Source organism: Choloepus didactylus, chromosome 9, assembly GCF_015220235.1.
Source record: "Choloepus didactylus isolate mChoDid1 chromosome 9, mChoDid1.pri, whole genome shotgun sequence".
In the NCBI taxonomy this organism is placed as follows: domain Eukaryota; kingdom Metazoa; phylum Chordata; class Mammalia; order Pilosa; family Megalonychidae; genus Choloepus; species Choloepus didactylus.
Window position 1 is genome coordinate 129,974,260 of NC_051315.1, and position 72,089 is coordinate 130,046,348.

At 45.3% G+C, this 72,089-nt stretch overlaps 1 long non-coding RNA gene across 1 annotated transcript; it reads left to right on the top strand.

The window, feature by feature from the left end:
- The first annotated feature begins 33,006 nt into the window (after positions 1-33,006).
- Positions 33,007-33,968, top strand: LOC119543893. Its single transcript, XR_005218696.1, has 3 exons — positions 33,007-33,399; positions 33,654-33,748; positions 33,844-33,968. It is a non-coding gene; the product is annotated as an uncharacterized LOC119543893 (long non-coding RNA).
- The last annotated feature ends 38,121 nt before the right edge of the window (positions 33,969-72,089 follow it).

Genomic DNA, 72,089 nt, shown 5'->3' on the forward strand with positions numbered 1-72,089 from the left:
AATTCCTCCCCTACCCCTAACCACCCTCCCCTCCATTATTGACTCATAGTATTGGTATAGTACATTTATTACCATTGATAAAAGAATGTTAAAATACTGTTAACTGTAGCACATAGCTTGCAGTTGGTATATTTTTTCCCTATATACCCCTCTATTATTAGCTTCTAGTCATAGTGTCATACATTTGTTGTAGTTCATGAAAGAGACTTATAATATTTGCATAGTTAATCACGGACATTGTCCACCACAAGATGCACTGTTTTATACATTCCCATCTTTTAACCTCCAACTTTCCTTCTGGTGACGTATGTGACTCTGAGCTTCCCCTTTCCGCCTCATTCACACACCATTTGGCGCTGTTAGTTATTCTCAGAATAACATGCTACCATCACCTCTCTCCACTTCCAAACACTTTGGTTCAATCTAGTTAACTATTCTGCTCATAATGAGCAATTATTCCCTGCGGTCGCAGTTGATTCGTCTGGGGGGGGGGCGGCCGGTTGCTGAACCCTCGGCTCTCGGCGTTGCTCGGAGGGTACCGGCGGCGGGGGCTCTTTCCCGGAGGCGAGGGCGAGGCGGGGGACTGGGCCCGGTCCCCGGCGGAGGCGTGCAAGGTGTGGAGGGCGGCGAGAAGGAACAGGCGGGACACGTTTCTTTGAGGGTGAGGAAGCCAAGAGAGTTTATTAGGGGAGAGTACAAGCTTATATCGGGCGGTTTAGAGGGCGGGGTAGCTGTAGGGGTTAAAGGCTTGGATTGGTTCTGAGAGGGCGCGGAGGTTGATTGAAAAGGGGCGGGAGTTGCTCCGGTAACGAAGAGGGTGGAGGGTGTGGGTAAGGCACGGGGGGGGGGTTTTCTCCGGCAAGCCCTCCCCAACGGTTGTACTTTGGGGTGAGGAAATGGGGCCTGCATTCGGCTCCACTTTCTCAGGCCCGGGGGGCCGTGGAGGGCGCTACCACCCGTGCCCCACTACCTTTCCTAGGGGCTGATCAGTTCCCCTGGCCCAGGCCCGCCAAGTTGGAACTCGATAACAGTGTCCCGCATTTCCCCCTTCTTTTCTAATTAGAGGAAGAAGCTTACCGGAGAGATCCGCCAAGGGATGAGGGAAAGGGGAGGTGGGGGAAGGGATAGGGGTAGATGGTAGTTAGAGAGGCTGGAGCTCGACGTTGGTGTGGCGCCCGGGCGTTCGAGAGGGGCCTCGCTGCTTGCGGGATGGACGAGGGTGGCGACGCTGTGGAGGGTCAGCTTCTTCAGTGGAGGCAAGTTGTTGATACTGGACTTGCACAAATGATGAAAAGACAGCATTGGCTTGGTTCTTAGCAAGCTGGACAATTCTGCGGATAATGCAGGGTCCTAAGGTGAGAGCTAGAATAATCATTAGTAGGGGGCCGATGAGAGGGAGGAGGTAAGGGAGGAGGTGGGTAAAGATGTGGGACTAATAGCTGGTGGCTTCACGGTCTCTTTTGCGTTGTTCTAGTTCCTCTCAGACCTTTTTTAGGCTGTCTTCAGCGAGACCTGTGGAATTGGCATATACACAGCACTCTTCTCCTAGGGCGGCGCAAAGGCCTCCTTCTTTGAGGAGGAGAAGGTCGAGACCTCAGTGGTTTTGGAGCACTACCTCAGAGAGGGAATTGACAGAATTTTTAAGATGGGAAATAGCGTCTTGTAGGTGACGAATGTCCTCGTCAACAGCCGCCCGGAGGTGAGTTAGGGCAGAGCCTTGACTGGCTAATGCAGCGATTCCGGTGCCAGCCCCTGCAAGACCTAGGAGGGAGGCAATCGTGAGGACGGTGATGGGCTCTCGCTTTTGCAGAGGGGCAGGAACTGCAGTTGTTTCCAGGTGGAGGAAGAAGTCTTCCTCGCTGTGGTACAGGACCCTAGGGATAAGGACAATTAGGAGGCAAGTTTCTTTAGTTATATTGATGGTTTGCACGTTAAGGCAGGGGGTAAGTCCTGTAGAGGAGCAGAGCCATTGGGAGGAGTTATGAGGAATGAGAAATTTGGCAGAGCTGCTGGGAGATGAGTAGTTGGCACAAGCTGTGAGGTTGGGAGAGTTACTTGAGCGAGGGCGGATGCACTTTCCTGTAAAGGAGACTGAATGAAAGGTTAGGGGGACGGCAGAGGTATTCCAATTGCATTCTGAGGGGCTGTCCTCTGTGTTTTCTGAAAAGGAGAGGTTGGAGGCAACTGGCTCATACAGGGGGGAGGAAGTGGAGAGGCAAAGCCAACAAGAGGAGGTAAGATTGGGGTTGGAGGAATTCACTGAGGTGAAGGCCACTTGGATAAGGCCGAGGAGGTGAGAGGAGTAGCGAGAGGAGTAGCGAGAGGGGGGTAGAGGAGGTCGGGGTGGTGGGGTTGGCGATGCATTGTTTGCAGCTGAGGTGCAGCTGGTTGGAGCTGAGGTGCGGCTGGAGGGCTGTGGAAAAAGGGGGTTAAGGACTTGGTTGGGACCTATGCCAGAGGGTGTTTTTAATGCAGTATTTTGGCATGGTTGGCTTACAGCCTCCTTTTTTATAGGAATAAGTGATTCTCGGTCGGCTCCTTTCTCATAGATTCTGAAGCCCCAAGTTTGACCGAGTAACCAGGAGGGATCAGTGGGGAGCTGCACTGTAAGATTAAGATGTGTGCAGGATCCCTCGCTTTCTTGGCCGAGCCAGTTAACTGTAGGGAGTTTGCACCCTGTAGGGGCCCACTTTAAGGTAAGGTAATGATTAGGAACAGGAGGCTTCCAATTAGTGGCTAATGTTTCACACCCCCAGTATGCACAGTAGTACTCATTGGGGGAATTGCAGTACGATTTTCCAGGATTTGAGGACGGGCACATGTAATACTGGGCTTGGGGATCACTTACCTTTCGAGCGCAGGTTTCTTCGACTCTGGAGACAAAGGTGGCAAAAGGCTCACTCGGCTTCTGGAAGAGCTTGGTGAATTTATTAGGCCGACAGGCGGAGCAGTTGGCAAAAGCTCGCAAGGCGATTCCCCGAAGGATAGGCCAAACGGTGGCAGGTGCATTAATATAAGCAGATGCATTTATAAACACTCCCATGCCCAAGTAAGCTTCGGGGTGATAATAGACTCCAGTGGCTGCGTCTTGCTCGCTTTGCCTAGCTGCTTCCGCCTGGAAGTGGGCACGCCAATCAACAAACTGGCCGGGGTTAAGGATGGTACGGGCAAGCGAGGCCCAGTCTTGGGGGAGGCAAAAGTCCATGGCGATATCCTGTAGTAATTGGGAAGCGTATGGGCTACTTAACCCGTCCTCCTTGACAGCCCTGCGAAGCTGCTTGATAGTATCTGAGTTAATGGGATACCAGTCGTACGGTTTCTGTGGTGTGGGGGTAAGGTTAAGAGGAAAGCAGCAAAAAGCACGAGAGAAAGGAGGACGCGCTTGCAGAGGGCCTGGCACAGGGGTGGGGGCAGGGGCAGCGTTGCCCCAAGGGTTGCCTTAAGGTGTAGAAGGCAGCCAGGGGTTGTTAGTCGGCAGGGTGGGAGGAGCGGCGGCAGCTGTCGGTAGCGGCTCCGAGGGGGAGCTTGTTGAAGGGGAAGGCGGAAGTGGGAGGCCCCAAGCGTCACAAGATGGCGGCGCGGTAGGCGTGGTTAAGACACAAGATGGCGGACTAGCTCCGCCCTGTGAAAGGGCGGGGTCTAAGGCATAAGATGGCGGACTAACTCCGCCCTGTGAAAGGGCGGGGCCTAAGGTGTAAGATGGCGGACTAGCTCCGCCCTGTGAAAGGGCGGGGCCTAAGGCATAAGATGGCGGACTAACTCCGCCCTGTGAAAGGGCGGGGCCTAAGGCATAAGATGGCGGACTAGCTCCGCCCTGTGAAAGGGCGGGGTAAAGCGCATGCGGTTTCCGGCCCGGCTTAGGGCTGACGTCATCACTAGAGCACTTCCTCCCCTCAGTGGAAGAAGAAGGAGGAAGTTCGCCATTTTGGAGAGGTTTAGTATTGCTTTGTTTTTGGGGGGCGACTTCGAGCGCGTTGTTAATTTGCTCGACTAAGGATTCTGTGTCCGAATCATGGTCAACATTAGTATCGCTGTCTGAATCTGTTGACTGAGTTGATAGGGCCTCTTTGGATTTAATGGGGCCTCGATCAGGGGGGAGGGAGCCTTGAAGGCAGGAGCGGACGGTTATTAAGGTGGGGAGCAAGCCGGGAGGGAAGCTCTTGCTCTCATGTTCCATGGCGTTGGTGACCCGATCAATAAGGCGATTATAAGTAACAGGGTCCCAAAGATGGCAAGTGGTGAGCCATGGGTTAAAGGGCAGCAGGAGGTCCCAGTATACTTGCAGCTGCCGGACAGACACCTTACAGCGATGTGTGTCTAGGAGACCCGCTAGAGCGCGAACTTGAGGTGCTTGGCGTGCAGATAGACGATTACCCATAGCGGAGGGAGAAAAGAAAAAGGGGGGTTGATTATTGAGTAAAGAAAATGAGGTAAACCGTGGTCGCGAGGCCGAAGGAGACGGCGAGAATAGAAGGCAGGACCCTCTAGTAGCGAGAGCAGTTTGGGGGGGCGGTCGCAAAGAGGCACACCGCGCCAAACAAAGAAACAAAGACACAGAGGACTACAGCAAAGTAATGGAGGGGAAGAGGGAAAGCTACTGGAGGAAGAGTGTTAGGAGGAATGGGGGGGACATAGGAAGAGAAGACGAAAGGTAGTCGGGGGCAAGAGCCAGGTTAATGCGGGAAAGGAAGAGCGGCCCGGGCGCGGAGCGGCGTGGGAGAGGCGGCTCCGGACGTGGAGCGGCGAGGGAGAGGCGGCTCCGCGGGGCGGCGAGGGACAGGTGGCCCTTACCTTGCAGGCGAGGAGAAGGGGAGTGGGAGAGGCGTCCGGGCGAGCGGGTGGTTTTACTGGACCACTGCGTGGAGAGGACTTTTAATCCCAGGGTCGGCTTTTAATCCCAGGGTCGTGGGTTCGGGCCCCACGTTGGACGCCAGTTGCGGTCGCAGTTGATTCGTCTGGGGGGGGGCGGCCGGTTGCTGAACCCTCGGCTCTTGGCGTTGCTCGGAGGGTACCGGCGGCGGGGGCTCTTTCCCGGAGGCGAGGGCGAGGCGGGGGACTGGGCCCGGTCCCCGGCGGAGGCGTGCAAGGTGTGGAGGGCGGCGAGAAGGAACAGGCGGGACACGTTTCTTTGAGGGTGAGGAAGCCAAGAGAGTTTATTAGGGGAGAGTACAAGCTTATATCGGGCGGTTTAGAGGGCGGGGTAGCTGTAGGGGTTAAAGGCTTGGATTGGTTCTGAGAGGGCGCGGAGGTTGATTGAAAAGGGGCGGGAGTTGCTCCGGTAACGAAGAGGGTGGAGGGTGTGGGTAAGGCACGGGGGGGGGGGGTTTCTCCGGCAAGCCCTCCCCAACGGTTGTACTTTGGGGTGAGGAAATGGGGCCTGCATTCGGCTCCACTTTCTCAGGCCCGGGGGGCCGTGGAGGGCGCTACCACCCGTGCCCCACTACCTTTCCTAGGGGCTGATCAGTTCCCCTGGCCCAGGCCCGCCAAGTCGGAACTCGATAACAGTGTCCCGCATTCTTTAGCCTCATTCTATATCCTGGTAACTTATATTTCATCTATGTGTCTATGTATTATAATTGGCTCATATCAGTGAAACCATGCACTATTTGTCCTTATGTGTCTGACATTTCACTCAATGTAGTGCCCTCAAGATTTCTTCATCAACCAATTTTTTTTAGATTGCTCACCCACAATACTTTCTGTCCTAAGTAAAAATCGATGGTTCCCTGTATAGTTACATATTTATACATTCAGCATCATTACCACTATCTATATAAGGACATCTCCATTTCTTCCACAAAGAAGGAGGAAGAGTCAAAGAAGGTAAAGAGACAAAAGAAAAAGAAAAAGAAAGAAAAAAAATGTGACACATAAAAAGCAACAAAACAAACGATAGAATTAAACTAAAGTGGAATAAAAGAGTCAGACCACATCACCAATGCCAAGAGTCCCATACACTTCCTTTATGCCCCCTCTTAAGGGCATTTAGCTTTGGCATATTGCCTTTGTTACCTTAAAGGAAGCATAATACAAATTTCTGTGGACTATAGTCTCTAGTTTGCATTGACTGTATTTTTTCCCCAATACCACCCTATTTTTAACACCTTGCAAGTTTGACATTCATTTGTTTTCCCTCATGTAAAAACATATTTGTACATTTTATCACAATTGTTTCACTGAGTTATATAGTCCCAGTCTTTATGTTTCCTCTTTTCTTCTGGTGCCCCACATGCCCCTAACCTTCCTCTTTCAACCATACTCACAGTCATCTTTGTTCAGTGTACTTACATTGCTGTGCTACCATCACCCAAAATTGTGTTCCAAACCTCTCACTCCTGTCTTTTCCTTTCTGTCTGTAGTGCTCCCTTTAGTATTTCCTGTAGTGCAGGTATCTTGTTCACAAACTCTCATTGTGTGTTTGTTAGAGAAATTTTAAACTCTCCCTCATATTTGAAGGACAGTTTTGCTGGATATAGGATTCTTGGTTGGCAGTTTTTCTCTTTCAGTATCTTAAATACATCACACCACTTCCTTCTTGCTTCCATGGTTTCTACTGAGAAATCTGCACATGGTCTTATCAAGCTTCCTTTGCATGTGATGGATCGCTGTTCCCTTGCTGCTTTCAGGATTCTCTCTTTGTCTTTGACATTTGATAATCCAATTATTAAGTGTCTTGGTGTAGGTCTATTCATATCTATTCTGTTTGGGTATGCTACACTTCTTGGATCTGTAATTTTATATCTTTCTTAAGAGATGGGAAATTTTCATTGATTATTTCCTCTGTCATTGCTTCTGTCCCTTTTCCCTTCTCTTCTCTTCTGGGACACCCATGACACATACATTAATGTGCTTCATGTTGCCATTCAATTTCCTGAGATGTTGCTCATATTTTTGCATTCTTTTTCCTATCTGTTCTTTTGTGTGTAGGATTTCAGGTGTCTTGTTCTTCATTTCCTGAGTATTTTCTTCTGCCTCTTGAGATCTGCTGTTGCATGTTTCCATTGTGTCTTTCATCTCTTGTGTTGTGCCTTTCATTTTCATAGATTCTGCCAGTTGTTTTTTTCCAAACCTTCAATATCTACCTTATGTTTGCCCAGTGTTTTCTTTATCGTCTTCATCTCTTTTGTTACATCTTCCTTGAACTCATTGATTTGGTTTTTGATTTGATTTAGCATATTTCTTTGAAAGTCTTTAATAGATTTTTTCATTAAAGTGAAAAAATATCTCAACTGTATCTTGATGGAGGTGTAAGTTTCTTCCTTTGACTGGGCCATATCTTCATTTTTCCTAGTATAGATTGTAGTTTTCTGTTGTCTAGGCATCTGGTTTCCTTGGTTACCCCAATCAGATTTTCCTAGACCAGAACACGTTCAGGTCTCAGAATGGGGTTATATTCAGTTTCAAGTCTCCCTGCAGGTTTGTCTTAGAGATTGACAGACTTTCCTTTGAGGTCTCTAGCAGCTACGCTTTTCCTAACCTGCCCAGCAGGTGGCACCTGTCAGCCTGTCGTTCCCAACTGGTGTAAGAAGATGTGGCCCCTTCAGTTTCTGTTTTGGCTGTTTTTCCCCAGCTCTGGGTTCTGGTTCTGAAGGGAAAGCTGGGCCTACTTCTTTACTCTTGGGAAGATACACCCCCTAGGGATTTATTGTCTACATTTGAATTGTCTCTCTGCTTCTGTTATCTCCACCCCTGTCTGGGTCAGAGCACTGAAAACTGAAAATGGCTGCGGCTCTCTCCTCTGAGCCCCTGAGGTTGAGAGAGAGAAAAAGGGACAGAAAGCCCCCTTTTGGAGCCAGTACATGGCCCCCCAGTTTCACTCATTTGTCAGAGGTAACACCCAGTCTTCTGGGCTCCCCCTCCCAATACAGATGAATCTTCTGGCTCTTTAAGGTCAGTTGTCACTAAAAGCCTCTGTCTGCTTGTTGGAGGTTTGTAGCTTGTATTTAGCAGTCCACATTTGTTAATTAAAACCCCAGTTGGAGCTCAGCTGGGCTATATTCACTGCTAGTTTCTACCACAGCGAGGTTTTGCAGCAAAGCCTGCCATGGGGGGGAGGGGGCTCTCAGCCCAGGTCCGCAGCTTTTACTTGCAGATTCTATGCTGCAATCTCAGGCTTTCCTTCCAATCCAGGCTGGTGTATGATGTGTGCACAGTCACGGTTGTCCCCCAGCAGTTATTCCAAATTATTTAATAGTTGTTCCTTGTTGTTTATTAGTTCTTCCAGGGAACTGATTAAATTCCACTCTTCTGTATGCCACCATCTTGCCCCTCCTTTCCCTGTAGATTTTAAACTAAGTCATATTCACTTCCTCTTGAACCTTCCAATCAATAATGCATACTTGTCATATACCTGCCTTGACTTAGAGGTGTCTTTTGAGGCCTTCTAACCACCAGACTTGGGCTTGATGAGTTGCTCACCCCAGCTGAGCTTAGGTCCCACCCACCTTGGGCTCCATAGCTGGGCAAAGGGGACATATTCTCAGATAGGGAATTCACCAGATGGCCAAAGAGTTTATCCCATGACTCTGATTTCCAAGAAACTGCATACCTTTGTAGGATCTGGCCCTTCAGGACTGGCCTGTCTGCCTTTTACTAGCTGGTGCTTTTCTGCCTGCTCTGGGCCTCCCACCCACCCTGCAGGGGGGACTGCAGGAGCTGGGTTTGTCAGGCACCCCAAGCATCCTGCCTCTGCCCCACACCTGTGTGCTTATCACCACAAAGATGGAGGCTCTAGTTCTTCCTCTAAAACTGAAAATTATGTCAACTCAGACAACAGTATGTTCTAAAAATCTGCCTATATCTTTCCAGGTAAGCTATGCAAACTCCCTGGGATGTACCCTCAGGGTAGCAGGATTATTTAATTTGCTCACCATTAAGTCACTTACCATATTAAAACTAACACATATAAAAACAAGTATTTATTATTTAATAGGATGCAATGTGCATGCCTTTTAAAGATAAAAAAGAGATGGTTTCAACTGCTCTCATTCCACCCCCCTGCCATTTTCTCAGCTCTTGGATCATACACGCCTTCTCCGCAGATAGGGGGGCTTTGGTGGAAAATGTCTGGAAAATACAGGCCTTCAGGGACCAAAAGTATATACAGCAACCATCCAACATCTGTTAAGACGCCATTTATTAAACTATCCCCAAATGAAGCTCATCGTGCTTTGCTTCCCTTTATCTTTCTCTCTCCCCTCACACCCTCCCACTTGCACATTGTTTTCTGTCTTTTCCCTTAGGAAGGAATTATTGCTAAGTGTCTCCAGCCTTGACTTTCCTGGAGTGAGAACCAAGATCTGGATGCCGTCTCAAATTTATCAGACTGTAAATCATTTTCTGTAAGAGAAGCTTTTCTCTTCAGGAAGGTAAATGAGCTTAAGAACAGGAGGAAAAAAACACACTCTGGTTGAAAAAACTCTCACCTCTCTGTGGTTGCCGGAGATGAGCTGGGGTGGGGAGGGCAATGCCTGGTCACTAAAGGGCAGTTACCAAGGGACTTCACGTCTGTGGACGTGCCAGCTGCAAGAGCTTCCAGGACTGTTCCCCAAACTCTTTCCTCGCCCCATCCCAGGCCCCTTAGCCTCCGCTCTCCTCTCTGGGTCTTTGCACAAGCTCCTAGGTGTTCTTAAAAGGGGAAGGCACAGATGTTAGTCTGGCTGCGTCCGCACCCTATTCCTGCTAAGTTTCATGATTGTAACCTAAACCAGAGCTTCTCACACCTGAGTGCTTGGGCTTGCACTTGAATCACCCCAAGACTTGTTGCAGAGCCCACCGCCAGAGCTTCTGATTTAGCAGTTCAGGGGTGGGGCCTGAGAATGTGCATTTCAAATACATGGCTCTTTGCTGTTGCTGCTTGTTAGGACCACCCTTCTAGAACCTCCTCTATCCCTGGTGCTCAAAGGGTGCTCCACGGGCCAACAGAATCAGCCTCACCCAGGAGCATGTTAGAAACGTACAATCCCGGGCCCCATCCCAGCCCTAAAGAATCAGAACTGGCATTTTAACAAGGTCTCCTGGGGAGGCACCCACTTGCTCAGATTTAAGGAGCTCCCCTCTAAACGCTTCTAAACTGTGCTCCTTAGGGAGGAGAACATTTCTTATTTTTCTGCAGTTCCCGGCACCTGGTCCAGGAATGAGCAGGGATGGTGAGGCTGAGGCTTGGGACCAGGGGTGGGGCAGGAGCAGACATTCTAGCTGGAGAGAAAGCCCCCTCCTGGACACGACGTCTGCATGTGGTGTCTACAGTGATGCGTTTCAGACTTCCCAGGATGCACTCATCGTGGGTGTACTCGGCACTTAGAAGAAAAACCCACTAGCAGTCCCGAGGACCTGCTAGGTCATGAAAGCATGTGAAAGTGCCACATCATTTTTGTGCCCAGGCAACTCGAGTAAAATTCAAAACTGGGGTGGCAAAAGAAGGATTTTCGCAGGTGTGACGCCATTTCTGGAGAGGCAGGAGAGAGGGGACCTGATTTCCAAACCCACAGAGGCGCCACGGGAGGGGACCCCATCGACATGGCTGCAGCTCCTGGCTGCCTGGGCCCAGACTCGGTTTCCTAGTTTGGTTTTTATTCTGTTACTCACTGGTGTGTTGTTTTCTTTTTTAAAGAGTTGGACACTTAAAAACATTTTCTTTGCCAAGACTGATGGTCATATGATGGCAAAGCAGCTGAGACTTTGATGATCTCCAAGGCTTGTGTCCACACCGGCTCCTGAGGACTTGAGACATGCAGCCCTGTCCCCTGGAGTGAAGCTGGGCCGCCAGTGACAGCTTAGCAGGGCTGGGTGGGTGGGTCACATGGTGGGCACATCAGCACGTCTGGAGGGCAAGGCCGAGAATTGGTTGATGAACAAAACGTTTTCACTGGGGCCGATGTCCCAAAATCCTCCTCACTCCCCAAATGGAACATTCCTTGAAGAAGGAGCCCTCGTCTGAGCTGAGTTTTGCATCATTCCCACGCAGTTATTTCCCTTTGATGACTTCAATTGAAAAGTGGAGGAGGGTAGTTTGATAAAAAATGTCACATCAAAGATTTGCTCAGAAAACTTCTTGCAAAATAAACATGTAGATAACGTGATTTAACAGATCCCCATTGTTATGTGTTGGGTTATTGATAGAGCCCTGAGTGATTGCAAAAGCCAAGTCCCCGACTGGACAGTGTCCTCTTTTTGATTGGGAATCACTTTCCTTATGAGTGCACAAAAACCCTGCAAACGTTAATTTTTCAATTCCCACTCACATTTCAGCTGAACCTGTCCCTCCCCAATATTGTCTTAAAACATTTTTTTCCTGAAATGTGAGTTTTAAGGGCAGACATTGTGGGTTGTAGGGGGAAGTTACCAGATAAGAAGGCATTTTGTGTGTGTGTGTTCCAACGTTAAGCCCTTGATTTAGTTCTTGCTTCAAAATCCCTTTTCCTTCCTGCCAGCCCACCAGCCCAGGGTGGGCTCACTCGGAGGTTGACAAAATCCAGGCCTGCGTTGAAAACATCTGCCTCTTGCCCCTTTTCTTCTTGACAACCCCATGGCCAGACATGCATGGACTCGGGACTGATGAGGCTGCGATTCTACAGGGTCTGACGTGTTGCCGGAAGCTGGAGGAGAAGAGTTGGAGGAGACAAAGGACATGCTCACCTGCCCCTCTCTCCCGCCACCTCCTTTCTTACTGTCACAGCTCAGCTCAGTGCCGCCCCTACCAAGTGGCTGCTGGGCTGAGTCTGCTTCTGTAAATTTATCCTTTTGCCTCCTAAAGGATGAAGCATTTGCCAATGGCCAGGGGAGGTTCTGCCCCCTGGATCCCATCTTTCTCAACATTTGTCTTCCCTTAAACCTGCCCTCACTGCTTTTACAGCCCACTCAGCCAGCGATATTGAAGGGTTGAAAGTGTTTCTCGGCTACCAGGGACTTCAGGGCCAAAGCTCTGTGCATTAGGGATGCTGTTTCCATGGAAACCAAGGCGGCCACTAGAGCTCTCCCAAGTTTTCTGCTTTGGCTTCAGCGGCAGCCTCCACCAAAGGCAGAGCTTTCCCTCTGTGTTCTTTGGTCAGTGGGGAAGCAACTGCATTTGCATCGGGAACCCCCCAGCCCAGCCCAGCCCAGCCCAACTGTTCTCATAGTAACGTTAATCGCATAACAATCCCGATTGTAACCAGCAGTTCCCTGGGCTCTGCCCAGAACATTCCCTAAAGCAGCCTCTCCCTTCGTCTGACCTCTGATGAGCTCCTCTGAGACGCATCTGCTCTCAGTGTTTCCCACTGTCTGCTCTGAGCAGCTACACCCAACATAAATCCTTGGCCTTCTTGGGCTTTTTGAATTTAGAATTTCTCTGGGATCGCTAAAGTTGGTTACTACCGTGGCATCAGTCACCACCCTTCCCGGATGCCATGGACATCGCGCTTCTTTTCTTCGTTACCGTCAGCAAACTTTAGCATCCAGCTGAACATTTTCCAACACAGTTATTATTTCATTACTATCTGTACCTCCTTTTCCAGACCCTGAGGTTTATTTCCCAACCAATAGATGATTATAGGCTTGGTTATTTGTGCCCACTTCACCATGTCTGCCTGATATCCCTTTAATGGAGTGATTCTTTTCTACTTGGATAGTGGGCTGGAAAATCTCAAAGTTGAGAAGTTGTGGCTCTTTCCAAGATCAGAAAGCAAGTTAAGTCTGCTAACAGGAAAATAAACTTTTTCTTTTAGATTTGCTTCATGGTTCATAGATTACCTCATTTTAGTGCTGCCGTGTGTGTGTTAATCTCTCTGTTGCCTTCTGACCTTCGCCAGATGGGGACTATGCTTCGGGATCAATCTGAGGAGGTAGAGCAGACTCTTGTTTGGCTGACCTAACACCCTTCTGCAACTCACTTCTGTCTTTCCTGACTCCAAGTAAGGACTGAAAAGGCTCCATGCATGGTTTTCCAGTCTCACTGGTAGCAAGGGGTAACCGTGTGCTGTGGTTCTAGGTGCTTAGAGTGCAGAAGCCAGTAAGCTATGTTCCGTTAACAAATTAACGCTGAAATATCAGTAGCTTTAAGCAGGAGAGGTGTATTTCTCATGCATATTGGAAGTCTTGTGTGGATCTGTTGGGGTCTCTGCTCCACACAGTCACACAGGGACCCAGCCTGATGGAGACCGTATCATTTTGTTGCTGTACCATCTGGACTATTTGGTTCCTAAAGTTCCCACCAAGAGGCATAAGAAAGATAGAGGACCTTCGTAGGCTTTTAACTGACTCATGTAAAGTGCCACATGTTACTTTTTTTCATAGTCTTTTGGGTAGAACTTGTCGCAGTCTCGACCCATTGCAAGGAAGGCTAAGAAATGTAAGCAACCAATTGCATGGAGTCTTTGGAATGCACTAACTGCCACGGAATTGCACATAGAAAAATGATGGAGTGTTGGGGTTGCTTCTGGAATCACTTTGGCTTTCCTGATGAGGACAAAGGTGGTTGGTATAACTGCTTCCCCTTCCCCACCCCCCACCTTTCTGCCTCATGCCTGGGCTTGATGGCTGTCACAGGGACACAACAAACCAATGCACCAAAAACTGGAGTGGAGAGGCTCAAAGAGTTTCTGATGTCGTTGAAGAGTCGCTGCACTGGCCCCGGCTTGCCAATTCCAGACATCTTGTTATTTGGGAACCTAAACCTCTGTGTTCTATTACTTGCATGCAAAGTCATTCCTAACTGCCACAGGAGGCTTTGAAGAGGTGGTAGGACTTCAGAAATGCCTTACACCAAACATTAAATAATGAATAACGGGGCCGGAAGAGAGAGACCATGTACAAGAGTGAGCACGTGCTGGCAGTAGGGTGGTACTCAGATATAGGGCTCTGTTTACAAAATTCCTACTTCTTGGCTCAGTGAGTGTCTGTCTGGCCAGGGCGTGTCCTGGTTAAGGCCCCGTACTGTAAGAAGAGCTGCGGGACTCAGGGCTCTCTGGTAGCCACCTGAATGAATACTGGTTAAAAGCTCCCAAAGGCTCATCACAGACTAAACCGTACCATTCCACCCAACAATAGAAACATGTCATTTGGGGCTCCATGGCCCTTAGGATGGAGACAACATTCACTGGACCCTCCATTCCCCAACCTATGAGCTCCTGAGTAATCAGCAATTCGCAAGGGACTTACACTCCAAGCTTCTGCTTCCTTTGGATCCATTTAGTTTAAGGAGAAAGTCACTGTCCAGGAATGTACTCTCTCTCCCTCTCACCATGTCTAGTGAGAAACGAGACTCAGCCTTTTTCCTTTCTATCCATCCCACTCACACCCCTTCAAACAAAACAAAACAAAATAAAACAAAACCTTGAGGCAGGTGGGTACAGCACAGACCCTACTAAAGATTAAGGAGTCAGAAGGGTATCATGTCCCAGGTCTCCAGGCATTTTAAATGAAATGTTAGGTCTTCCTTTGTTTAAAATGCTGTCCAGCTAATTCCAAAACTAGGCTCCAGATCTGTGTCCTTGGCTCCCCATCCTTGCTCTTTCTTTTCCACTCCTCTCCTCCCTCCTATTTGTTTCTGAGATTCCTACTTATTTCTAATGCAGAGGAGAGCTCTATCTCTTTTTCCTTTTGTCTTCTCTTAACCCACAGTCCCAAACAAAGACCCATCTAAGGGAAATTCTGCTCACAGGTGTACATTTTTAAGGCACTCATACATATATCCATTCACTCAGAGATGCCCCAACGTATGAATAAGATGCGAGGTGATCGGGATAATCAACAACCCTTTTCCACACCATTGTGACTGAGGACAGGGCTCTGCTTTCTTCTCCCTTCTCCCTCCTGCATCTGTATCACTCTCCACTTGCTCTCTCTCCCCTGCATTGCTCCATGTTTCATGCAGGTACATCCTCACCAGGATCCCACAATCCATGAGAATTCGCCATCTTTCTGCTACAAATTTGCTTGGAGATCAGATTCCAAGGATGAGGGATCCCTGGGTCCCCATCGATCCAAGTGCTGCAGGCCTCATTTTTCCATACAGGGAGTCTTTCCTCCTACTCACACACACACCCATGCATGCTCACACACACATGCATGTTCACACACATGCACACACACACATGCACTCTCACACACACACGCACATATGCTCACACGTACACATACACCCACTCTCTGCACAGGTGCTTCCTGCTGAGACTGCCTGTTGCTCCTTTAGTGAGAGGTAGGAGGTGCTAGAGGGACCCCACCATCTTCCAGCCTGAGGCCGCCTGAAGACCTGTGCCCACGCTTCAGAAGCCCCTGACCTGTGCAGACTGTAGAACCCCTTGTTACCTGTCACCTGATCCTCCTCTTCTCCCTGCCTTCCCCACCCCTGAGCAATCGGGAAGCTCTAGTTCACTATTTCAAGGTGATTGTGTAAAGCCAGGTTAGTCAGGCAGAAAAGTCAGGGGTTATGTTTGGAAAGAGGGCTGCTCCGGAGATATAGAAATGTGGGTTCCAGACGGCACCTGCCACAAGTCAGCGCTCTGAGCCTGGGCAAGTCGTTTCACCTCTTTGGGCTTCTGTTTCCTCCTTTGACTGATAGAAATAACTGGATTATTCCTAAGACATTTTCAGTAGTTAAAAGCTGTTTCTTAGCAAGATGCCTGTAGTTGGAAATCAAAGACCTTTCTGGACTTTTCCACAACCTCTGGAAAGTCTTACTGAGATGCTGGAAGTTTCCAGAACTTTCCCCTTTGACTCTGGGGACACTGACTCCACTGATGTCACAACTTTCCACTGACTTCAGGTGTTTTGGTGGATGAAATATCCTTGCATCTGGGCTTTATTGCAGTGGAGCTCCTCTGCGGTGAAGAAACAGCTTGTTGTTTTATGCTTTACTCTTGAATCACTGTCAAGAGTTTCAAAAGGGATAAGGTAGGAAGGTCTCCCAGTGGCTGTTTTAGCACAAACACCCCGTCAGCCTCTAGGTGTGTCTTTCATGGGCTCCAGAAAGGACATCACGGGGCTGCCACTACAGCCTGCAGTTTCCTGACAGCTCTGGGAGGTGTTGTACAACCAAACAGAAGGGAGTTGCCAACAGGCCCCACTCCAATACCTTCCGTCTGTACACATTTTAATTGGATACCCAAAGGTATAGAAATAATTTCTTCTTCTCAGTAATAAAAGAATCTCTAAAGAGATAAGCTTTCATCCCCTGGGGAGCCAGAAGAAGACTGCTGATGTGAGCTCTCTTAGGAATGCACATCTGTGATCCCCAGAGATAAAGAGAAAAAGTTGAGTGTTATTCCTGTGTGTGGAAGAAAGCTAGAGAAGCCCCATCTGTCAGGGACCAACCAGCTACTTCTGGTCAAGCTGGTGGTTCAAATGAATCCCGAGAGTAAGTCTAGAGAAAGCATTTTAAAAAGTCTAGGTCATGGTAAATAAGAAATCCTCTGGGGACATAGTTAGCACAGCATTTAATATGCAGAAGGAATTTGATGATGATTAATTCTTCCTCACATATAAAACTTGTTAAATAAAGCAATTTGTAGGGTAATCTGCACTGGCAGAGAGGTGGAAAAGTGCTGGGGTAGATTTGTTTCTAAAGATGATGACAGTCGTCTCTGCCGTCTCACAGGCTGTCTTGCACTGTGGCTTTGCTACTCCCTGCCCTGGAGTCCGGTGAACCCCACAGCCTTATGCGACCAATGGAATGTGGTACAACTGATGCTTCCAGAACTTTCCCCTTTGACTCTGGGGACACTGACTCCACTGATGTCACAACTTTCCACTGACTTCAGGTGTTTTGGTGAATGAAATATCCTTGCATCTGGGCTTTACTGCAGTGGAGCTCCTCTGTGGTGGAGAAACAGCTTGTTGTTTTATGCTTTACTCTTGAATCACTGTCAAGAGTGTCAAAAGGGATAAGGTAGGAAGGTCTCCCAGTGGCTGTTTTAGCACAAACACCCCATCAGCCTGTAACTGATGCCGTGTGTGCCGGTTTGAGTGTATTGTGTCCCCCAAATGCCATTATCTTTGTAGTCTTGTGTGGGGCAGAAGTTTTGGTGCTGGTTGGATTTGCTTGGAGTGTGCCCCACCCAGCTGGCGGTGATAATTTTGATGAGATGTTCCCATGGAGGCATGGCCCCACCCATTCAGGGTGGGCCCTTATCGGTGGAGCTATATAAATGAGCTGAACTCGGGGGGGAAGAAAGAGAGTGCAGCTGGGAGTGTTTTGAAGAGGAGCAAGCTTGCTAGAGAGGAACGTCCTGGGAGAAAGCCGTTTTGAGGCCGGAGCTTTGGAGCAGATGCCAGCTGCCTTCCTAGCTAACAGAGGTTTTCCGGAGGCCATTGGCCATCCTCCAGTGAAGGTACCCGATTGCTGAGGTGTTACCTTGGATGCTTTGTGGCCTTAAGACTGTAATTGTAAATAAACCCCCATTTTATAAAAGCCTATCCATCTCTGGTGTTTTGCATTCTGCAGCATTAGCAAACTAGAACACCGTGTAACTTCCGATGCTGAGCATAAAGGGTCTGTGGCTTGTGCTTTTGCCACTTGGAGCACTCCCTCTCGGAAGCCAGGCACCATGTGAGAAGCTCAATTTTCCTGCCAGCCCAGGCTAGCCATTTCCAAGCAATGCAGTCACATTTCCAGGCAGGAAGAAAGAAAGGGAAAGGACAAAAATCAAAAGGCAAATGCCAGCTAAATCTGTCCCTTTTCATCAGGAAATCAAGAGCTTTCCTATAAGCTCATTTATTAAACTTCTACTTATATTCTTTTTGGCCAGAACTATGTTGCTGGCTTATCCTTAGCTGCAAGAGATCCTGAGCACACTCTGAGATAAAGTGAGTCTTTGTAGGTAAGGACAGAGGAAGAGCATATACTGAGTTTGAAGAAAGGAAAGGGAAAACATATATTGGGTAAGCCGCTCATAATTTCCACCACAGTTGGAAAAGTAGCAGGCTTAAAAGGTCTTTGGACAGTGTGAAATATGGTGGGCGTGTGCCAGAAGTGAATCGAACTGAGATGGGCCTCTGTCTCCTGGGTGTTTCTGTCTGGAAGGAGAACTTTGTACTTGAAGCTGACACTGTGACTTGCCTTTCTCAATACCTTCTCCACCTTCCTATAAAGTGCCTTTTTGCTCTGCAGAGGCTAGAAAGCTAAAGAAAGGGGATAAACAAACAAACAAACAAAAAAAACCCTACATTTCTGAAATTCTCTTAAAGCCAGAATTCTGATAGTGATTTAGTTTGTGCCAATCAAAAGTACCCATTCACAACTTTTCTTCCTAAGTGAGCTAAGTGGGGAGACAGCAGATCATAATTAGATTCTGGAAGCAGCAGTGACTCCGTGGCTTCCCTTCTTGACATCCCACCTCTGTGGCATGAGGAGTCATTCCTGGGAGTTCACCTAGAATCACCCTGAAGTAAACCCTTTCTAAAAAGGCCAGAGTGACTGTGTGCTCTGTCACCGAGGCTTGCATGCATGACAGCATCTCAGACCTCCACTCGTTTCGGTCTCTCCTGCTTACTAACTGTGTGGACTTGGACAAGTGACTTAATCCCTCCAAGCCCCAACTCCTTATCTCCAAAATGGGGTTAACGTACAGGGCTATGAATGGACTGAGTGTGACGCTGCATGCAAAATGTTTCACAGAGTGGCTGACCCACAGTGAACGCTCAACAAGTATTAGCTTCAACAACTTTATCTCAGAGCCTTTAGGAAAAATGCAGTGGAAAACAGATGTTGAATGGGTGGATGGTAAAATGGTACTGGTGAGACATCCTGATTCAGATAACAGCCTCACACCCCCAGGGGTATGAAAGGGGACCAGATTTGTCCCCTATTCGTTTTCATTTTATCTTCTAAGAAGATCCCCCAGGAGAAGAAAGCATGAATACATGTAGCAAGATACGTAACGAATAGTCTGTCTCCTCCACCAACCTGTCAGCTCCGTGGGGTCTTAGGCTGAGGTTGAAACCTCCTTGCATTTGCTTTAGCTTCTAGGGTACAATCTGGTACAGGGGGTTGGAATCTCCTGGATAGGGAGCTCCAAAGACTGAGATTGGTCTTGGAACCAGAAACCGTCCATTTCCCATCTATAAGCACCATCCATGGGCCCAAACCTCTGCTAAGTGGGGGTGGGGGTGGGGTGATGGTGAGGTCCTCGTGGAATTTCTAGTCTAGTGCTGGAAACTGATGCTTAAAAAATTAATCTGCAATTATTTAAATTAACGTTACAATGTTATGAAAGAAGAGTGCAGTGAAGGTATGGGCCCAGTCGGTGGGCCCAGGGAATTTTCTGAAGAAGTCATGTTTAGGCTGTAGCCTGATCAAAGACGTAAAGCAGTATCAGCTATTTCAGTTCCCCACTGAGGTTTTGGTTGCCAAGACCCTTTGCTGCCAAATGTAATTTTGCAGTGAGAAGAAAGTAAGTTAATGTTGCTGAAGGCCATAGGAGCCAAGGCCGACTGCTGGGGGGAACTGGGGAAGGATGAAAGTGTGTGTTCTGGAAGTCAGTCTGGCTGCCGGGTGGAGGATCGAGGGAAGGCAGAGGCTGGAGGCGGCCAGACCAGGGAAGGCTGTGGCAGCACTCCTGGTGTGAGGTTACGGGGCCTAGTTGGAAATGGAAGAGAAGACAAAAGAAGCATTTTGGGGAAAGAACTTACATATCTTGCTACATGTATTCATGCTTGCTTATCCTTGGGGATCTCCTTAGAAGGTAAAATGAAAACAAATATAATCACTTAGTTGGCCCAGATTCTCCTTGGGAAAGTCTTCACATCCCACCCATGGGCTTTCATTACCCCCTGTGTGTGCCCTAGACAGGTCTGATCCTAGCATTTGGCAGTTTACCTGTCTTAATCCCCAACTCAATGAGAGCCTCAGTGGAGAAACGATGCTTTCATCTCTGCACCATAATGCCTGCAGAATTGGTGCTCAATTAATGATAGCCAGGAGCAGCAGCAATATTAGGTGGCATTCAATAAATGTTAATTAGATGAGACCATGCACAACTGGAGTGAAACCAACTTATTAAATAAATGTGGAGACAACTCATTTCCTCTGACTCTCAGAAGAGTATCCTATCTGTCAGTTACCACTGTCCTGAGGACATGATGTTCTACATAATAATAGCTAAGCTTTATTGAGCCAAGTCCTGGGTTCAACACTGGTGAGAATACTGTAGAACATCTTGGTGGGTGCAAGAAGAGGCAATGGCAGTGAGAAGATGCTAAGGACATGGAACTTCCAGCCCATCACTTGGAGATCTAAGGCAGTCAGGGAAGGGGAGGCCAAGCTGTGGATCCCGGCCACTCTGAATCCAGGAAAGGGCAGTCAGCCTCTGAGTGCTTCAGTTTTCTCATCTTTAGAATGGAGGAGATGGTATCTATTCAGCCTAATTCATTCCGTTATGGTGAAGCCTTGTTGCGATGCAATGTGAAAATGCTCCTCAGTACCATATAAATGGAAGAAATGACTAGCTAAAATTATTGCAGGGCCACAGAGTGCAAACTGAAAGCTCCTGAAAGGGTAATGCAAATTTTGCAGATGATATGGTTGACAGAAGGGGGTGGGAATGGAGATTTCAAGTTGGCTTCCTGGAAAAGGTGAATTTCAAGCAGAGTTTAGAGGCAAATATAAGAATTTGCTGAAGGAGAGGGAATCCTTCTGGTCAAGGCAATCAGGCAGTGTCTACCTCCCACTGGGTGTCCACTTTATTAACTATTAACTCAATCATCTCTAGAGCTCATGAAGTTGGCAGCTCATCCATAAGGGACAGATGAGGAAACTATATACGGCTGCTCCAAGTGACTGCTTGGGCTCCCTCACAACATGGTGGCTTGGTTCTAAGAAGGAGCATTCCAAAAGGACAACCTCATCAAGCTTCTACTGACATCCTTCCTGTTAGTGTCCCTTTGGTTGAAGCCCAGTCACATGACCAAGTCCAGAGCCCATGTGGGAGGAGACTATGCAAGAGTATGAATGAGAGAAGGCATTGTTCATTGGGGCCACCAAAGTGGCAGTTTACCAGAAGAAGTGATCAAATGCAACCAAATTAATCAGTATAAAGTCATACTGGCATTTTATTGATTTTTTTACTTTCTATTTAAGTATATATATATATATACTTGTAGAAATGTGCATATTATAATGCCTTGCTTACTGAATTTTCACAAACAGAGCACACCATGTGCTCAGTATTCGGATCAAGAAACAAAACCCTACCAATACCCTAGAAGCCCCACTCATGCCCTTTATCAGGCACCCCCTCCCTTAGATCCCATTTGGGGGAATCAGTATCTTGACTTCGAATAACATTGATTAGTTTTTCAAGATTTTTTAAACTTTGTATTGATGGAATCACACAATACTTCATTTTGGGAAACTGGCTTCTTTTGTTCAATATTATGTTTATGAGAGTATTCATATTATCGTGTGTAATTGTCATTTGTTCATTTTAATTGTTGTGTAGAATTCCTTTATGTGATTATAGCATATTTTATTACCTATTCTACTATTAATGGAAATGATCCTAGTTCACAGTTTGAGACTACTATAAACAGTGCTCCTGTGGATATTCTAATACACGTCTCTTGGTGAACATTTCTAAGTGTTATTGTTGGCTAAATCCCTAGGAGCAGAATTGCTGGGTCACAAGCTATGTGGCTATTTTCAGTAGGTAATGACAGTTTTCCAAAGTGGTTGTATAGGTTTATAGTATCATTAGTACTGTACAAAAGTTCTTGTCATTCCATATCCTTTCCATCCTTTCCATTTTGGCCAATTTGATGGTCATATAGTAGGATTGCATTTTGGTTTTAATTTGCATTTCACTAATGGCTAATGAAGTTGAGCACCTTCTCATGTCCTTGTTGGCCATCTGGATTTATGCTTTTCTGAAGTGACTTCTATTGGTCCACAGTTGACTTCATGGGCCATTGATTCCCCCTTGTACTTGCAGATTTCATGTGTGCGGGCTCTGGGGTTTGAGTTGAGAGGTAAGGAGGAAGGCACTGCTGGGCTGTGACTATGTGATTCATTGGAATCCACGCAGGCCTGTTCAGTGTCAGTGGTTATGTATAACAAGTAGCTAAAGGCCTCAGAAAAAGATGTGGCACAGAAGAAGTGTCTGATACACCTGGCTAGCAAAATCTTTCACCTGGGTTGCTTTAAGGGCTTCTCACATCCAATGCAGTGCCTAATACTTAATGGGCATCCAAAATAGTTGTTCGATGATCTTGCTGTTTGTTCTTTTAAAAATCTCCCTTATCACATCGTTTTCTACAAAGTTTATCTTTTTTCTCCAATGTAACCTATTACTTGAAGTAGTAGAAAGATAATTAGACCATGGTTTGACATGGAGCCTGAAGACATATAAAGTGGATTTGAGTCATGTTCTGCTCCTCCCTTGCTTTGTGACTTCTAATAGCTCTGAAATGTGATGATCTCAACTGTAAATTAGGGATGATAGTCCTACCAAATATGTTGTGAGCATTAAATGAGTAACTATATGTTGGAGAAGTTAGAATGCCAAGCACAAGAAAGCCATCAGTGAATGTTAACTGTCACCATCATCACCACCACTATCGTCACCATCATGCCCACCACCACCACCATCGTCATCACCACCATTATCACCATCATGCCATCATCATTGTCGTCCTAACCACAATCATCACCATCATCACCACCACCACCACCATCATCACCATTATGCCCACAATCATCATAATCATCATCATCATCATCATGCCCACCACCACCACCGTCATCATCAACATTGTCATAACCACTACCATTATCACTATCATGCCATCATCATCATTGTTGCCCTAACCACCATCATCATCATCGTTGTCATTGTCATCATTGTCATTGCCATCATTGTTATCTTATGTTAATCAGGTCCTTTTTTGTTGCTTTTCAGTAGTGTGACATGGTTTCCTCATCTAGATAACAGGGATTTCTTCTTAGGGCTTTTAAGAGACTAGGATGAGATGTTTAACAACTATGGTACAATCTATAAAAATCAGGTGTCACAATTTTTCTGATGCCTCTCATAAGTTCCAGACCCTACAGCATTTAAAACACATTTTATAAAGAGAGAGGAAGTGAGAGTGGTTTGAACAGAGATAGAGACGTATAAATATAATGCACCTCCAGGGTATCACATCACTTGATCCCCAGGAAGACTCTCCAAGGTAGGATTTATTAGCCCCATTTTGCAAATAAGGAAAAGAAAGCTCAAAGAGATCCAAGAATACACAAAAGATCACACGACTAGTAAATCACAGAGCCAGCCTCAGAGCGCAGGTCTGTCTTATTCCCCACTCCTTCCCTAAACCTACACTCCATTTGAAGCTTTGGGAGTACTCAGAATCTGTAAATTCAGTCATTTTTGCACAGTTTGACAAGCAGAAATTAATTTCCATGCCCAGGAGAATGCTCTTGGAGCTGAGATAAGTCGATAATATATCCTTGTATATATTTTCTGTGCATCTCCACTTCCACCTGGTTTGGAGCCATAAGTCAATCTTTTAGCCACTAAGCTAAATTCCCAGGATGCTCTCAAGATACAGACATTCCAGCAGTAAATAAAAAAACTGTTAAACCAGATGAAACTTGCCAAAGTGATTTGAGCAAAGCTGAGAAAAATGGACCCCCTTGAAATGATACACTATCGGCCAACAGTAACCTAACCCTGGAAAGGAACCTTTCAGTTTATTATTCAACAAGCAGAGCACGTGGTAGGTGAGGAGACCTGGCCAGAATTGAGCATCAACCCAGCATGTGGAAAATGTGAGCTGCACTTAATGTGCTTTTTTATTTGCTCACTCTCCCTTTTTTTTCAATAATATGACCGTTTGAGAAATTTCCTGATTTTGACATTTGAAATCTAGCGTCTGTCTAGAAGGTGATGAAAGAAGGTAAAGCACATGCACTTGAGTTTGTGATCCGAGTGTGATAAAGGAGGATTTATATAAAAGAGGTTCAGATGAAGGAGGCCTGGGGGGGCAGGATCGGAGACATTGGGAGGCAATTTCATCTCTACTTTCACTCCATTTTTCTTATAACGGCTTAAAATGAAAAACAAATGCTGTAGGGGATCTTAGTTTTCTAGAGAATTGATCCAGTGTAAAGAAAACATTCTCAGCATGTGTTTACATTAGTGACTTTTCGTGGTAAGACCGAAGCGTTGAGGGGAACACAGCCCGCTCCTTGACAGCCCCTCCAGTTTCCACCGTAATGCGGGCAATTCCAAGCAAACGTTACCCACCCGCTTCGATTTCTGCTCCTTATATTTATCTTCATGTTTGAAGAAGCCCTTATGCCAAGGCGACATTCTGATAAGTATGTCACATACATAAGCTGCTCCGTTCCTGGGACCAGGTGGGTGATTCAATTACGAAGTTATTCAGACACCTGGGGAACACCCAGACGACAGAGGGATCTTGTTTGTATCTCTTTTCAGCCTGTATTTTGTATTGTTCATTGCATTGTGTTCTAGAATAACTTTTAGTGCACTTAACATTTATTTAGTTGTCATTCTAGAAGCCAGAAGCCTGAAGCCCATCCCCTGATCAAAGCTACCGCTGAGTAAATGTCTGCAAATAAAGGAACAGAATGATGGCGCCCCACAAGCAGCTGCGCGTCTGAAAGTCTTTCTGGGACTGGCTCTCTTTTCCCTCTGTCGGTCTGTCTGTCTATCTATTTATCATCATCTATCTCTCACTTCTGGAGGCTCAACGACTCCCTTTTCAATCTTTCCTGTGGGAAAGTGCTTTTAAAATCAGAAATTATATCATTTTGTGATGCACACAGGTCTTTGTCCTTTATATTTAATATCAGACTATTTCCGTAATTACAAGAGGCAGGATTTATTTGAAGAAAACCAATAACCACCAGATGGCGGCTGCATTCCTTTAAGACCCGCCTTTCTAGTAAGAGTTCAACCCTCATTTTACACCCCCTACTCCACTTTCCTTTTCTAAGAAAAGTTTAGCCACCACCCATCAATCTGTTCCTTCATTTGCAGCCATTTATTCAGTGGTAGCTTTGATCAGTTACTAGAAAAACAAAGCCTGTTAATTAGGGAGTTAGGAGAGGGATAGAAGCACTAGCTTTTCTCAATCTATGTTTTTTTACTGGAGAAGTTGTAATTTTACAGAAAAATGATGCAGAAAATGCCGAGTTCCTATATCACCCCCTCACACACACATGCAGTTTTCCTTATCATTAACATTTTTGCGCTAGTGTGATACCTTTGTTAAAACTGATGAAACATTCTCTTAATAATGTCGTTAACTATAGTTCATAGAATATGTTAGCGTTCACTGTTTGTGTTGTACAGTCCTATGTTGTTGTTTTTAAATTTTTATTCTAGTAACATAAATCCACCTAAAATTTTTTCCCCCTTTTACCACATTCAAATTTATAATTCAGCGGAAGTGGGCAGGGGATCTCGTTCCTAGGCCCCGATGGCACACCTAGAAGACTCGTGTGTCATTTCTTTTGTTAAGGGCATCCTGAACCAGCAGACACAAGCAGGGCACCTTTCTCCCTAAATTCTAGAAATGAGAGAGGGTTGCAGTCAAGCAGGCCTCCAAAGCCTCCAGGCCCAGAGGCCCACTCGGCTGATATCGCCTCCCACTTTCAAAGGAAACTGAGCCCAACGCAAACAGCCAATATGTGCAGGCATCTCCAGGGCTGTCTGTGGCGGGGACCGACCGCCCAGGCCTTCTGGGGTCAGGAGTTAAAACCCTGGATTGTGTTTCTTGCTCACAGAGCACGTTTGTCAGGGCACCTTGACAATGACTGGTGAATGATTTTCAGCCGTTGTCAGAAACAATCTTTATCTTTGGGGAAAAGCAAGGGTCAGGCCCGGTCAGAGTGAGGCTTAGATCCTGCGTTTGGGTATTTTGTTGAAGAATGCCCTTAAACTCACACCCCTTGGAAAATACTGGCATTCTTATTTTAATGGTGCCGGGTCACACAAGAAAGCACTTGCCACAATAATTCCAACAATTCGTCTGATGTAGTTTGAGTTTTTCCTCTTGCAAAGAACCACTGTTCTTGTTGCACAAATGCACTTTTCCTCACCCTACTCTGCGATCCTGTTGATCTTTTAAAAAAAAAATAATCTGGAGAAGAGACACCCTGTTCTGAGTTTCAGCTTTGGGACAGTAGCAATGTTCTGTGGCCAAAGCAAAACACTGTGCAGCTGCAGCCCTTTGGAATAGAGAACACGAGCTTCTCTTCACCCCCGAGACGTGTCCTCTAAATTCAGCTCAGGTGGGAAACTGCCAGACATTGGTCGTTCACAAATATGAGCAGCACATGGCGGGGGCCAATCGCATGACCCCATCGGGGACACGCCGAACGCAGCCAACTACCCATGACCCACAGCCCAAGGCTGCGGATGAGCAACTACAAGCAAAGGGACCAGGCATCTCTCAGTCCCCCGAAATGCATCCGCAGCCCCCACGCTAATTTAAGGAGTTGATTGAGACTATTTGGCACAGTTGCTGGAAACTAAAGAGGGTGGGAGAATGATAAGCAAAACATTCGCTTAATTAAAAGCACATTTGTAGAAGGTTAGGGCTGGCAGGAAAATGACAAAGGCGGTTAAAATTTTCAAGTCAAACCTCTCTCTTGAGAGATCTCTTCCAGACCACGGTGGGTTCGGGACGCTGGGTTTTCTCTTCCATGCTGAGTTGGAACATCTGAGTTGGGGTGAGTCAAATGTTCCTTGGTTGTTTTCAAAATGAGATTTTTTTCCCCAAAAGTTACTCCACCTCTAAAGCCATGGTAAGAACAGGCAACACTTAGCATGTGCCCAGACTTCACTCCCTCTTGAGAGCAGGGGTAGAGTGAGGAAAGTACCCAGTGAATCTCGAGAAGAACAACGCGCCTTTGAGATGACGTGACGCCATTAAATTGGCTTCTTTTGGAAATCATGCTAAGACTGGATCATTGTAACAGATGAAGGAATCGGAAAATATGTATTGAGAAAGGTGAATTTTTAATAACTGACTTGGTAGCTTCATCTGCTTGAAAGAGAAACTACATACATTATTTGTAACTCCAGAGTGCAGGCGTAAGAACTTATGGGGAAATTACAGGAGGGTGGATTTCTGATGAACAGAACTTTCCAACAACTGGCATTGTTCAAATAATAAATGACTGGAAGTCTGTCAGCCCCATCCCTGGACATGCTGAGAGAGAGATCAGAGGCCAACAGCCTGGGGATACTGAGAAGGGGTCCCACCATACGGGGAGGTGGGACTAAATTAACATCTACTCAATGGTCTAAAATTCTATGATTCTGGACAATTGCAGGATGCTCTCTAGAAACGTTTGCAACTCAAAAGTTTGGGGAAATAATTGCTCATGGTTTCTTTATTGTTCATTTGTCAAGTCCATTTGTGAATGAGAATCCATTTGATGAAACAAAAATATTTGAATGCTTTTCACTGGTCTGAGAACTTCCTAATTCTTCAGTGAATCATTATAATCTGAGCGCATGGACCACGTTCTTGCACAATCAACCGCGGGAGAGTGTTTCTTTAATAAAAGTGGTGTTCCCAGTTGGCACAACAGAGATTATCTTTGCTATTGGAGATACCAGTTTCTTAAGACGTTGTGATTAATTGCACCTGTAAAACAGAAAATCTGTCAAAGAAGATGTTTTTCCCTTCAGAAAGCACTACAAATTCCTGCAATGCCACTGACTAAATACAGCATTCTATTTAATAGGCACCTTGCCTCTAAAGATTTATTTGGGCTCACTTTGGACTTTTTCTTCCCCAGGCTCCTGGGAGATTGATGAACTACAACAAAACCAGGGCAGCACTTGGTGCCATTTCACTGGCTCTTGAGAATCAAGATGAAAGTGACACCCTAACGCCAGATCTAAAAACAAGAGGAACGTTACAGGGAGAATCAATGAAAGATGGCTCCATTTCCAACCAAAAGGGACCTTTTCTTTTATGAGCATGTTGGCAAATCCTGTTGACTTTCCCTTCCAAACAGATCCAGAATCCTACCAGTTGTCACCCCGTGCAGTGCCAAGCCCCTAGCCCAAGCAGAGCCCCTGCCTTGCACTGCTCCAAAAGCATTGGTGCAATGGCGCCCCCTGGGGTTGTGCGGGGCACACAGGCTGTGAGCTGGGCTGCACAGGCTTCCTCCCTCTTTCTAGAACATGCCAGAGCAGCATGGCTCAGAAGCTTGCAGCTGCTGGTTGCTCTCTCAGGAATTCTTTCCCGATCAGCACTTGCATGGCTGGCTTTCTCACCTCACCCCTACAGAGGAACTTTTCCCACCCACTCTTGTTAGAGTTACAGCTGCCCCTCACATTCCCTGCCCCTCTTCTCTGCTTTGTTTTTTCCATAGCACTTATCACCACCTGCCATACATGTATAATTTACCTGTCCATTTTGTTTTTATCTTTCTCCCTCACAAGGAAGATGGTGGGGTCATTGTCTGCTTTGTCCACACTGTATCTTTATTGCCTAGTGCTGTGCCTGGTACTCAATAAATATTTTTTGAATGAATGCATGGGTGGATGAATGGGTGGATGGATGGATGCATGGACCCTCCTTCCACTAACCCAGAGAAAGTGCAGTTTGCTGCATTAGAAGCACCTAGATCCAACAGTGCTGGGACCCACCAGTGGAGATTTCAATTCGGTGGATTTGGAGCATGGCCAATCTCACAATAATAACTCCCAGGGTTCATTATGTCCAGTGGAGTTTGTTTGAGGTCAAGGGATGACAGAAAGATCTGCAAAGGGCTTTCCACTGGCTCAAACACCTGGAAGAATGATAGATCAGGTGCAGATAAAAACCTCGAGGGAAATTTCTTTGGGAAGACTGGGATTTGAGAAGAGCTGACAGTGGCATTCTTTCATTTTGAAGAACATGCTCTCTGTCATATGTTCTCCTTTAGGCTTTCCCAAACCATTTGCCAACGGCCAGAATTCCACCTGGAGAAGACATTAGCAGGGTGTGCACCGCGGCCTCCTTCTTTCTTGAAGGCAGGGGTTGTCCGCCGCCTCACCCTCCCCGCTGGGAGAGTGATGGGAACTTGGAGCCCAGATTCCTTGCAGCAGATCCAATGGGCTGTCGCCTGTTAGGATAATGAACTTGCATCTTCCATGCTCTCAGCCTGCAGCACATTCCAGCGTTGTGCTTCCAGGCCTTGCTCCAGCCAGCACTGCGGCAGAATTTGAAGCTAGAAGATGCTCCTGTACCCCGTGGCATTTTCTTCTCCCCTGTCCTATAGCCCTTGCCAATGCAGCATCATGCAGAATCCGCGCACACAAATATCTAGTCGTCTCTGACCACCAGGGCCTAAAATGGGTGGGCACCCAGGAAAACTCTGCTGGAAGGGAGGAAGGAAGTGGGGAGGGAGATCATAAGAGTGATGTCAGAGTAGTTAAGCAGAATAGGAGCACAAGGTACCAGTTTAGCAAAGAAATAAAAAGTAGTAGCAGAGGATGACAGAGAGGGAGGGGAGGGATGAGCTGTGGCTGATGCTACCAGAGCAACCATGTCACCTGGGCACTGTCCGTTCCTGGGCACTGCACGCCTTCCTGCTGCATGCCCCCAGGACTCTCTGCTTGAGAGCTTTCTCTGGCTGCAGGACCAGGCTGGGCTGACCAAGGTGGGGAGTTGTCACCTGGAGCCCCCTCAGTCAGTGACGGGAGGGCCTGGGTGACTGCATGCCCAGCTCCCTCCCCTCTCAGATGGGCAAACCCTGAAGCAAGTCCTCTGCAGTCTCCAGAGATGAAGGCAGGAACCAGCCCCAAACTGGTTCCTGCACTGGTTTGCTGCCCTTCCTGGTACCCGTCCCCACTCATCTGCTACTGCTTCCAGGCTCACCTCCCAAACACTCCATTTGTTCTCATCTCTGGTCTTGGGGTCTGCCTTCGGGGGAGCCCAAACTAAGACAGTCCCCAACAGGAATAGGTGTGTCACTTGCACAGATGTGAGACAGGTTGAAAGACGTGATAGTGTCACGCTCTCACTGAGAGGTTCCAGTGCAGAGTTATTAGAAGCCTTTCCAAAACTGGGGAAAACCTCAGCTCTAGTGCAGTGGCCAACATGTTACAGAAGCAGTGTTCAAAGCAACTGTTTGCTTCCAGCCCCGTCTTGGACAGAGCAATGCTTCCATTCCCTGCTCCGTGCAGATCGATTCCTTGGATTCTTATTCCCACTGATCCATGTGCTCCCCTCATGCTATAGGAGCACCTCCCATGTGCAGCTCAGAGCCCTTTGTGTTCAACGAGTACCCAGGTGCTCACGCACCGAGGGGGGCAGTGGGTGAGGCAGAGTTCTGCCAGTGGGTGAGGGCAGGTTTCCACATGGGGCAGGGCCCCCTGCTGGGAAAAGTTAATAAAAGTTAATAATAACAACCGAAATGCATATAAAACAGATTGCATTTTAAGTGGGTGCTCAGGAGATATGGGTTAAATGAATAAAAGATGGATGAGTGAGTTTATGTTCTCTGCAAGTCTGTCTCGGTCCTGTAGGCATCGACACCACACATCCCTAGGAAACCCTTTTCTCCAAGGCTCTGCCTTAAATGGGGATGGCAAGTTTTTAGAGGGATAATCTGAAGGGACACCTAAATTTGCATTTCATACAGTCTGAGAGCTTGTCCTTTAATGGAAGAGTTTAACATGTTTATTTTGCTGTATTAACTGATTTGGTTGGTCTTAATTATGTCATCTTAGTTTATGATTTCTATTTTTTACATTTTCCTCACACATCTGATTAATTTCCTTTCTTACCTTTTGTCATATTGCTTATGCTGTGCTTGCTCTCCTTTTTCTTTAGTGATTTGTGTATTGGCAGTTTATTTCACTAGCAACATTAATACTTGAGTTTGTGTGTATGTATCCATATACAAATACCACAGGTACAAGGATACACACATATACGTAGTTATGTGCGTGCACACGCACACATATTGCCATCCACAGTTGGATCAACTGCATATCCTTAGCTCTCCCTTGTAGAATGAAAGGGTTAACATGTTTTAACATGTTTTGTTGTTGGTGTTTTTTTGGTCCTACCTCCCTTCCAAGATTTTGTTGAAGTCACTGGGATTTTTAAATACCTATGACCATTATTAAATTATTTTTATGGAACAGATCACTTCTTTTTAGTATGATCTTTAACTTTTGCTTTAAGTTTTATGATCTTCTTATCAATATTTACTTACTCATTAATTGTGCATTCTGTGTAATTCACTTTATAACGCATCTTCCCCATGGTTGGCTTCCTTATTTTGATCACTGCTCAGTTGTCAGGAGATCTTGGCTGGCAATGCTTGATGCTTGCTGTGGGGCATAGGGGGTGTGCCAGTTTGAATGTATTGTGTCCCCCAAATGCCATTATCTTTGTGGTCTTGTGTGGGGCAGACGTTTTTGGTGCTGGTTGGATTTGCTTGGAATGTGCCCCACCCAGCTGTGGGAGATGATTTTGATGAGCTGTTCCCATGGAGGCGTGGCCCCACCCATTCGGGGTGGGCCTTGATCGGTGGAGCTATTTAAATGAGCTGACTCAAAGAGAGGAAAGAGAGTGCAGCTGGGAGTGATGTTTTGGAGAGAAGTAAGCTTGCTAGAAAGGAACATCCTGGGAGAAAGCCGTTTTGAGGCCGGAGCTTTGGAGCAGACGCCAGCTGCCTTCCTAGCTAGCAGAGGTTTTCCGGAGGCCATTGGCCATCCTCCGGTGAAGGTACCCGATTGCTGATGTGTTACCTTGGACGCTTTGTGGCCTTAAGACTGTAATTGTGTGGTGAAATAAACCCCCGTTTTATGAAAGCCTATCCATCTCTGGTGTTTTGCATTCTGCAGCATTAGCAAACTATAACAGGGGGTTTTCCGGTTCTGAGAAACCCACAATGTGGCCACAGTTGGTGGGCGCTGCCCGGCAGTCGAGGAGGCTGGAACCACCTATTTCCCTAAAAGCTCGGCAGCTGCTGCTCCACCACCACCAGAATTTCAAACTTCGCTTTGTTTCGTTTTGACAGGTTGCCTGTATTTCTGATTGATAGAATTTTTTTTTCACCATCTTAGAATTTCAAAATCTTCACATAGAAATGTCTAGTTCCAAAACGGAAATTCTTTACTTTTGATTTTCACAGTAGCAAGGGCTCAAGCTTTCTGCAGGAGCCTGTCTCCTGTTTAATGATTCAATTAAAAACAAAAGCATACAAAGCATGCTTTTCAGTTTACATTATTCTCTTTTTACCAACAAATGCCCTCACATCTCACTAGGAACGTGGATTGGAATTTCAGAGGGGTCCTCCATTTCATGGGGAAGTGGGGCTTGCCTCAAGTCACTTCTTTGTCTATTCAGGAGCCTCCTAATTTGCTTTGTGGACTGGGAGAGAAAGACACCTGCCCAGGGATTCTGTGTAAAATCTTTTCGGCCCAGCAAGGCGGTTCAGAGAGAACAGAACCTGCCTGTCCTGCCTCTGCTGCTGTGTTGGGGGTCAGAGACAGGAGCAGACCACCTGGGAGGGGAAGGCAGGCTGGTGGGGGGCTGCCTTGCCTGACCTGTGCCCACCACCCCGGGCAGGGCCCTCATTTCCAGCCGTGTCCTCCGGAGCAGAGAGGACCCCAGCTCCTAGCCGCTTCCAGCCCCGACCGCTCCAGCCAGGGAGGGTCTGTGCGCCCCTGACATTTCCCACCCCCGGGGGGCTGCAGGAGGCTCTGCTGGGCGCAGAGCACAGCCGGGAGCGTCACAGCTGGGCCTGCGGCTGCCCCGACCCCGTGCCCCTCCCTGACCCGCGGAGCAGCCCTCCCGAGTGGGCAGTTCATCATGGATCGGATTGTGCCCCCTGGAAGAGGTGTTCCATCCTAAGCCCGGGTCCCTGCGGGGAAACAGGGTCGGTGAAGCTGCGATTGGCTACGAGGGGGTCAGACTGGATAGGGGTGGGCCCCCAGCAGTAGGGCTGTGTCCTCAGAGAGAGGAGATTCCGACGCAGACACGCAGACGCGGTGGCCCCGCGGCGAAGGCGGGGACTGAGTTACGCGCAAGCCAAAGGGCGCCGTGGGAACCCGGCAGGTTCCAGGAAGAGCGCGGCCTTGCGGGCACCTTCATCCCCGACCTCCGGCCCCCAGAACTGGGGGGCAATAAACTCCCGTGGGTTCAAGCCACCCGACCGTGCCACTTTGTCACGGCAGCCCAGGAAAGTCACAGCCAGTTCTGGAGAGGCTCCTGGCCGCGTTGAGCCATCGCTCCTTTCAAAGCTGCCGCTCCCCATCCGGACCCGGGTGAAGCCGGCGCCTGTGCGGATCTTCCCGGAAGGCGCCCACAGCAAAGCTAAACCCAGGGCACTGCGGCCTTCGATTCGGAAAGGCTACGCCCCCCACCCCAGGAGACCCATCCCGGGTAACCCCGCTCTCATCTCTTCTCTGAAACAGTGACCTCCGCTCTTTGTAGTTGGTAATCCACATACAAGCATAGACAATATCTCATATTATTGGCTGATTTTAAACTATGATTGTTTTGGTGCGTTATGTGTTTTCCAGGAAGAGACCATATTTTCCTATATCTTATTCCCCGTGACATCACAGCGTTAGAAGGGGAGAAATTGACCCAAGCATGTTGCCTCTTTGCATGGTGGAATTTGGGGAAGTAAAACACACAAGTGTTTGCAAGACAGATATTGGAATGCAATATTTTATTCTTTCTTCTAGATAGCTTGGAAAAGGTCTTGACCCACCCACCGTGTTAAGCAATTATTGTTTTGCACAGCTTCCTGACAGTCCCAAGGAGAGAAAGCAAATGACAGGTAATTAGGGGAAAGCAAGCCACAGGTTCTCCATCCAAAAGTGGCAGGAGGGAGCTCAGAACACTTAATTTATTAATGCATGTTTTTCCTGCCAGAACCAAATACACAGAATTTTGCTCAGCAAGTGGAGAAAGAGAAGGGAAAGCCATTCTTCACCTTTTCCAGAAACACATTTTTGTTTTGGTCAATTTCTCAAATAAATTATCATCTTGTCTCACTGCTGCATTGGTAGAATTCTTGCTAGTATTTTTTAGCACATTTAAAGGTTGCACAAAACCCAAGTGTATTTAAATGTAAAAAAGGTTGACCAAATGGAATGCTGACTTTTTTGCATTGCTCTGCTGATTCCAATTGGGGCTTAATCATCATGGCCTTTCAACCCAAAGTTCTTGCTTCAAGACGCAGCAAAAATCAAATTTCCAAGAGTCGGGACATTTTGTTTGCATGTAACTCATTAGGCATTTCCTGATTACTATTATAAATGTTTCCCTCAGCCAGGAATTTTCTATCACCTTTATATGTCCCTATTTCACTTAGCAGAATAATTCTCAGATTATACAAGCTAATGATGACTGTGGATTTGAAGTGCTATTATTATTATTAATTGTTTAGGGCATTTAAAAAATCTGTGGACAGGTTATTTAAAGGATGCTGAGCAATGAAACCATTACTGGACCTTATTATTGATTATTGTACCCAGATGCTGTACATTTCAAGCTTCCCAAAGGATTAGTAGCAAGGTCAGTTACCAAAATCTTATTTTCCCTTGCAGATACTGAGTCTAATTTTTCCTCATTAAAAACAAACATGTACCTGGAGCAAGTGGTTCAGGCCTGGGTGAAGCATCAGGTTTTGATAAAGAGGCATTGCTCAAACAAGACTCCTGGAGTAACTGGGGACAAAAACAAAACTTTGGCTACTGTTGTAAATTCTGGCCTGAAAAAAAGGAAAGGTGCATGGTGTGTGTGCATTTTAATTTTATAGAATTTCCTACTTGGAAAGGAATGAAATAAATCATGCTGCTATACAAGCAGAATAACAATTTTAAAGAAAAAAAAATTTTAATTAAAAAGAAAACCAAGAAAAGCAAACCTTGACAAGTGTTAAAGTGTACTAAATTCCCAGCAAGGAACAGGCAATCTGCTGGTTGCAATCAGAAGGTTTTTTTTTTTCTTTTAGTCATAGACATCATGGGAAAACACATGGGGAAGGAGAATTGGGGGGGGGAGGCAAATTTATAGTTTGGCAGCAAAATCACTCCTTCTAGCTCCATTAGACATTAAACCATATTGTAAAATAACTAATTGAAAGAAAGAGGAACTCGATTAAAAAACACAAGACATATAGAGCAGTACAACAAAAGAAGAAACAACAAAAAAAAATCATTTTAAAAATTCAGTATATGATAAATAAGCATTGCATTTGAGGAAAAGAAGAATTTTATAATAAATAATGTTGGGATGGCTTGTGAGTAATTTGGAGAAAACTACTTTAGAATGAAACCCAATGTGGACTGCATCAGCAGGCTCTCTTGTCTTCTGGCTTCCTGTTGGCTTGGTCAAAGGAGGGAGACAGCAGGTAATTGGCAGGAGGGAGGACAGTGTGGGTGGGACAATTGTCCATTGCCCCCTGGGTCCTCCAGGCCAGGTTGTCTCTGTCCTAATGGCCCAGCTCTGGTCAGGCACCCTTTTCAGGAAACGGCTTACGCACATGTGACTTCAGGTCTGTGGACGGGAACAGCTTCCAGCTGCCCCCAGCCCCAGGTGCTGCACTGTTCCTTGTTGCTTCCTCTGAGCTCTGCTGACTCTGCAGTGATGGTCCTTAACCTCTGTTCAGTGGGTGTTTCCTCCCGGGACACTAGCTGATACAGGACCTCTGGGCATCAGCCACTGAGTTTCAGCTTCACTTGCAAGTTCAGAATCCCAAGTTTATCAGTTCACTCAGGACTGGGGATTGACACTTTCAGCCTGATTCATGTCTCCCAGACATTTGAATGACTGGATGAGGGGGTTCACCCCATGTTCTAACTCAGTGGTTTTCCACCAGGGGAGACTATGCACCCCAGGGGACATTCGGCCATGCTGGAGACATTTTTGGTTGACACAACTGGGGGTGTGCTACTGGCATCTAGGGGACACAAGCCAGGGATGCTCTTAGCCCTCCCTCAATGCACAGGACAGACCCACAATAAAAACATCTCCATCCAGAATGTCAGTAGTGCTGATGCTGCAAAGCCCAGCTTACCGTTGGGAGGATCAAAGCAGTCGTAGCAGCTGGAAAGCAAGCTGGCTCCTCTTAGAGGGAAAATGTATTTGGGAAACAGAATTTCTACCATGGACCCTTTCATGAGTCCCATCCAGGGGTTGCGGAGTGGCTGAGGGACCTTACGGAATACTCTAACCAAGTCAGAAAGCCCCATTACGTTCTTGGAAGGGAACTCCCAAGTGAGCTGGGAATGTCCCACTGGTGGCTCAGAGGAAGCTGCTCTGTGAGTTAGGTCAAGTGTTTAGGCTGTTGGGTTTCAGATCCAGGTTTCATCACTTACTGTTTGATTAAGCCCACTTATGTTTGTAAATGGGGATACTAAAACTCCCAAACTTCCTAGGGTCGTATGAATTTCCAATGAGTCCAGGTGCATGGTAAGCCCTTATGAATATGGCCCCAGAAAGATTCCTGCAGTCATACCCTCATGAAATGTGCTGGATTAAATGAAATTAAACAGGATTTGTTTGCTTTCCTTGGAGGACCCCTTAGAGCCTTTAAAGTGTCATTGAGCGTGGCAACTCCCTAAGAGCGGGGGGCAGTACACAGAAGTCCCCACACCCGAGCACCACCCCAACACCGTCCACATGCAACACCCCTCATCAGCCCTGAGAAGTAAGCCTCTCCAGCACACATCTCCAGAACCCTGCTGGGCCTTCCTCGTGGAAGGTTCATGTTGATGGACTCCTAAGCTTGTTAATGCCACATGGGTCACGGTGGGCTTCTGTTTCAGAAGGTGGCCCTCCACGACTTCCCCCAAGTCAAGGTCCACCAGTGGACCCGACAGCTTCGTGGGCCACTTGACCCACCTGAATTTCCTGTTGTTTTTCACTGCCCAGCTTTTATCGCTGACCTGGATTTGGGATGTGCACTGCTTTTAACTATATAAGTGTGTGTTTGTGTGTGTGTGTGTATTTGGTCATTTAAGGGGGATATATTTTGCTTTCCAACAATTCCAACTTTTTATTACCTTTATTAGCTTAATTCAATAAACAAAAACTTGAATTGAGCTACCTGTTCATTATAATCTGGGTCTACCTCTCCATGCTATTGTGGATTTGCTGGTGGGATTAATCTTTGGCTCCAAAAAAATAGAAATACAATTCAGATATAGAGATGCTGGGGTGTAAACTATTTGTCAGAGTTAACAACCTACATATTTAAAATGTGTTAATAAACTATAAAACGTTTTATAAAATATGGAAACATTTAGTCCAAATCCTGGGTTCTGGAATTACCCTACTGAAAAGGTAATATTAAATCCAAATCACAGAAGATCTATAGAAATTACAGCTGAAAGAAAAGAAAAAGAATTTTGGAACAGCAAGCTTCATGCACTGAAGGTTTAAAGTTTGGGGGAAATACTGAGGTGCCACCTGGCTTCTGGGTGCTGGCTCATTCTAGGGACACATCACACAGCAGCGGTCACTTACCTGTGTAGTTTGGTTAGACACAGACAAGGAAACCCATTTCTGGTGTTGAGCGTCCTACGGGCATGTGGATGTCACTCCCACACAAGTGTGTCATCTTTTAAACTCCTCTTTTCCTTGTGGGCTCTTCTTTGAAATATATCTGAGGCTTCTCTTTCTGTGTCCAGTTTATGGAGGTTTTGCAGTATAGATGTGGAATCTAGTTTCATTGACTAAAGTGAGATTTCTTTTCAGTCCCACTGCCTGACGTTTTATGTTCATTTTTCTGTTTCAGAATAATTTCAGAAAGAATCTATTGTTTTCCACTAATGCATTATATGACTGAAGAGCCCTGAATCTGAAATTCAATCTGAAGGTCCTGCTAGTGTTTGGAACAATAGCTTCAATAGAGATTCCAGATGGGCACAGCTATTGGTAGATTGAAAAAATTTATACAGCTGGAAGAATATTTAAAAATGGAGAAGAAGGGATAATTAGAGAGAGAGAGGGAAAGAGAAAGAGGGAGAGAGAGAGGAGTGTTTTACTGGGGTAATCAATTAGGTAAAAATTGCAAGAGCCACAAGCAAGTGTTCAAATGATAAAAATAATAGTCGCTGTTTCTCGAGCATCTTCTCGGGGTCTTTCTGATCTCCCTAGTAATAATCTTATTTTGGTGTTCTTGTGATACATAGCGAGGTACGAAGACATCAGATGTCCCGCTGAGGGCTGTGCAGCCAGTGAGACCCCCACCCTGAGCTGGACCGACCCTCTCCCACAATGCCATGAGCCTCCCCAAAACAGGGAACGGACACCCCGGGAAGCCCTCGGCACCCCGCGCTGCAGAGCATTCCCCGATGCCTCATTATTTTAAAGCAAAGGTTTCTAATCCAAGCCTTCCGGTGCTGGAAGGAGCAGGTTCCTGCTGCACAGGATGTCGGCGAATGTGTGGGAAAGCCATTGTTGAGATGATTTAACTGCGCTGTCACTTGCAAACAGCTCTGAGCACAAAGCTATAAACAAGGCCAGACGTAGGAAACACTATATTCCAGCATTTCTAAATCATCCATTTTTCTATGCATCCCCTTTTTTCAATCAGAGATGTTGGTTTTAATTGTTCAGATCAATGTCAAAATAATTTTAGAAAGCCAGTTAATGCCAGGTGATGACTCCTTTTAAAGTAAACAACTAATATTGTTTGACACCCCACCAGGTGACTGGTGGAGCTGAGGGTACTCAAACACATCATTATTTTAGCACGTGAGTCCCTGCTGCTAGTGCCCCGCTGCTTTGCGCTATGCTTGAAAGATGAGCAAAGAACTGAATTTCAAATGGATGCTGAAGTAGAATTAGTACAATTCATTATTGATTCCTAACAATACAGTTTAAGAATCCTTCCCTAGAATGTTTAAATACCTATCTTTAAAATACCACTGTCTCTGTGATGGAGAAGCACAAGAAGAATTCCTTCAAATTCAAGGATGAAACAAAGATAACCACCATCCCCATTACTTTAAGTCTTTAAGTTCTCGACCATGTAACAAAACAGGTGAAAGAAGTAATGATAAATAAATTCTTTGGAGAGCTATTTAGTGAATGCCTGCTGGGGTTTCTGTAGGCAAGGAGACACAGCGTGAGTCAGATAATGTCCTAACCCTCGTGGAGTTCACAGGAGTAAATAAACAAGTGAATGTTGAGTCATGACAAATGCAATGAAGATAAATAAAAGAGTGGTGTGGTAGAAAGTGACAGTGTTCTGGTTTGCTGATTCTGCAGTTATGCAAAACACCAGAAATAGGCAGGCTTTTATAAAGGGGGTTATTTGGTTACAAATTTACAGTCTGAAGGCAATGAAAATGTCCAAATCAAGGTATCGACACTAGTATACCTTCATCAAAGGAAGGCCAATGGCGTCCAGAAAACCTCTGTTAGCTGGAGAGCCTGGACACCACCCCAGTGTTCTGAAGGGGTTGAACGTGTGCCCCAGAGATAGAAGAGAGTCCAGGTGCTGTCCCGATGTTTGAGGAGGGTGGGCTGAGAAGGTGGTCTCCCCAGTGAGTGGATACGTTGGAGCACTCACCCCAGCGTTTGGAGAGAAAAGGGCTGCCGCAAAGGCCCTTAGAAAGGGTTGGACTCCCGCTCTCTCAAGCCCCAAGTTTGCAATGTCATTCTATAAATGACTCTCAGACTTTGAAATCTAATGGTGTTTGCCCTGTGGGTTTTCAGAAATGTTTTGGTCCCTTAAACCCTGATTTTCTTTCAATTTCTCCCTATGGTAATTGGAATGTTTGTCCTATGACTGTCCCCCCTTTGTATACTGGCAGAGGATAACTTGTTCTCAATTTCACATGTCCACAGCCAGAGGGGAGTTTTGCCTCAGGACAGATCACGCCTGTAACTGATTTTGATATGTACTTACCTATTGTTACTGAAATGATATAGGCTTTGTGATGTTGTGATGGGATGAATGTTATTTTGTACATGGAAAGATCAAGTCATTTTGGGGTCCAGGGGGTGGAATGTGTCAGTTTGGATGTATTATGTCCCCCAAAATGCCATGTTCTTTAATGCAATCTTGTGGGGGCAGAGGTATTAGTGTTGATTAGGTTGAAATCTTTGGATTAGGTCGTTTCTATGGAGATGTGACCCACCCAACTGTGGGTAATACCTTTGATTGAGATTATTTCCATGGAAGTGTGGCCCCGCCCATTCAGGGTGGGTTTTGATTTAATCACTGGAGTCCTATAAAAGAGCTCACAAACAGAAGGACCTCAGAGCAGCTTAGAGAGGCATTTTGGAGACGGCCATTGAAAGCAGACTTTTGCTAGCCCAGAGTTTGCTCCAGAGAAGCTAAGAGTGGACAAAATGCCCTAAGAACTACATTTTGAAGAAGGCACAGGAGGTGAGAGAGGGGCTGGAACACAACCTGGGATCAGCAGATGCCAGCCACATGCCTTCCCAGCTACCAGGTTTTCTGGAGACCATTGGCCTTCCTTTGATGAAGGTACACTTGTGCTTATTCTTTAATTTGGACATTTTCAAGGCCTTCAGACTATAGCTTTGTAACCAAATAAACCTCCTTTATAAAAGCCAATTCATTTCTGGTATTTTGCGTAACAGCAGCATCAGCAAACTGGAACAGACAGCAATCAGGCATCTATTTTAAAGCAAGCAGTCGAAGCTCTTTGAGGATGTGGCATCTAAAGTGAGATCTGCGTGCCTTGAAGAGCCAGCCCTGGGAAAATTTGCCAGAAGACCATGAGGGGCAGAAGGGGAAACATGTGCAAAGACCCTGAGGCAGGGACAAACCCGTCATCTTCCAAGGGACAGAAAGAAAGTGATGAAGGTGGCGCACAGGGCAGAAGGGGGAGGGCAAACTAGGATGAGACCAGATATTGCAGGGGGCTGTAAGCTGGGGGGGCTGGGGTGGGGATAAGGATTCCATCAAAGGGTCATGAGGAACTATGGAAGAGTTTTGAGCCTCAATTTTAAAAAATATGCCTATTCAAAGATGACCTGATTCTACCCCTAAAATAAGTCCAAAAGCCAAACTTCTTAAAAACAAAAATGTTAATAAAAAAGATCTTTGTGAAGGGGACAGATATAAGAAAAATATATGGGAGAAAAGTAGCAAATTCAATAATCATGCAAAAACAAACAAAAAATGTGAAATTCAAGATCCCATTCATAGAAGCATCTATGATCAAATAGGAATAAATCAAAGGACTTACATGCGATACTATCATGAAAAAGCCTTGAAAATTTACCTAAGAGGAACTCAATAAATTGTTGCTGGATGAATGAATGAAATTAGAAAGCCTTAATAGGAAGTAAGAAAAAGGAGACTTAAATAAAACAGAGAGACATTGTATTCTCTTTTACAGATATAATGTGATTCCAATTAAAATCTGAATAGAATCCTTTTATTAAATAATTCAATGAAATGATGTTAAATTCATTCAGCAAAATACAATCGACGGGAACAGAAGTGGATTTGCCGCGAAGCTAATGACATTTAAGCGTCAGGGCCCCTCATTCCCTTGGCTTTTCACAGGCGACCTCAGACATTTTGTATTCATAATTTTGCATTATTTTTCTTAAAGGGGTCTCCAAGTTGCATAAACTTCAGGTCCCACAAAACCTGGAACCTCCCCTGGGTGAGTATATTACAGAATATTCCAGATAGAAGAAAATAAATTGAAGCTTAACCTTTTCAGCAAACAGAACATTAGCTCATGTCACAATAATAAAAAGCCAAGTGGAATTGCAAGAGAAATACAAATAAAGATGAATGGATAGAATAAGTATAGAAAAGACCCAGAACAATATGTTATCACACAACCATCTCAAAGCAAAGGGATAAGGATGAATTGTAATGTAAATAATATTGGGATAACCTGGTAACAATCTGGAGAAAAAAGTAATTTATATTCATACTTTACACCATAATCCCTAAATAAAGGGGATTGTTTAATCTTTAAAAGTATATTCATCAGGGTCAAAAAATATCCTGCCATCCTGCCTTTGAGGAAATGATAAATAATCTAGTTTTTTCAATATTAAAGAAGACATGAAGCACAGCAATGACAAATTCAAATGTAAAAATTTCGACTGCTGTATGAATAAAATAAAAGAGCAAATTAAAATGTGAAAAGAAGCATGTAAGATAAAATATTTACATGAATTATGCAGCACATTATGATTAACATTTTATGATTACATCAACATAAATATGATTCATATTGATAATATCCTTTGAAAATAACCATGCACATTTAGAAGGACACAAGATTCTCATAAGAAATTGAATCAAGGCCATGTACAAATATACTGATAGACGATATAGATAGACAGAGATAGGGACAGATACAGATGTCTAGATATAGACACAGATACAGACACACACATAAAAGAAGGTAAAATTAATAAACCAGCACTTGGAAAATCATTTATCCTTGAAAAAGAAATGAGCACAGAAGCAAAACTGAAGGACAATTTTAAACTTAAAATGGAAAAATAAATAATATACTATTGGTGAAATTATGATGCAAGTAATACATACATTCACACACGTGTGTATGGATGTGTGAATTGCATAATTAATAGCACTGTAAATTAACACAAACGTGTTGTAGATCACTAGGGGAAACTAAAATTTTAACCTAGATTTCCCACTTATATATTTGTATTGATTAAACAGAAGCTATCATCTGTATAAAAAATAATCATAACCTCATCACAAATGTTGAATAACAAAGAAATAGATAAATAAACTCCGGTACTTGATTTTCATGGAATATTATATGGTCATTAAAAGTAACAGAAAGACCATGTAGATGCTTGAGGCAGCAGATGATGCCATGTAAAATGGTCAAGTGTATGAGTGCAGAGGGGAAAGAACAAGCACTTACCCCTCCCACCCACCTGTCAGAATAGAGGGCAGGACGTAAGTCTCCTTGGACCTTGGGGTGTTTGTATGGGGGTGGAGGTGGGGGGTAGTGCTGAAACTAGTTGGCATTCAAAGCCAATGGGAAATTGCTAGATATCACAACCACTTTATGTAAGGAAAGAGTGGACTCCCCGTATCCCATGAAAAAATCCGTATTTCCAAACCGTGGTTCCGTAGGATTCCACCTCTCAGGCCTAGAGCCTCTTAAATGTCAAACGCAGAACCAGATAATGTTGATTATCTGCCATATAAACCATGGATTTCAGGCAGGCATTCTTTAAACATCAAAAGAGTTCTCTGAGAAATCCAAATAAAATCCGAAATCTTACTTTCTTTCATTTAAAAGAGTTGTCTTTTTCCTCACTCTCTCACTCTTGGTTGTAGATCCAGTCCACATCAAACAGGCTATTATTTTCCACTTTGGGAGAAATATGGCTTTGGTTGACTTTAGCCTTTCCAACATAAACCCTCTGAGCCAAGTTCCAGTTGGGAGCTGAATTTTTATAGCAAGGTTAAAAGTAAAGAGTGGGAACACTATGAAATCCTAGACATCTTAAACTTTGCCACATGCTCCTTTATCATCATTGGTCAAATGGCACTGCAGTGTCCTCTTCTTTTATGGACTTGGAGACCGTTTTCCTTGTCCATACATCTTCACCTGTGTTTATGCTCATGTAAATACAAAACGGAACTCCTTCCTGTAAATGCTGTTTTTATTAGTAAATGAAAGATGTGTTGTTTACAGAATGAAAACTTCATTACATACTACAAAGCAAGCAGAAGGACTTTGAATATATGTTTAAGTAAACTGCATTTAAGCTCATTTTTCTATTGAAAGTTTCTTACACATATATATATTGGTTGGTTGGGATGTGGATGTGTTTTCCAAGCCTCCGTTGAGATGATTCCATCATATAGCAGAATAACCTTTGGGAAAATCAATGAAGGATCCTCAAATTTTCACATGAAATAGGCACTTAGAAGGGTGCCTGGCTGGGTAGCTCTCTGTTCTTATTTCTTTCAAAAGGAAGAGTGGGGGAAGAAGGAGGGTGTGGGATGTATGTGTTTTCTGGGACTCAATAAAAAATGGAGAATATTTTGGAGGCAGAGTAATGAGCTCCAATGGAATATTCTGGAAATAATGAAGCCCTTGGAGCTGTACCTAAGAAGTTGACAAAAATGGAAATACTGAGTAGAACATATTCGTATTGAGCAAGCTCCTCTTCAGCACCCACTGAGTGCTTTCCAGCATGAAGAAACGATGTGATAATTCAGTAAGAAACAGACACAGTTGATGGTCATAAAGAATGAATGTATATAATATTCAAGGTTAAAGAGATGATGGGGAGGGACTTTGGTTCACTGATTTTATGCTACTTCTAGAGTTTTTCTCATAGCAAATGTCAACTTTAACTTGGCTAGGCCACAGCTGGGGGAAACCAGAGGGTGCCAGAAAAGAAGGGCCATGAGGGAACTTGGAGAGAAAAGTAAACTCAATCTTGCTTTGAGGATGGACGCAAGAATGAGAAAGGAATCAGTTAACTCATAGCTTGATGATCACAGTGGTGGCTCCAATACTCCACCCACCTGTAGACACATGACTTTGGGGTGACCTCCACTCTGACGCTGGGCTCAGCCATACCACCTCCTTGGCCAGCCTTAGATGTGCTTGTATGATGAACTTGCGCACTGTGTGCTTCTGCTGCCACCATATGAACAGGCCAGGGCGAGACTTTTTGGGGATGCAAAACCACAGACAGAAGGAGCTCAAACGCTCCAGCCCTTCCAGTGGAGGCCATCCTGTATCAGCTAACAGCCAGCCACACCCAGGCATGGGGGCCCAGTCATGCTTAGCAGAGCTGCTCAGATGATGAGCTCCCCAGACAAGGGAGCAATCAAGGTCAATTTTATCTCCTAAATATTCCCCAAATCTATCTACCTCTCTCCAATACTGCAATTATCACCTTAAATCATTCATTCCTTGGAAAAACATTTACTCAGCCCTTATCCTATCCCAGGCACTGAGCCAGCTGCCAGACTCGAATGGGGAGTAAGCCAGGTTTCCCAGAATGCCCTTCTCATTGGCCTCCCTGCACTACTGCAGCTCACCTGGAACACTGTCCCTGCACCGTGGTCAGAGTGACCTTTCGATTCCCGTATCTCATTATATCAGACCCTACTAAACCCTTCAGTGGCTTCTCTTACTCTTGGGAGCAGGGGATGGGGCCTTAACATGGGCCAAGATTACCTAGTGTGACCCCTGCCTACCTTTTCAGCCACATCTCCCACCATGCTCCCCCTTGAGCTCTGTTCGGGCTTCTTGGTCACCATGTTCTCTCTTAGCATGGAGCCTGTGTACTTTCTATTCCCTCTTCTGGGAATGCTGTTCCCTCCACTCTCCAGCTGGTTAACTCATTCTCTAAAATGCCTCACAAGTTCAGGTCCCTCAGGTAGACTCTCGTAGCTTGGTGCTCCTCCCCTTCATCCCACTCAACACACATGTAACTTTGTAGACTGTTATTAATTAGTTCAATATCTTTGTCCTCCCTGGTCATCAACTACAGTATATTTCCAGCATCAGCACCATATTCAATAAATATTTATTGTATGAATATTTTATGTAATTTCTGTTTCAAATATGAAGAAATAAGAATCAGAAAGGTCATGTAACTTACCCCGTATCACCTAAATCTGAATTTGAACCCAGATTATCTGATTCCAATGCCCGTTTTCATAGACTTCATTATGCCGACACGACTGTGCACTTAGAAACAGCCAGAACCTAAGCCTCTGCCCTTACTTCAACCCAAGCAGATTCCCCAGTGTCAGCCAAGCCAGGGGCGCAGGGCTGGGGGGCACGTCCCCTCCTTCCGAACACCTATTACTTAGCCGCCAACGACCAGGGACTGCAGGGAGAACAGGGAGGTTTCTCTTTGTTTCCACCAACTTTCCCAGCCTTTAATTTTCATTATCTCAAAAATAAACAAAAAACAAAAAAAAACTTCTACCATGGAGGAGACCCTTTGAAGACCTCACTTGTTTCGAGGAATCAGCAGCTCATGAAACGGTAAGTCTTTGCTGGTGCAGAAAAAAGGCCGTCGTGGTCAGATTTTGATGAAAACTGGTTAGTTAAGTAACAGTCCTGAGGCAACCCAGGAAGTGATTAATGTGCTGACAGAGTGATAGATGATAAACATAATAGAGCTTGAAGGAAATTAATGATATTTTGAATCTTTAATAATGGTACCTATCTAAAAGAGATATCTCCATCACAATGCGATTCTTCCAAAAGAGAGAGGCGCTTTGATGACAACTGAATAAAAACTTTGTGTGCCTAGGGACAAGGATTAGAGAGAAACAGAAAATGAAAATAATGAAATTTGTCAGTGTGGGAACATTGGTAAGCCTTTTATTTTACTTTCCTTTGTTTAATAGCATCATGAAGGGTTTCTGTGCGATGAATTCTTTTAAAAATTTAAAAAAACAAGTGGAATGCTGTCCTCTTCAAAATATATATGCGTTTTGCCTGAGAATATAAAAATTGAGTTAATTTATGCCCTTTACCCCTACCTCCAGAGACAAAACCACTCTCTGTTCCGTCCAGCAAACATACTTTCCATGCAGGGCTATTGTTCTTTGGTTTTTGTCCATTGAGCGCTTGGGAAAGTGCAGACTCACCCCAAGAGAGAGAGGTCAGATGCCAGCAGTAGGAACACTCTGGGGGACAATGGGCCACTGTGACAGCCAAGTCTTGATTAATAATCTACATCTTCCGGAAACTTCTGAGTAGTGCTGCTACTGACACTCGCAGAGCCAGGCTGTGTTAGAAGCAGAAGGCATGTGCAGGGCACGTCAGGGAGTCTCCCACAGAACGGGGCTCCTGGTCTGGGGTGCCACACGGGCAAACAGCGACCTGTTTCACTGAATTCCCATTTCTTCACGTGCTGGTTTGTGTCACCATTAATCAAATGGGAATATTATCTGAGATCATAAATAAAAATTCAGTGAAATTATGATATACTGCAGTTGGCAACCATACAAGAACAGGAAAAATCTTCAGGACGTCATCCAGCGCCCAGCAGCCACCTGTTGGAGAGACTGGGCAGCCACCGTGAAGCTTCCGCGGTGGGTAACTGCAGAATCTCTTCTCAGGACCATCCTGGCACTGAGTTTGCAAATGAGTCACAACGCTGTTTTATCATAATGGAATTATCTGGGGATGTTAAATAAAGTCTCCCCTGTGTTTAATTTACTTCCTCTGAGATGCTGAGAATGATTTCCCACGATAGTAAACTTTGCATTAAAATAGTCCATTAGACCTCGTGGTCCCTGAATATCACAGAGAATGGCTGTTTCTTGGGTTTATTTTAAGAACCGCTTCAAATAATCCTTCTGACAAAAACAATCAGGCTTTGCCTCCATGATGCTAAACCAAGCAGAAGGTGAAAAGCAATTCACCCCCAAGTTCTTCGCTGAAGTGCACTGGCTGTTTGACCTGTCCTGTTAATTCACTCCATCAGCCATCGGGAAAGACACACTGGGCACTGTGAAAACACATGCAGACCATTTTTCTCTCCACAGACAAATTTGGTTCATGAGCTACAATGTTTGGCTCAAAGAACTGTTGACGAGGAAACAGAGACAGAACAGGGAGCAGTTTTGGAAAAGCAGGACCCAAGAAAGGCAGCTGGAAAGAGTGACTGGTTGGAGGAAGGGTCTTGCTTCTTACAGCCCCCTCCAAGATCAGCCATACCCCCATCATTAAAAAGGGAGATGTGATAGGATGATGGGGTAAATGGGAGGGGGTGCATATTAATTAGAGGTAATGTTCTAGGGAGAAAAAATTAGAGAGCCCTGAAGTCATCTGTCTGCAAAGAAGAGGGGGAGTAGGCACCTGTAAAGACACCAGAGCAGTTTGGGGATTCCTTGGCCCCCCGTTAACAGGAAGGGGGCTGAGCCCAGCTGGAGAAAAACACACAGAGCCCTGGTACCCCAAGCCAGCTGTGGGTGATTACTCTCCAGTTATGTCTTCTCTTCCTTCTTACCCATTCTCTTAGCCCCTGTCCATCCATACTTTGGCCACCAAAGCTGGAGGATATTGATGTGTCCAAAACAGTGAAGGAATTGTGCTCCAACACTGGTTTTCATGCCAAATAATGGTGTGACCTCAGCACACAGGTCTACAAGGTTGCCACCAAACCATATCAAGGGACTTTCCATCCCTGACCTGCCCTTCTGTGCTATAGCAAGTTTCAATTTACTTTCTGGTGCTAGCAATTCAACAGCCACCACTGCTCTGGGTGTCACAAAAGGGCAGGTGCCCAGATGCCAAGGTTGTTTCCTATTTTCTTATACATGGGGATAGCTTTGGTGCATCTATTCAGTATGTGTTTATGGGGATCTTCCTCTATAGGCTCTGCTGCCTGCTACAAAGGAACTTACATAATTATTATATTGTAGTTATAATTATAATTACAGAAATTACAAATTATAGTTATTCTCAAAGGGTTCAGAATCTGGTTGGAGAAATCAGATGGATTCACAGAAAACAATTAGGCACTAAGAGCTGATAGAACAAAAGGAAAAGCAGCACAGGGTAGTGGAAGGAATAGAATCAGGATGCTTGGGTTCTACCGTACACAACTTTCTCATTCCACCTCCTTAAGGCTCAACCTTCTTGCCTGCAAAATGGGGGCATTGGACTACTTAATCCCCAAAGGCCCTTTATGAAGGATATAATGCTTGACCCAAAGTATGTGCTCTGGTAACTTGGGAAAGCAATGTGTGTGGGGGGAGAGGGAGGGCACTTTGTGTGTGACCCATCTGGGCTATGCGGTGTGGGTGATAACTGCAGATGCTCACAGGGGCAAGGAGGCCACTGGAGGCCATGGGAGGCTGAGGACATGGAAGGCCTAGGTGATCAAGTTGGCCAGGAGCACAGGGTGCCCGGATCCAGGGCCAGGGGGGTGGGAGAGAGAGCCCGGGGCTAGAGAGTGGGAAGGCAACACCTGCCCAATGAGGACTGTGGCCTTTCCACTTTGCACAGTGGACGCTGGGAAGCCCGTGCAGGCCTCCGAGCAGGGAATGCTATGATACAAGTGGACTCGCTATGTGGGCCTGACGTTCCCAACCACAAGGGGCCTGGGGGGAGACCCCTGCCCTGCCCTGGGAGGCTCCTGGACGGTCTCCAGGGAGTGGCCCGAGCTGAGAGCACCCAGAGGGATGTCCACCACAGCTGCCTTCTTCAGCAGCATAGAGGTTTTAGAGCTTTGGTTGGTGCCTAAAAACAAAGCAGGCTGGGGCTCCTAGGAAATCAAGTCAGCTTTTTGGAGAAGGCTCCATGGAAAAATTCAAAAAACACAAAGAAATCCAACCAACAAAGAATGGCCACAAACTGGAGAGAATCACCCTTTTTGCCAAACTAAGGGACAAGAAAGAGAGCGTTTTCATCTGGTTTGACTCTTGAGTTACTGAAGGACTGAAATGAAGCCATTCTCAGAACAAAAAGTGACTATGAAGTGCGAAGGGGCAGCAAATCCTTAAAGCAAACATTGTTTCAGGGGAAGAGAGCTCTTTCTGTCTACCTGGTGGGTAATAAGCGTTTCTTTCACAGCTGTTAAAACTTTTGCACCTTTCACCTTTAAGAAATGGTGGCATTGTTACCAAGAAAACTGTCTAAACCCTCACAGAACCACTGCTAGTATTATATTCATTTATTCTGCAGAATCACTAAGAAACCTCCATGGACAGAGACTGGCCATTAAAGCTTAGCATTATTCCTAGTCTATCACACACTGTTTTCAAATAGCCTGACTGAAATCATTTAGGAAGCTAGAAATTCAAATATGAGCTTAGTAGATATAAAACAACTTAGTCTTCTCCTTGTAATTTTTCTTAGAAAGGAAGTTAAGGTAAAATTTCCAACGAATTTTCTCAAGAATTCAGGGATGCAGAGGGAGGAGAGCTCAATGAAAGGAGCAGTCATCATTCAAACCCAGGGCAGACAGATTTTTCATTCTGTTGCTGATGGAAACAGAACCAACAAGAGATATCTGTAAATATAAGATTTTATAAATGTGTCTCATGCAACTGTGGGGATGCATGAGTCCAAATTCCTTAGGGCAGGCAGTGAACAGGCAACTCCATTGAAGGTGTTCAATGAACTCCTCAGGAAACGCTTCGCTGGCTAGCCGAAGAAGTGAAGGTTCTCTCTTTTTCTTCCTTAAAAGGCTTCAATTGATTGGATTAAATCCAGCTGATTGAATTCCCACATTGCAGAAGACACACCCTTTGTTGATGTAATCAGTCACAGATGCAATCAATTGACTGATGATTTAATAAACGAACCTTCTGGTTTATTAACCAGCCACAAATGTCCTTGCAGTAAAGGTTAGGCCAGTGCTTGCTTGACCAGACACTTTGGGTACCATCACCTGGCCAAGTTGACACATGAACCTAACCATCACATATATATATAAAATAAGGTAAAATAAATTAACTGCCTAAAATAATACAAAAAGGCATAGGGGCAATCTTGTTACCCTTGGACTCAGATGGTGTGATTGTCTCATTCTAAATCTTGGGACATAAGAGTGAAGGTGGCTGTGAGCTGGGCCTGCCCAGGTCCTCGGGTTCTAACCAGCTGAGACGTGCGCCGCCCTCCCCTCTCCCTCGCTCATGGCAGACATCACCAATGGATCACAGAGCCCTAGCCCACTGAGCTTTGCAATCCTCAGCATTCTCTGGCCCAGGAGGGGCAATCCACGTTTGTCCCTGTTCTAGACAGTGAGCAGCCCTCTGGGACCCAGGGTTTAGAATCAGAGGGACTCTGGAAGGGTCAGGCAAACACTGGACACTCAGGGCCCCTTGGGGAGTTCTCAGGCTTTGGACGGTCCTCCTCCACTGGAGTTTGGTCACAACCAAGATCTGCCCACACACAGTCCCACTCCTCTGTGCCCCCTACGGTGGTGGGGGGGAAGAGAACTGCTTCCTACTTACTGTCCCCATAATCCCGAGAGCAAGTCCCTCGGGGCCAATGTCAGTGGCAAGAGGATGCTTACAGAACCCTCATTTGGCTTTCTGGGAAGGGCAGAATAGGAACAAAGAGTTCCTACTGATCACTGGCTTTGTGGCAGGTGCTCCAAAAGGCACTTTCAGACTTGGCATATCATTCAATCCTTCGACAGTTCTGAGAGGCTGGTTATAAGTTCTATTACGTCATGCTACATTATGTTATGCTGTGTTATATTCCATTCCGTTCCACTAATTTTCCATTGTATTATATCATAGTTTGTGTGTGTATATATATGATTTTTTTAGCCACCAGAATTCTTGACAATGCCAGTAACCAAGCCAACCTGTACACCAATACCAAACTCAGTTATTTCTGACCTTTTCTTCCAGGTTTTCACTGGTCTTCAGACCCTGTAAGATTAGGAGTTCTTTGAAATTTGCTATTCAGCCTCTGAACAGCAGGCGGACGTCAGATAGGCCCTAATGATGATTTGAATCCCACGGGATCCCGTGTCCTCTTCTGACTCCTTACTGCAGCCTCACATTCTTCACCGACAGCAGTCTCCTGAAGTCCGCAACTTTCTTACTTCAAAGTTTCCTCAACGCCTAAGAAACAGAAAGTTCTCGATGTGAAAATGGGTATGCTGTACGTGGTATAAATAACACAAATCTAAGAAGATGCAGGACCTCAAAACCACCTGTATCGATTGTGGGCAGCCGGTGTGAGATTCCTCCCCGGTATTGTGCTCTGTTAAAACATCCGAGTACTGGAAACTTGGGGGGGGGGGGTTCACTCATATTTACCCTGCGGAGTCCCTGCGGCATGAGCCCACCCGCCCGGGGTCCCAGTAGCCCCTCTGTGCGTTCCTGCAACTATTACCAAAGGATGCAAAAGGCCATTTATTTTGCGGGGCTTATCCTCCAACAGGCTTTGGGGAGAGTTTAAACCCTTGAGAGTTTTAAACTATTTATGTCTTAACATCCTTTTGACACCTTGCTCTTCTAGATGAAGTTGTAATGATAATGACAGCAATTATAGATATTATATATTACATGATATAGGTGTTGCCCTTCTCTGCCTGCCAGGTGCCAGTTTACTTATATTATCTGCATTATTTCAGGCTAAGAGCCGCATTCTAAAGATATACGTATTGGGACTGGAAGAAGTTCAGGCAATTTGCTGAAGATCAACAATTTGAACTGAGGGAGCCAGGATTTGAATACAAAGTCAGTCTTTTTTCTCTTTTCTTTAAATCTAATTCTCTCTTTTTTTGTTTTCCTAGTCCAAATTAAAAAAGAAAAATTCTTCAACTGATTGACCCAAAATAATTATATATATGTAGTTTTTTGTTGTTTTACTTCTCTAATGTTTTAAAATCTGAGGCCCTCTACATCACTAGTCCTTTCATTTCACGAAACGGGAAGTAGCCATATTTTTGTTTGGCAGGTTATCCACTCAGTCAGACAGAATCAAATCATTTCCCTTAAGCTCACCACAGGAAAGTGATCTCTTTACCTTTAAAAAAAAAAAAAAAAGCCTCCCTTCTTTATTGGCCTTCCTCAGATATATACTCTACATCTCTGCTGCTTTCATTATTTTGCTCTGTTTAGGATTTCCCCCCACATGTTCTTAATTTGGGGGTTGTTTTCCATTGCCCGCAAGTCTTTGGATACTATAAATATTTGACTTTCAGCATTTTCCATAGCTTGAGGAACTTTATATTGGTCACTTCAAACATGCTTACAGAATGTTCACTGCTCCTTTAAGGTTGTTTTGGAAATTAGGAACACGTAGTTGACATCTTGCCGACTGCATGCAATGTTTTCTCTCAGACCCTGATGTCTAGAGGTGCACGGAGTCGCTTATGTCTGAAGCATATCCAGGAAACTTGGATGTGAGCACACAGGGTAGCGCTTATGAAGGAATAAAAGGTTTATGGTTAACTGCCCCTCTCGGCGAGGGCTTCATGCCCTATTTGTATAAGTTGCCGACCAGTTCTCTTTGGAGACACTGACCCGAGTCAGCACGTCAGGTAGGACTTACTCACAGGTATTTCACATCTGAAATGCCCTGAAAACAGATCTCGCCCCTCACCATCCTAGACCCCCTGTCTACCCTCCATCCTTGCTCTTACCTCCCTAACTAGAGTCCCTGACCCCAACCCCCATCCAACACTTTCCTCCCCAGCCCTCCCTCCCCTCGGGCCATTTTAAATTAATAGGTACTAATAACCACATTAATATTAATACATCATGTTAATCAGTAATAAATCAACTTTATGTCATCTAAGGACATATATGTGCATAACTAATTTGGCGTTTGTAAAATCATATTCAGTTGAAGTTACACAGATTTTTTTTTTATTTTGCACTGATTTACAAATTAAAAGTTATAAAAGACAACTAAAATATCTTTCCATGTTCATTCATGCAAAGAAATTGTTTTACTTTGGTATTACATCTCATATGGCAAGAAAATTACATTCTTTATACTGTTAAAAAGTAGGATGCTATAGTTTAAATCATCAGTGGGCATGGAAAAAGTCTTAAGGCCTCTGGTCAGTCTCTCCAACTTGGGAATTTTGTTGGTAATGTACTTCCTAACATTTTTTCACAAGATGTTGATAAATAGCACATTCATAAATGGCTTAGGTAATGGATTTTTAACAACTTCCTTGGGAAATAATTTTACTGTCCCGTAAGATTCTCCTGCTATGAAATTTTTCCTGCCACTTGTCCTAAATTTCCTTTTGACAGTTTTGATGACTCCATAAGGTGTTAGTTTTTTCAAGTGCATTATATTACCAGCACAGAGGTGGCCTGTTGGTTCATGACACTTTAGAACAGAAAGGAACCTACGAAATACAAAATTATACATATTAAAAGGTCATTATCTTCTCCATTCAATTAAAATGAAATTGTGTATAAATGTTTATTGATAGTAAGGTATTCTCAACATATTTTTAATGGAAAAGATTAATTTTGTACAACAGTATACTGAGTATGTTAGGAGAGCCTCAATCTATGTGTCTGTTTGTTAGCTGTTTATCACGTCCTCTGCTGGAGGATCTGTCCACTTCATAGCTTCTCCAAAGAGAAGTGTTGGTGTGAGGAGGGAGCTGCCCCCGGTGTAGCTGGAGAGGCCGGCTTAGCTGCAGCTCATCTTCTGCCTCAGTCCCTACCTCCCCCTCCCCATCTGGCAGCCCCCAGAGCAGTGGCACATCTGGGGCCCAGCAGGGACGCTGTTGCCGGTGGGGTGGGGGTTTGCCACTTCAGTAAATGCCAGTGGCCTCTGTCCCCTCTTTTTCTCCCCTGAGAAGATATCTTCACCTTTTGGTCACCTGTTATTTGCTTGTTGGTTTTCCCAGAGGAGATCCACGACATCAGGTTTGGAGATCCTGCCACCATAGTTCGTACAGTTTGCCTTTTCCAGACACAAAATTTTCCCCTCCGGGAAGGACTGAGGGAAACTGGGTCCTAGAAGGGTCCAGTGTATCTTCATGCTGGACCTGAAAAGGCTGCTCCATCCTCACGCCTGCCCTCACTGGCCTTCTCAGTGATTTTTCTGTCAGGGGCCACTTTGTCCCTCCCTGTGATTTGGCTTCCTGCCCCCTCCCTGCAGCCAGACATGTCACTGCATGTCCAAATCCCACCCCAGCTCTAGGGCTCCAGTGCCCCCTGAGCTCCTGAGCTGTGTTGGACCAAGGAGACATGGCCTTGGTCGCAGGGTCCCAAACATCCCATAACCACACAGATGGATCCGTCTCCCTGAAACTCACAGAGGACCCTAGAAAGCAAGGCATCACCTCCCTCCACATCCATTCGGGACAGACCTCAGCTTAGAACTCAGTCCCACTATGGTCTTAAAATGCACAGTGAATATAATGGAGATGGACAGATACCAAAATGTTGCTGGTTATTTTTGGACAGTGTGGGTGATTTTATTTTCTTCCCCTTTCACTTCTCAGTATTGCTTTAATTTCCCATCACAGCATATTAACAGTTCACACTAGGTTGTTTATTGTCATTGAGATTTGGAGTATGGGTATAAGGCAATGGCAGTGAGAATGGGGAGACAGAGGAAGATTGGGGTGTTATTAAGGAGTAGATGTGGTGGCAGTTGAGGGTGGGGAGGTGAGGGAGACATTGGCCAAAATAACTGGCTGCCTGTGATGCTGAGCATCAATGCGGAAAACACAGGAGAAGGGGCCCAGGGCGGATGGCAGGGGTTTCCTCAACATCTCTCCCACTGAGCAGAGACTGAGCGCACTGGGGCAAGTGACTCCTTTCAGGGGCCCAGATGTCCCCACCCTAGCCCTAATCTAAGCTAATCATCCTGATCCTACCCACCTGGCTCAGTGTGCAGTTCAAATAACCCAGTTCTGAGCCCATCAGCAAATGGCACCCCCCTGGGATAGGTAGAAGAGTGATCCAAACAGCGTAAGAACCCAGAGTTTGCTTGATGGGTTGTGGGGGGTAGGGGCCCTTTTCACCCCCAGTGCATGTGTTGGAGGAAGCAGTGGCAGCCTCCCTGTGACGATGAGGGCAGCCTGCCTCGGAATGAAGCCAATAGGACAGACTGTCAGGCAGACAGACAGAAACAAATTAGTTCCTTTTTGGCCAGGTGTGGAGTCACTGGATGAACTAAGCAAAGCCCCTCCCACCACTGGGCTTCCGGTTTAATGAACAATCAATTGCTGCACTGTTTAATGCCTCCCAGAGGATGCAGAGCTGACCAGGGTGGATGGAGGTGAGCAGATGAGATTGGTTGGGGAAGTGATGAATTCTAAATTCCTGTGACATATACAGGAGACATGTCTAGGAAACCATCAGAGAGTGGATCTTGAACTCAAGAATAGAGATTTAGGCTCAAGGAAGGGACTTGAGAGTTATCATACGTATCAGGTATCGCTGGATAACAAACCACCCCAAAACTGAGAAGCATACAGCAGTAAACATTTTTTTTTTCCTGTCTCACCCAACTGCAGGTCAATTGAAGTGGCTCTGCCCATCTCTGCTGGGCTTGGCCAGGCTAAGGCTCCAGACCATGTTTGGTCAGATTTATTCTGTGGGTCTCTCATTTTCCTGAGACCACTAGGCTACTCTAGGCATATTCGTCTGGCGATAGCAGAAGTACAAGAGGCCAAGCCCAAAGCTGCAAGCACATTTACAGTTTCTGCTCACATGGTATCTACTAACATTCCATTGGCCAATTCAATTCACATGGCCAAGTCCAACTTCATTGGGCTGGTAAATATGTTCTGCCTTGACTTCAAAATTACATGAGAATTGTGTAGATGCAGGGATAAGTTAAAAAATTAGAACATTAATGCCTTCTGCCACATGGTACCATTCCAGATGAAATTTCCCCAAGAAATTACATCAAGTATGATGAGAGAATAGCAATGATTGCAAAGCAAAAGAGGACCCATGGAGGAAAGAAAAGAGAATCTTTGTTTATTCATTCAACAAGTATTTACTGAGTGCCTCTTATATGCCAGGCTCTATTCCCATTTCTAGTGGAAACAAAATTGACAAAAACCCCATCCCCATGAAGCTAATATCCCAGTAGGAAACTAAGGAGACAAACAATATATAAGGTAAATATTTAAAAATATATAATATTAATTAAATTATAATGAGAAAAAATATAAAGCAGACATGTTGTGGTGGGAAAAGGGATTGAAATTTTTACTTCAAATGGCCTGAGAAGGACTCACTGAGAAGGTGACATGAGAAAAGATCTAAAGGAAGTCAAGAGGGAGTCATACAAATATCGGAGGGAAAACTGTTCCAGGCACAAGCAAGAGAGTGTGCACACACATAAAGCAGAGTGAGCCAGCATGTTCAGGGTGCAGTGCAGGGGCCACGATGACTCGAGTGGAATAAGTGCGGTGAAGAGTAGTAAGAGGTAAGCCAGCATCTCAGCGTCTTGCACATCATAATGAAGACTGGCCTTGACTGAACAGCTAGAGAACCAACTGAGAATTTCAGCACAGAGGAGTGACATGATGCAACTTGAAACAGGATTACACTCTGGCTGTGTTGTTGATATTGACGAAAGACTGTAGTAATACCGGGAGGTGAGGTGGGTGGTGGAGCAAGACAAAAGCAGACTGATGAATTAAGAAGCTATTGCAAGAGTCCATAAGAGCTAATGGGGGATTGGAGCCAGGTGGTGGCAGTGGAGGTGGTGAATCCTGATTTGATTCAGGTTCCAAAGTGATTTGCTAATAGGTCTCATATGGGGTATAAGAAAAAGACAGAAATTAAGTTCTCTCTAAGGATTTTGCCTGAGAAACGGAGAATTCATTGAACTTGGCGAAAAACTGGAAGAAGAACAGGTTTAGTGGGGAAATATGGAGATTATATTTGGATGCAGTGAGCATCAGATGCCTTTTGGATACTCAAGAGAAGATGCCCAGGAGGAATTCAGGGGTCAGAGAAATGCGTTGGAGAGTGGTCAGGAGATATTTGGTATTTAAAGCAAGGGAACTGCATGAGGTCCCTTTGGGATATGTGAGGACAGAAAAGAGAAGACACAATGACTGTGTCCCAAACCACTCAGCATTTAAAGGTCAGGGAGATGAAGACAGAGCCCAAAAATTCCTGGGTGGGCAGCTCCAGAGGTGAGAGCCTTCACCTCTGAGGGGCTAGAGAGCATTTCACGGAAGAGGGAGAGGCTTCAATTGGGTCGAAAGCCAGCCAAGAGGTCAAATAAGACAAGGACTGAAAGCCTCCTGTAGATTTGGTGGTTAGGATGTCCATGGTAATCTTAGTGAGAATAATTTCGTGGGTGTGACAGAGTCAGAACCAGACTATGATTTACGTGACCTCATGTGCTGTTGGAAGAGGAGGGACTGGGGGTGGTGGACTTAGAGAAACCCTTCAAGAATATTTGCCATAAAATTGCAATGATGATGATGATGACAGGGATGATAAGTAACATTTATTGAGTGCTTACTATGTGACAGGCAGTCTTCTAAACCCTTGGCTTGTATTAAATAATTGGAAAGGAAAAGAAAGAGATGAGAAAGTGTCCCAGTGCGAATGGTGCCCAGGGAAGCTTTGGTTGCTTGCGTGGTATGTTCAATGCCCAGCGCCACACCGCCTGTGTTGAAGGGAAGGAAGCAGTGATGGGAGAAGCTGAAGGTACAGGGAGAAGAGGCGATGCCTGGGGGAGCCGGGACCCTCCCTCTGCTGGATGGAATCAGAGCTCAGGCACCTTGGGCTGCAGGAAGGCAATGCATCCTCCAGCACCCAGAGGAAGAAGGAAAGGTTAAGCAGAGAAGTCCTGGTGTGAAGAAGGAAGGAAGGAGGAGGTGAGGACATTCATTGAGGAAGTTGGAGGAGAGAGTAGAACGGGATATAACCAAAGACTGGCCAGCCACAGACAGGCCCCGTTAAGCATGAAGACCACCACCGAGCCTTGTTTGCCAGATGCACTGAGCAGCCTGCGAGGAGGATACAGGGGATGGCGAAGTGGAGGCCTGGGGAGCTGGGAGGTCACACGGGGGACCAAGAAACTGAGAGTGGCAGTACAATGAGGGATAAAATGATGGACCACAGCATCGACACTTTAGATGGAGGGGAGTTGGCCTGGTGGGATTTGAAGTATTTGCTGCTTCAAAGCACAGAGATAAGGTTATGCACCAAGGCCGGTGAGAACGGCCAGCATTGGTGGTCTAATGAATCCTTTGATGAAACCACCTCTAGAGTGTGAAATACCCCATAGGACACCAATGCACTAAAACTTTTCCTAGCTCTAGAAATCACACTGTATTCCCTTCTCCTAGCAGAAGTTTTATAGTGGCCTTTGACATAAAGCAATTCAATTCCACTGACCCCCAGGCAGAAGCTCGCTCTGCATCTCCTCAGGCAGGGCCTGTGATAAATGGGGGGCAGGGTACTGGGAGGGACAGTGGGACCACGGAGGGAAGCTGGGGAAGGATGAGGTGGGCTGGGAGGGCATGTGGACCCCAAGGCAAAGCAGAGGAGCTGAGGGGGCTGCAGGGGGCTGGAGGGATGGCAGGAGGGCATGCCTGCTGCACAGGTGTGTTAATTTGCAGAATTTATTAGCCATTAGGAGGTAAAACTGATTTCCACCAGTGGTCAAAAATGTAACAACGTTTAGGAAGTAGACTTGGACGTTCCGTAACCAGTTTCCCTGAGGACATCATTAGGTATCTTAAAATCCAGGAAAAAAAAAAAAAAGAGAGAGAGAGAGAGAGAGAGAGAGAGAGAGAGAGAGAGAGAGAGAGATCGAGCACCCTCCCAGCTATGGAGAGGAAAGCACTGAGTAAAGTGAAGCATCCCTGCATTGTCATCAGGACCAAGCCCGGCAGGGTCTGGCCTGGCTCTTAACAATGCAGGGGCAGGCCCAGGGGTCCTGGTCCTCAGAGGCCAGAGCAACTGGACCCCCCAGGCTGAGAACTGAAGGCTGGTCCAGGGGAGGAGGTCAACCAGATGCTCGGAAGTCAGCACCAGGCAGCCCACAGTGCCTTCTGGAGATGGTGGGAGCCCAGCAGCAGCTGCAAACCCCGGGGCCCTGTGCCCAGAGAAATGGCTGACAGGGACCAGGCATGGCGCCACACCCCACTGAGACGGCTGAGTCCTGACTTGGGGCCTGTGGAGCCACTAATCAGCTCTGAGGGCAGGAAAGCGAGACGCAGCCGCTGCTGGAGCAGGCACTTTAATAAAAAGAGCTGCAAGAACTAGTCAACCTCATGGAAACCCCACCCGCCAACAGGGGGGCCAGCTGGTGTTGGCAGGGCTGGATTTGAACCCCAGCAGCATGGCCCCAGGGCCCGTAGGCTTAACCCCTACACTCTCTTTTCCCTCACGGTGATGAAGGTGGACCTGTTGGCTGGGCCCTGGGGTTAATTCCAAGAGGCAAGGGAAGGGGAAGGGGCTTGTTCTGGGGCCTGGCCCAATGAGAGCAGCTCCCCACTAGCCCTAAGGTGGGAAAGAGAGAGGCAGGACCACTGAGGTTTGTCTGCGAGCCTGCACAGGGCTAATCCGACCTCCATGAGGGACAGAGTAACAGTCAGATTGCGTTAGTTGCGTGGCCTGGGCACCTCCAGGAGCCCAGCGAATCCATTAAAACCCTGGTCACAGGCTGTGCCTCCTCGGTTCCCAAAGCCTCCACAGGCTCTCTCCCTCAATCCCCACCATGCCCTTCACTGCCCTGCACGGTCTGGCCTCGGGCCCCTCTGGTCCCCTCTTTTACTCCCTTCGCCTCACCTCGCACCATCCTTCGGGCCTCCCCGGCCCCACCGCAGGGCCTTTGCATGTGACGCACCCTCTTCTGGCCACACTCTGCCCTTGCAGAGCTGCTGCCTTCCTCTGGTCCCTGCTCCAAATTCCCTTTCACCAGGAGGTCTCCGGGGCCAGCCTGGGCCTAGCAGCGCTCTCTTCCCTCTGCTTGACACTCTCCATTGCAGTTACCACCGTGCAGCATTCTGGACATTTATTTGCTGATTTGCTTGTCTGTCTCCTTCCCCACTAGAACGTGTGCCCCAGGAGGGACCTTGGATTTGTTCACTGCTGTATCCCCAAATAATTACAGAATGAATGAAGGAATAAATGAGCAACACAGTTCCTCTCCACCTACACATCTAGAGTGCACTGGGCCCTCTCAATTAGCCCCCAGGGTGCCAACAGTAAATGGTCTACCGTGGGCTCATGACAAAAGCTCAGGGGGGCTTATATATTCACATGATCAGAAACAGCCACTCAGACCCCATTTCTTTGGCTTCTCCCGGAAACGTCTCCCTAGAACCATGATTTAATATCTTGGCTATGGCTTTTACCAAAGCTCAAAACAAAAAAAAGGCTATGTCTGCACTTTTTGTTGGTTTTATCAAACCACTATAGGTTTAAAATTCATCAGCTTTCCCACATTTCCTATCTGGCATACATACTGCATAATTGCCATTTTTAATGGTAACGTATTTTAACTGTACCATATCGATTTAATAGAAGACATTTGTAGCCGTATTTGCTTATTTGAGCACATTGGGATAATGATAAATAGAAGGGGATAGAAACATCAGAAGATTAAATTCTACTTCTAAATGGAAAACTAACTCTGAAACGAGAAATTCTAGGATTTCTTTTTCCTGAAACAATGGTCCCTGATTTGTGGGAGACAGACCCCTGGGGGATAGCCAAAGTTCTGTCCTCTTTCAAGGAGACTTGGACTCAATTTGGGTACCAAGTATTGCCTTCATACTAAACAAATGTCTTACGAAGAAACGCTCGACTGTTGTCTAAATATATCCCTATGGGGCTTTGGAATCAGCAAATTATGACTTCATGTAAGCTCATGGCAGGCTTTAGTTGTTGAGTACTTTTTAGTCGAACTGTACTAAGTGCTGCCTGCTACCATATAGAAGGCTCCAAATGGCTAAACTCACAGGGAACTTTGTACTCAATGAGACTGGGGACAACTGCTCTGCAACTTGCAATCTTTGGGCAAACCAGTATCCACGAATTGAGAATCCTACACCTATCATCAGAAAGTTATGGAGACATATGAGCAAATCTCCAGTAAAGCCAGTGGGAGGCTTAAAATTGTTAATAGCAAATATATACCTAGGAATATTCTTTGTTCACATTTCTTGTCTGACAGTTGACGCATTTCACATTTTGACCCACTCCTTCTGGAAAGCTAGTGGCAAGACACCCGTAAAACAGCTATCTGCGTTCAGGATAGCCAATGCAGAAATAAACCCCACTCCATTGGCCACTTTGTTCCTTGTTTCTAAGGAAGCACGGGGTGCAGTGGCTGTGGGAAGACTGCCTCCCAAGTGTCTGGCATTCCTTATCTGTCCTCCAAAGCCCTCTGTGTTGGCATCTGAATAAAGATGCCTTTAGAAGTGGGCAGTGACACGGGCACATGGTGGTCTTAGTTCCAGAACACCCCAAGATTACAGACAGAGGATGCCCAACCACTGCTCGGCAGAAAGTGGGGAAATGTATGGAAGTGACTGTATTTAGCACCTCATTTGAGCCATGTCTCTGCACATGTGACAAGACTGAATATGTCTGAAAGCACCTGGCAATTCATATTTTATATCAGTTCATTTAAGAGAATCGCTAAACTCATCATAGCCTCCTGATTATCCCAGACCTATAAATAACAAGAGTGGTGTGTGAGTGTGTGTCAGCATGTGTATGTGTGTGTGTGTTTGTGCACATGCACACGTGTGCTACATATGTCACCATTCCACCGTGTGTGCACTGTGGGGCCCCTGCCATTCACATGGTTGCTTTCAGCCTCATGCAGCCCCAGTGGGTGAAACCCAATCAGAGGGCAACCACTTAGCCCAGAAGCTTCCCACGAGGGGCAACAGGGCAGAGCCAGCAAGTAGATGGAAACAGGGACCCTTCCCCTCTCCTTCCATGAACTCAGTCCCACTTCCATCCGTTTTTCAAATCTATTTATTTTATTTCTCATTTATTTCCTACATTTATCATCAGAAACTTATGGAGATGTATGTGCAAAAAAAAAAAAAAGATGTTTGGTGTCCATTCTTTTGTCTAAATTTTTAATAAGACCTAAATTGCTTTATCTGTGTCAAAAAAGAATTCATTTACTTTGTGAGTGATTCAAAGACTGAATATACCTAGTTAGTTCAAAAACTTTTATTTTCAGGACAGATGGAATCCTGCCTGGTTTGCAACAGTCTTGCATTTTAAGCAACTGCGCAGTGACATAAGTTCTCTGGTGTCGTGGAGAAAGTGGGATGGAACAGAGAAGCAGCAGCACAGATGGCAGAATCAGGCACCCTGGACACCAGACCCTGTCCTTCTGCTCTGTTACCTGAGTGACCACGAGCCAGTCTGCAAGGTCCTGTCTGCCAGACCACAGAGGTGAGGGAAGGGCACGCGAATAATGCCAGTACCAAACACCAAAGGACCCTTGAGCAGATCGGCCTGCACGGAACCTTCTGCAAGCTTGCTTACAATTAGTAACATAAGCAATATTGCAACATTGCAACTTTCATCCCATCATCCTCTGGAACAGGTGGAAACCTCCGGTGGGCTCCGGGTGCCTAGCCAGGTGGAGCAGCTCTGCTCCCTTGATGCCTCATGGGACCCTATGGAACATTCTCTCTCCTGTAGATTTTCTCTCCTCCAACCCAAGGGCTTTAACTGCCCCCTACATTCTGATGACTCCCCAAACTGTTCCTCTATTCTAGGACTCTGCTGACACCCAGCTGCCTACTCCATGTTCCACAGCTTTATTGATCTCAAATTGAACCAATTGAATGACTTCCCACCGCCAACCTGCCGTTCTCTGTCTCAATTGGTGGCACCAATACCTGCAGAGTTTCTACAGCTGAAAACCAGGGGCCACGAGAAGCGCCTCCTGTCTGCCTCATCCATGGCTCCCCCTCCTGAAGGAGCTTCAGGCCCCAGCTTTTCCAGCCACCCCCATGGCTCCCAATTCAACTGCGCCTCCTCCCTCCTGAACTGCTACAGTGGCTGCCTAATTGGTCTCCATCTACCTGAACTCGTTTCTTCCAAATATTCCCTTTCTTACTGTGATAGTTTTACATGTCAGTTTGGCTAGGTTATGGTGTCCAATTTGTCTTGTCAAACACTGGCCTGGAGGTTGCTGTGGAGGACTTTGTAGCTGGAATTCGCATCCACATCAGTTGCCTTTAAGTAAAGATGACCCTCTGTAAGTGAGTGGGCCTGACCCAGTTGCAGGACTTAAGAGCAGAGACCTAAGGGCTCCAAAAAGAAGAGAAATCCTGCCTCAAGACTACAGTGTAAGCTCTTGTCCATGTTTCCAACCTGCCAGGCTTCCCTACGCATTTCAAACTCAAGACCAGACCACAACAGAACTCTTATCAGAATTTGAGCTCTGACTGATATAAAACCTACCAACAAAGGTTCTTCCAAAACACCAGACTGCTAATCTCTTTCTTCTGCCTGAAATCCCTCCCTGGCTCCTCAATGCTTACAGATTCCAGTCACAACTTCTTCATGGGCGTCCCCAGGCTCCTGCCCACTGTCCAGGTCCAACTTCCAAAGCCCACCCTTTCCCCAGCTCGCCAGCTAGAGGTCTCCCCTGCTGGTCAGACCACAAAGCCTCCCAGGCATGCTGTTCCCCCTACAGAAAGCCCTGCTACCTGTCCCTACCACAGCCACCCAAAAAGAAATCCCATTTGTTTTCAAAACCCCATCAATGCCTTCCCTGATTTCCACAGAGCAAAGCTCCTTTATCTGTGTTCTCTCTGCCCGTGACTTAGCGTAGGTGATAATTACTCCATTCTTCTCTCTCTGCACGGTAAACTGTGGTTTCCATCTCTCTCTTCCCAATCCCCAGCACCAGGCTGCAATGTAGCAGGTGCCCAATAAATATTTTTGGAATGAATGAATGTGTGAAAATATCCACAGGCCATTACAGTAGAAATGTCCATCTGCTGAAAATATGTGCAGAAAACACTTGACAGTCATCAGAACTATGTTTAGAAAGACTTATTGCAATTTTGTTTATGCAGATAAAACTTCCCATTTTAGAAATGTTTCAATAGCTCAAACCAACACCATTTTGGAGGATTTCCTGGCTTAGTGAGAAATAAATATGATAACATTGTAATTATCACATTGTGATAATTACAGTGTTATATTTATTGGGTCTCAAACAAAATTAAATTCTACCAGTTAAAGATTATTTCCTAAGATAATAAAAAAGAAATGACTGTTTTGCTGCATTGTAAGGAAAGGAACAGAATAAAGGCCATTTGTGTCATAGGGAAAAAGCAAACTTCTGCTTGGAATGTCTAGTCCTGCAATCCCTTGTTCCTTTTAATTATAAATTATGAATAAAGAGAGGAAAGCTAGGAATTGCAAAATAATTTAGCATAAATGATGGCAGACAGATTCCAGAGAGATCTATAATTCAGTTTTCAAGAAGGTTTGAGCCAAACCTCAAAGTTTATTCCTGTTTTTATTCACATCAGCCAGAATTTTGTCACACCCACCATGCTAAGCTGCCCCCTTGGTTATTTCTACAAGGCCTCAGGACGTGGAGGTTCCACATGATTAGCTCCTCTCTCCCCAGGTTTACTAATTAGAACGATTTGAATCAGGAGTCCAGTGCCATGTGCAATTAAGCATTTAATTGTTACTTGAAGTTGATGGTGATTTTTATAAGTTTGCCAAGGTTATTTAACTTGAGTTCAAGCCAAACTCTAGGCAATTGCTCATTTACAGTTTTGATGGGTTCAGTGTATGTTAAATTTGTTTTCTCTCCAACTGCACTAGTTTGCCAAAATATTTCTGTTCATAATTATTTAGTAATGCACTCTCTCCTGTAATGCAATTTGGAGGCCCCTGCCTTTTAGTTAGACATATAAGGCTTTATAGTTGTATTTTATCCTCTGTAAGAGCTTTTTCATCCCCTTACATTGTCTTTTCTTGTTGCTTCTCTACAATTTTCATTTTTTCAGTTTTAGCCGTTGTAAAACTGCCTACCAAATTAAGGTACCTTTTGCACTAAAGACTAAAATCTCTGTCACTGGCTTCACATGGAGATGGAAATGCGGTGTCTGATGACACATTTATCTTAACAAAATCAGTAATTTACCATAAAACTCTAAATGCATATCCAGTCCAGGAAAAAAAAAAATGAAGCACAGTGTGTATTCCTTAGCTGTTTTTCCACAAAAGATGCTTAGGATCTGTTTTACTGCGTGTGTCATTTTGCTTTCAAATACAGTTATTAAATGATTTCCCAGCATGACACTTATCAAAAGCTATATCCTGTACCAAGTCTTAGAATGTTAAACAACAGTTACAGCATTCTTCTCTTTGGATTTTCCTTTTTATTTATTTTAGTTAGTATATGCTGCAATGAGTCTTAGCAGCTGCTTGTCACAGTGGGGAACTTGCTTTGTGCCAGGATACTGCATGTGATCTGCATGACCTCCTAAGAAGGAAGGCATTGTTCCCATTTCACAGATGGGGAACTGAGGCTCCAAGAGTTTAAATAACTTGCCCAGAATCACCCAGCCAGTCAGCAGCGAAGCCAGGATTTAGATTCCCCTGGGCGTGAACTCAAAACCCAGGCAGGCACCATACTATATATGTATATAGTTTACTCTTTCCACCCCACAAAGGGAATTTGTGGACTCCCAGGAAGCAAAGAAGTCCTCTGGCATGATCTATTTGCTTTTCCATTGGTTCTGTCGAAGGTTTCCTAAAGTTGCAAAGCTAACTCTTGCAGCCTCCATGGATACCAAACCAATATGGCTCCCCAAAAGCCAGAGCACCTTCTCCTTGTTTCTGGGGACCCCATGCACCTTCTCCTCTGCAGAACTCTTGAGAAATCTGAGCGTGGAGGTCTGAGCAGGAAATCAGAGCCTCATATCCCCAACCCAGGAATAACAGACTTACCCACCTGAAGGCCTCTGGCTTTCCAGGGGCAAACTTTAATTCAATTCTGAGTTCCTGAGTGACTCCCTGGTCCTTTATTCATTGAAAAGACAAAACAAAACAAGAAAGCATATCTGCAAGGAGTAATAACTCCCTTCATGGAATGCTTTGTAGCGTTGGGCGTGCCTAATGCTGTTTACACCCTCATCTTTAATTGTATCTTTAAAAACCACTTACTGAGCACATACCTCTCACCAGATGTCATGCCAGGGGCTTTCACATACACTACTTCACAGGATTATCAAGGAACCACAATGTGATTCCACCCATCAATGACTATGAACTGACTGACTCTGCAAGCTATACAGCAAAGGCTTTGCTATTTACAGTCAATCTCCAGAAGACAGGATGTTTGCACAGGTGAAAAACTGTGCATGCCAGTTTCCAAAGCTGCTCCTCTTATTAATCCATCCGAAGACTACATAGTAGTATGAAATGTTTGTATGTTTGTAGTTATGTATTTCCCTCCCTCTCCTTATTTCTGGGAGCGAAAAAGCACTGTGCCTAGGATACATTGATGAACATAGGGAAAAAACAGAAAAATATATGAGAAGTCAAGGGACTTTTAGAACAGACAGCAAGTTAGAATTTTATTCCTGTGCCTCTGGGAGTGGAAGGTTCAATTTTTGCAATTTAAATGACATCGCTTGGGCACTTGTGCTCACTGATTCCAAACCACCCTGTGGCTAGAGCCCAACGTGATATCTTCTTGAGGCAACAGATCAGAGCAGAAAAAAAAAGGTCTTCTCAGATGGCTATGTTTTTCCATATTATGTTTTCACAAAAAAAAGCCTGGGTCATTGTGCTACTTCTTACCCTTGAAGCTCCTCCTGCGAATGATTCTAAAATTGTACTCAACCAATCACCAACAGCCAATGTCCCAGGGACCTTTCTGTGTCAGCTGGACCTTATATTTGTGACTTCATAGGAAAGGAGACTAAACATGGGTGTGCAGCCAATAAAAGTCACGTTTTCAATGAAGAAAAACAATGACTTGGGGTTCCTTCATGGAAACCTCGTTAGTCCCCTCCCTCCTTCCCTATCTATCCTTCTTTCCATCTTCTTTGTCAGTTCCAAGGGGTGTGAGTGTGAGTTCAATCCACTCAGGTGGAGGTAGAAAGAGCAACCTTTAAAGGCTGCCCGAACGCCCCTGGGCAGCCATGAAGCCCCGGAACACACACCCCTGCCCCAGGAACTTGGGTTCTCCTCCCTCAGACCCCCAGCACAGCCCATGGCCCTGACATGTCTCCTGTAGGTGTCAGGCCTCTTAGTCCCCCAAATTCCTGAGGACAGGGGCCAAGCTCTCCGAGGGGTCCCAGGGAAGCCTGACTCACCTGGCCCCAGGTGTGTGGGGAGCCTCCCCTCCACTCCCAGCACAGCAGAGACACTCCCCAAAAACGTCCCCAGCCCACCCTCCTCGGGCCCCCAGTCTACCCTCAATTCCCACAGACTTGGGGGATGGGATAACACGGGGAAAATCTGCTCTGTTATCCCTTTCCAGGTCTCACGTCAGTGTTCTCTCTCCCCCTCACTTTAGGAAATTAGTTCTTGGCATCACCATGTTGTTCTTTGCTAAAACCTTGAGGCAGAAAAGTGCTGTTTTAACATCCTGGGACAGACCTGAACATCTAAGTGATAAGGCAGATTTTAAAAGGAAAGTCATATTTTGATTTTATAAAATTAAATATGTATAGAAAAGAACTAAAAGAATAGCTGTTAAAATGGTGAGGATAGTGGAGTTATAAGTGGTTCTCATTTTCTTTGTTTCTTCTCTGTATGATTACTTTTGCAATGGAAATGCGTTTCCTTTATACATACAGAAAACCCTATAAATGTTATTTTTCAAAATCTGAAAATGCAGAAAAGACCACAACTGTACCACTCAAACTTGAGTAATTTCCTGTTAAAGGAAAATAATTTTCATGATTCCTACGATTGAACAAATTCCTTTATTGCAATGTTACTTAAACATGTACAAGCATAAAACTCATTGTAAAGTTTTCATTATTCATTAGTGATACATATTTACAAAGGAAATACCAAACAAAGCCTTAAAATCTAATGAAATTCTAATCAGCAGCATTCATTAAATATGGCCAATTGTATTATTTTGCTAAAACTAAACTACTGGTTCTGGGTTCAGCAGTAAAAAAAAATGGATTGGTGGCTTTGTGTTTATTTGTCATTGACTGGAATATGTTTTATTGTTTAGTTTGATGAACCATCATTTGAGCCACCAATATTATTGTTGTCATAATTTACCCTTTTTTATCTTTTACGTGTTCTATGAGTTATTTTTAAATGCCAATCCATTATGTTGACAGGCCAATCATTGTAAAAGTGTATTACAATATGAAATGATGAAAAATAAAAATATGCCATTTACTGAACACTCACTCAATTCATCTCCTGCTACATTTGCTGCTAAGCAACTATTGCAAGCGGTTGTACGTGAAGTCGAGACCTGCCAAACACACCCCGGTGTGGGGAGATGCTGAGCGGACAGCCACTGCTCCTGTCTTCCTGCCGGATGGATGGGACATCCCAATTCACCTGTTTTGGTTTGCCAAAGCCGCCGAAATGCTATATACCAGATGGCTTGCCTTTTAACAATGAGGATTAGCTTACAAATTTACAGTTCTAAGGCCATGAAAATGACTCAATTATGGCATTAACAGGAAGGTAACTTCTCTGAAGACTGGTTCCAGCGAGCTTGGGCTCCTCTGGTACGTGACAAGGCACATGGTGGTATCTGCTGGTTCTTTTCTCCCTGGTTTCATTGCTTCACCTTCTGGCTTCTCCATCTGTGGCTTTTTCTGTGAGCTTCTCTAAATTCCATCTCTTAGCTTCTGTGTGTGTTTTGTCCTCCCATAAAGGACTCCAATCAGAGGATTAAGACCCACCTTGAAGGAGGTGGGTCGCATCTCAGTTGAAATAACCCACAGTAGGTTTACACCCACAGGAGTAGATTAAAGGAAACTGACCTTTTCTGGGGTGCGTACAACTTCCAACTACCACATCACCCAGCACCCCTTGCTGTCTAACATCAGCAAACCTCTATTGTTGAAATAAAAGTTGACTTCACTGGGCCTTGGTTGGTACTGAGATCTCACTTTAATATTTAAAGCAAGATCCTGCTCTCATTAACCTATGACAACCAAAATGGAATATCAACCTTCAATACTAGGTCTTGTTAATTATGTCAAATCAAAGTCTTCATTCATTCAACAACTTAAGAAAACAGAGTGTTAGAGCATGAAAATGTCTTGCAAATGATCATGGCTAAGGAGAAGTTTTGCTGATGTAAGAACTCAACTCTAAGACCCTGTCAAACAGGGCAGAGATGCTACTGCGACATTAGACTTAATTTATGAGAGCACAGGTTGCAGGGCACTGAAGGGCTGGAAATATAAATGCGGAGCTTGAAACAATATGGCAAAAGTGGTTTTCCAGATAATCCAAATAAGTCTATCCTTTTTTCCCCATTATCATCAAGACAGAAAAACAAGAAATACTCATGGAAAACTTGCAAACTGCTGCAAAAGTTTCCACAAATCTAACTTCTTTAGCTACCTAACCCAGTAATCAGGTTTCTAAAAGTCTGAATTTCTTGTCTATTATATATATATATATATATATATATATATGTATATATATAACAAAAATTGCTCTACTAAAAAGCAGACTGCTTCTCACTGAACAGTGTTTATCTCACATCTAGGAGGCAGAACTAATTCCTTTATCTAAACAGCTGGTGCCCATAAAACCTGCACTATCCAAAGCTGCCTGGGGTGCATTACTGCGGGCTTCTACAGGGAGACCCCTAAGCTCCTTTCCCTGCTCCCAGTGGCCTTGCCACTCACTCCCCCACCCCCCGTCATTCCCCTATCATCAAGCTTCATGGGTTCATTTATTAAAACCTTCAGGAAAAATTGTGAAACTCCGTGAAATGTACTAAAATGATGGTGGGGTGTCTTAGTCTACCAGGGCTGCTATAACAAAGACCCCACACTGGTTGGCTTAGACAACAGAGATGTATGATCTCACCATTTTGGAACCTAGAAGTTCAAAGCCAAGCTGCCAACAGGCCAAGATTTCTCTGAGTTCTGCAGCACAGCTCACTGGCTGTCCCCAGCTCAGCCTCTGCCGCCATCACGTGGCGTCGCTCTCTCACTCCTGTGTCCACATGTCCTCTGCTTAGAGGGACTCCAATCACGTTGGAATCAGGCCCGCCCGGATTCAGCTCGGCCTCACCTTTGAAGATCCTGTTAACAAATGGGTTCACATCCGCAAGACCACGGAGTGGGACTTGAGCTCGCCTCTGTGGGGGTGTGATTCAATCCAGAGCACTGGCTGTCCAGTCCAGACCCCTGTCCGGTTTATCTCTGACTTCCATTGTCTTTGCACCATTTTACAATTCTCTAAATTGTAGAAAATTGAAATTTATGCAAATGATTTTCCCAATGAAATGCAAATGAATTGAGTCCAGTGAGGTGCAATTGACTATTGCCCTATGGATACTGACCTGTTTTAAATCTATTTGTAATTTCATTTCAGTTTTCCTGATTACTGATATGTGTGTGTGTGTGTGTATATACGTGTGCATTTTTTAAATTCTCTTTTGAGCCAATTGCAACATTTGACTGGTTCCCCCACTAAGCAAGGAGTTAAATAAATTCTTTAACACTTTCTCATGTTTGATTTGTATGAGAATTGTGATTTTTGTTACAAAATTTTGATCTTTGTTAAAAATTATTCTTTAATAATAGCAATAAATATTTCTTGAGCACCTCCTTACTATACAAGAAATAATTTCATATCTCTTGATTTACCAAATTTCATATTCCAAAATCAAAGTACAAAGAAGCATACTTGTACTGTCTTGACTTGAAGATTGGCTCTACCTATAAGTCTTTAAAGAATACATTATAGCTGGAAAAACATGAGAGTACAGGTGTTTTACTATTTTGGGGGTAAAAATAGTAGAAGAACTATTCTTTCACTCCACATTCAAAAGCAATTTTGAGGACTAAGATACATGATTGACAGGCTGTGGGGTGGGGGCGGGGAAGGGGTTAAGTATGTGAAAGACAAGGTAGGTCATTGGCTCTTAAAACGTTTACTGGTCCGGACATGAAGAGTCCCTTCCAGTGGTCTGGCTCTCCACTCTGATATGCAGCAGAAACAGCCCTTTCCCACCCCAGGCGAAGAAATTCCCTTTGATCCCCTCGTCTCAGGACAGCAGGGACTTTTTGCAAAAGAAGCAAGAAAAACAGCAGAGAGCAGCTCTGTGTTTGGGACTGATTTGCAAATGGATGTCTCAAAGCAAACTCTTCCCCTGGAAAGTCTAAGTTTTCCCGGTGGGAGAGAAGAATAAACCTTCCTATTGTCAGGCAGATAACGCAGGGGGTTTTTTCCTGCTCAAGAGGTGAGCCTCCTCCCTTGTCATCAGAAGACTTTCAACATTGCCAGAAGTAGGTTAGATAAAATTTTGAAAAGAGGGAGAGTCAGATCAAAGAGAATGTTTTCCAGTTAGGGCGAAACTTGGCGAGGCCGTGCTTCCCAAACTTCATGGTGTCTGCCATGTCCATGCACCTCCTGTATCATTACTTAGTGTTTATCTTTAAATTGCTTTAAATTGACTCATTTGAAAATGTAAATAATTTATCTCCACCTAGGCAGTGCTGTACATGAAACAACTGGTTTAATGCTCCAGTTACATTTTTTCTCTGATTCTCATTTAAGTTAAAATAAATAC